The sequence below is a fragment of the Hetaerina americana genome, unplaced genomic scaffold (assembly GCF_022747635.1).
Source record: "Hetaerina americana unplaced genomic scaffold, ioHetAmer1.1.p SCAF_9, whole genome shotgun sequence".
NCBI classification, from domain to species: domain Eukaryota; kingdom Metazoa; phylum Arthropoda; class Insecta; order Odonata; family Calopterygidae; genus Hetaerina; species Hetaerina americana.
In genome coordinates this window covers 18,809,661-18,881,749 of record NW_027287538.1, presented here as the reverse complement: position 1 = coordinate 18,881,749, position 72,089 = coordinate 18,809,661, and the positions used below count along the sequence as shown (strand labels likewise).

General features: G+C 37.6%; 2 protein-coding genes across 2 annotated transcripts in view; both read left to right on the top strand.

Annotated features, from left to right (window-relative positions):
* LOC139699089 (vasopressin V2 receptor-like) overlaps positions 1-9,993 on the top strand; it is a 197,603-nt gene extending 187,610 nt beyond the window's left edge. The window contains exons 3-6 of the mRNA XM_071598097.1: positions 2,019-2,563; positions 4,034-4,299; positions 6,846-7,147; positions 7,730-9,993. Of these exons, the coding sequence (XP_071454198.1) occupies positions 2,249-2,563; positions 4,034-4,299; positions 6,846-7,147; positions 7,730-8,136 (1,290 nt within the window). The 5' untranslated portion in view covers positions 2,019-2,248 and the 3' untranslated portion in view covers positions 8,137-9,993. The remainder of the gene's footprint in view (positions 1-2,018; positions 2,564-4,033; positions 4,300-6,845; positions 7,148-7,729) is intronic.
* A 6,975-nt stretch (positions 9,994-16,968) lies between these two features.
* On the top strand, positions 16,969-57,893 carry LOC139699014 (calpain-5-like). Its single transcript, XM_071598011.1, has 14 exons — positions 16,969-17,139; positions 17,217-17,345; positions 19,499-19,788; positions 21,397-21,574; positions 38,070-38,200; positions 38,575-38,646; positions 41,448-41,633; positions 43,581-43,785; positions 45,511-45,630; positions 45,773-45,981; positions 49,267-49,397; positions 50,058-50,194; positions 52,086-52,248; positions 55,991-57,893. The coding sequence occupies exons 1-14, from the start codon at positions 16,969-16,971 to the stop codon at positions 56,059-56,061; spliced, it is 2,193 nt and encodes a 730-aa protein (XP_071454112.1). The 3' UTR covers positions 56,062-57,893.
* The last annotated feature ends 14,196 nt before the right edge of the window (positions 57,894-72,089 follow it).

Sequence of the window (72,089 nt, the reverse complement as noted above, 5' to 3'; positions counted from 1 at the left end):
TGCATTCATTGGTTCTATTCACGCTGTTCTGGCGCCAGTGCCATTCGCTGGCAACAAATGAATGATACGTACCGTACTAAAATACGAACCCTGTTATTCGCGTAACGATTGAAATTGTGTTAGACATACCTCACTGTCATAAAAATTAATGAAATTGGATAGATTTCTTCCATGAGAACTGCCTTTTTTATTACCATTCGCTTCAAATTTATGAACTTGGTAAGAAAGGATAACTTATTAGAATTCGCACCAAAGTTTTATTCCACCAGCCAAAAGTTCGAAGGCTTCCACACTCATTATCAAGGTCACCTTGAAAAATATCTCCGTAAGCTGTCAATGCCTAGGTTGCTAAATTGAAAAAAGGGTGAATTCTGCAAAGTATTTAATTCCTGCCATAGAGATCTAAAAATTCTCCTAAATGACTCATGAAACGTAAAAGCAAAATTTATTGAAGTTTTATTAATTAATAAATTAATACAAAATTATTAAATTTGAATCGCTGGAGTGATTAATGTGGTTTTTTTAAATCTGCATATGTAGAAACTGTCCAGGAATATTCAGCAAGCATCGGGTTTTTTTAATTTTCATTATGAATGCAGGCCTTGGAGGGGAGTTGATCTAGGGCAGTCACATATGACGTACGAGGGGGCCAACGGGCTGTCGGGTCAAGCGTACGGAACAGAAGAAGGGACCCCAGGAATACGGCCGCAGTTTTTTTGAAGTTGGATCGAAATAGGAGGGTAAAAACTAGAGTAGGCGGAACAGCATACCTATCTCCGAAGTGTTCAAGACACAGGTGGTCAAAGTAGTAGATAAATAGATAGATAAATAGTCGTCTTTATTTTCGGGCGGGATTGAGACCATGGTGTCTCTTCTACCACCTTACCCTTACGTAGTATGGGCATAAGGAGAAGAATTGCGTTAGGCTAAGAAGCTTTCACGACGAGGAGGGAATTGATGACACGGACGTTGAGTAGGGATGTTATGTATAGTATCGTCAAAACTTTTATATGGTACGCCGCGGAAACATAGGCATTCAAAAAGGAAGATAGGAGTTGATTTGAGGCTTTAGAGATGTGGATGCGGAGAAGGATGGAGAAGGTAAAGTGGACCGAAAGGAAAATAAATGAGGAACTGCTAGGTATGCAGGACGAGGAGAGGGGTTTATTGGGAGAAATCTTAAGGAGGCAGGAAAAATGGATGCAGATAATTTTGATTGGCAATAAGATGTCGAAGGCTGTGGTAGAGGGGAGAATGTTTGCCAAATGAGGAAAGGATAGGAATAAATAAAGAAGAATAGGAGTGTTGGACGGGTTTACGGGAGGAAGGAAGTACATAGAGTTGAAGAGGGACTTGTTGTAGAGTAGGATGTGGGTTGTGTTCTGTTGAGAGAGACATAGGAATTTTAGCTGTACCGTTTGCAGCATGTGTTCATGCAAAAACCTACATTACCGGTAGATTAATTACCCGTAATAATAATCTATCATTTAGCATGAATAATAGAAATACAATGGGTAGAGCGCCAAGCTTCTGACCAAGAGTCCGGGTAAGATTTCGCGTTACTCTCTGGGTAACCTCACCGTCCACTCAAGCTGGGTGATTTTTCGACTGCCGTACTTTTCCGGCAAATCATATGTGGCACAGGAAAAGGAACTGGCGAATACTCTTGACGTTTGAATTTCAGACGCCGCATAGGGTTTAGTATTATGTGGGCTCACCTACTGAACCAACCTTATGTTTAATAGTTGTGGCGGTGGTTATTCAATGCTAAATCTCCTCCTTTATTTGTCAAAACCTTTTCCGAGAGTACTTGTGTAGGACTTTTGTAGTAATGATTGACCTACCGTGCGTTGAACCTGCTCCATCTGGCGAATGAAAGTTTCCTTTGGTTGATTCGAACTGCTAGACTATCAATCCAAATGGTCGTTGACGAGTGCAAGATGGCAACGTTCTCTTAACGTTTAAATGGTATCCGCCAAAACTAAGTTTAACTAAACGATCTTATTTGCCTTTCGCAGGCCCAGGATCGAGACCCGCACACCCGTGAGCCCCAAAGATGTGTAAGTCCCTACCTTTGAGCAGAGGCCAGGGACAGGCACAACGGGAGGGTTAGGAGCAGTCTGGGAACAGTCGTTTTTCCTCTAGTCTCTAGGAGTCGAGAAGCCTTCAAAGTGGGGCAGGAATTCGACCGTATGGTCTCCAGACCGAAGTCGGTCTCCGAACCAAAGTGAGGGGTGATTGGCTAGACATGGACGGATCGGAGCTGTCCGTGGAGGTGGTGACGGAGCAGGGGCTCTCCGAGAGGGATGAGGACCTGGCCAAGGCAGAGATGGCCACGCTGGCCGTCATGATGGCCGTGACGGTGGTTGGCAACGGGGCGGTGCTGGTGGCGCTGTGGGCGCGGCCCTCGCCCAGAAGGGGTCTCTCTCGCTTGCATCTCCTGGTGCTGCACCTGTGCACCGCGGATCTCATCACGGCCGCCTTCACCATGCTGCCGCAGATGGCGTGGGAGGCAACTTACAGGTTCGCTCGGGAGGCTGCACCGCTGTGCAAGCCTCTAAAGGTGAGCTGTTTGTTTTTATTAATCATCGCCATGTATCCAATGACAGTGTCACTAGAAAACAGTTGTTGTCAGAGCGCAACTAAGTTTTGGCACCGTCAGAGTTTCCTAAAAAAAGTACGAAGTTCACGAATTTGGAGGTGTTAGCTGCTTCCATGCGCACCCCGTCCTGGGAACAGAATGCTCTTTCGCCTACTTGAAGTTGTTGCTCGGTCTCATATGTGTGTCAGAGGAACTAGTCAATGGGAGTTTCTAGTAAGGCTGGGAATTCCTAATGCGAGAAGTGAATGACTACGTTACCTGGAGATGATTCAAGGGTTTCTCATATGACACTTCTGCTGTTCGCTTGTCCTAGTCTCCCCTTAAGCTAAGTTGTCATGCATTCAGTGTATATACACAGCATATTAGAATCATAATATATCAGCAGGTTACACAAGAAGATAAAGCAACTTGAACTAAACCTAAGACAAAAATTACTTTGTAAATTTTTATGAGAGGGCTCATTGGAACAGGAATGAAAAGGGAAAATCTGGAGCTGGTGGAGCGGTTTACCTTATCTTGGAGGTATTTTGAACCAAGATGTTCAAAGTATTAGAGACGTAAGAGAAATAATTGCGTTGGGCAATGAATCTTTCGTAAGTATGAGGGAATTGATAAAGGGACATAGAATTAGGATGTTAACAAATGACTCTGGAAAAGAATTCGATATGGGTCGTAATTTTGCACGGCGCGGTAACAAGGTTGAATTTGAAGCAATGTGATAGTCGTAGATTGGAGGATCTTGAGATGTGGGGTTGCTGAAGGATGGAGAGGGTAAAATTTACGGGAAGGAAAACAAATGAGGAGGTTTTAGTCATGGTGAGGAAGGAAAATGGATTGTTTGGAGAAATGCAAAGGAAGCAGAAAAGATGAATACAGAGTATTTTATTTGGGGATGGATAGTTGCAGGCTGTAATTTATGGGGGGGGGACATTAGACAAGCGAGACATGGGAGGGGGTTGGATAGGAGTGTTGGGCAGAATGAAGTGAGGAAGGAATTATGCACTACTGAATAAGGGTTTGTAATAGTGCGGGGTGTCGAGTTGTGTACTGCCAAATGAAGCTAACTAACATAGCGGTTTTCGGCCCACGTATATCCAAAACTTACCTTGAACGGTAGAATACCAATTTACAATATACCTATCGGAACATCCTGTTGCCATTTTCGGATGGAACTCCACTCTTGATTGATGGAATGCGACAATGAGCATAGAAATTGAAATGGACCAAAAGGAGCATAGAGTAATTAATGGAGTATACCTGTTCTATTTTATGATTATTCAAATTTTATTTATGCTAAACCTCCATGTCCAAGCGGATCTCAGTTCTTTCACTATTTGGACTTGTTTTTAGAGCTCGATTGAGAATAACAAATTATCTTAGCATGTAACTATTCCAATTCCATTCCTCCACTGAAAGTACATCTGTTCTTAGGTCCTTCAGCTGTTGGGGCCTTACCTCAGTTCCTACCTTCTGGTGGCAATGGCACTGGACAGACACCGCGCTGTCTGCAGGCCACTGTCTACGAGGGTGCTGGTTCCACGATCGCCGCGTCGCCTGGTGGCCATCGCGTGGGCGCTGTCCATCCTCTTCTCTCTCCCCCAAGCCGTTGTTTTCTCGTACAGGAGAGCCACGGAGACGGAGTGGGATTGCTGGGCCACCTTCGACCCCCCGTGGACTCAGAAGGCGTACGTCACGTGGTAAGACTCCGAAATCAAACTCATTTGGATCCGGCTATTTAATACGAATCAAATGAATTGGCTAATTTGATGCTTTTGCGATGTAAAGCAGCTTGAAACAGCATCATCGTGAGATAATAAATGCACATGAAATATGACTTGCAGTTGATTATGGTGGAAATATGATAATATCACTGGAATATGATAAACTGTGATTGTCAGTACATTTGTAGAAGTTTTCATATTTAACTATAGAAGTGAAAAAATCGACGCCTTAAAGAAAAAATAACGTTAAGTGTATTTTTGGGGTTTTATTTATTCGCATATCACAGTTCATGGAGTATTTTTCCTTGGAGTCATACGAGGATGTATAAGATATACAAGGTTTGTATAAAAAGTATCAGTAACAATTTTTTCCTGACTTGTGCGTGAAGTGCTGAATTCAGAGGGTCGACCAAGTGTCCGCATAGTCACAGATCATGTTAGCATTGAGAGCATGACAGCGCACACCATTGCCACTGAAAATTTTGAGATGCGAAAGATCAGCACTCAGCTCGTCCCGAAGGTCTTGACGGACGACAAAGAGTATAGTCGAGTGTCTGCTTGCGAAAGCCTTCTGCAACGTATTGAAGAAGACCCCAAAACCCCCTTACTATCCCGATTTGGCCCCAGCAGACTATTTCCTATTCTCAAAAGTGAAATCCTCCCTCAAATAACACCATCATGGTGCCGACAAAGAAGCTTGCACGCGTACCCTTAAGGACATTCCTGAATCTGCCAACCAGGTAGCCTTTAAGTCGTGGAAAAGCCGCCGCCAAAAGTGTGTCGACGCTGAAGGGATGTACTTAGAAGAATTTCGAGGCACTGTTGCCATATCTGAAATAAATCTAGTTTTCCTACACTTTTCCGGTACTTTCAATAAAAACCATGTAGTTCATACTCAGATATCGCGGTTCATCAATTGTAAGGAATAATCAATTTATTCTGAATTAAGCTCTTTTTAAAGAGATATTTCTGAAAATCTTCAATCATCGAATTTCTAATGTATTTTCAGTCCTATTTGATACCCTATGAGGTCAATAATAGAGAGGAACATAGGTACAATCAGGATATACATATTTGTTTATTTTGTAGGTGTCAAGAAGACGTTCGATAGATTGAATGGGATAGAATTAATGAATTTATTACAGAAAATAGGAGTAAATAGGAGAGTAAGGAGACATCAGCAACCTGTGTCTAAGGCTGTTCTGGTGAAAGTGGCGGATGGAGAGTTGTGATGATCTAGGTTAGGAAGATGAGTAATACAGGGGTGCCCATTATCATCTGTGCTTCTCAACGTATCTGTGGAGGAAAAGGTTAAAGAAATATGGGAAAAACTGGAGATAAGGAAGAAAATCGGCGGATAATCCATGAAATCAGTAAGGTTTGCGGATGATCAAGCTTTATTTTGTCAGTAAGCAAATGGATTGCAAGCATTACTGAACGCGTTGGAAAGTCAGTTCAATAGGTATGGAATGAGAATTAATGTAGACAAAACTAAGGTTATGCAGTTTTCTAGAAACATGAAGGGTGAGTTAAATATTAAAATAGGAGGTCATAAATTGGAGCAGATGGAAGTCTACCTTTCTCGGAAGTGTTTAGCGCCAAAATGGTGAAAGTAGTAGAGACATTCCGGAGAAGAATTGCGTTAGGAAAAGAAGCTACCACGAGGAGGGAATCGATGACAAGGAAATTAAAATGAGGTCAACAAAAGATAAGTTGAAACTTTGATATGGAGCGGCGCGGAAATATGGACATTGAGTCAAGGTGATTTGCGTAAGTCGGAGGCTTTTGAAATGTGGTTGTGGAGAAGGATGGAAAACGTTGATGCGCTCAGAAATGAAAACTAGTGCTAGATATGGTGCAGAGGACTGTGGGGAGAAATTTTAGGGAGGCAGAAAATTTGAATGACTACGGGATGTTGAAGTATGTGCTAAAAGGTATATTATTTGGCGAGGGACGAAGCGGTTGGAAAAGGATAAATATGTTGGTCGGAATGAAGGTAGGTACGAAATATTGCGGAGTTGAAAAATGACTTATTGTGTGTTATGCTTTGCTTTGTTAGGAGAAGCAGAAAAATGTGTCGATGTTCAGTCTATATTCCATTCAAAACCTACATTAAATAGTAAATACCAAATAATAGTTGTTGATACAAATATCAGGATTTGGAGCAATATACGTATCAATGTAAAATATATCACCAAGATAATAGGTACCAACATTTTCGTATTCAATTTATGAATTGTTAAGGAGAGATTATACAAACATGAACTTTTCGAAACACAAATATTTTGCTCTTAATTTTGGAGCAGTGTGAATATGTGAAGAAAAAGGGTAATGCACAGGAAGGAAAACCAACGAGGAGCAAAGCACTTGGCATGGTGGAAGATATTGGTGTAACCTGGGTACTAACAGTGGAACAATGTTATTTTGGAATTCAGTGGTAAAATATTTCTACGAATGTTAATGCATTGTACCCAATCCCTGCGGAGACGCGAACGCTAAGGATATGTTCTTTTTTTCTCTAGGTACAGCGTCTCAGCGTTCGCGGTGCCCCTGTTGCTTCTCCTCTACGCTTATGTGGGCATCTGCCGCGTCCTCCGTAGGAACCACCGGGAGAAGACGAGACCCCGTGAGTTGAGGGACGACCTCCCCAGCGGGGCTCCACCCAGGACCCACTCAGTGCGCACCATCTCTCGCGCCAAGATCCGAACCCTTCGGCTGACCGTGGTGGCCGTCGCCTGCTACGTCCTCTGCTCCTGCCCCTTCGTGCTCTCGCAGCTCTGGGCCACGTGGTACCCGGGGGCGGTGGAGTCTTCCTTCTGGAGGGGTAGGTTATTGATGAGATTGGCTAGCTTCTTGTGATGTATGGCAGGGGGGCGTGGTCAAACGATAAAGCAAGTGAGAATTACGCACATGCGAAGATTAGATCACCAAATCAAAAAAAAATAGCGTTTGAAAGTAGATTATTCAATTTTTCTAAGTTTTGCTTTCTAATAACATTTCAATATGTGCCAATGTACTTTCAATTCTTAGAATAGAAATAAAGGGCGGTAGAGCTATTAAATACGAAACTTACATGTTTTGTAAAGTTCCTAAGATTCTTTTAAAAAACTCGAGCTTGATCCTTTTTACCTGGGTAATCCTCCGTTTAGTTTAATTACCTTCTTGTCTAAAATTTACCATTTTTTAATTAAAAAATAATTAAATTTTGATTTAATGATAAGTTTTATATGTTAATGGTATATAACATCAGCGTCGTACAAATTGTTCAAAACTTTAATCTCGAGAATCCAATATTGTCTAAATATCGAAGTACCCGAGATTACACGAATTACCCTGATGCCTTAGTCTCATCAGTCAGTGGCCATCGTCTTATACGTACTTCTATTTCCTCCCGTTGAATTTCAAGGAGCCGCTTTCACCATCCTGAGCCTCTTGCCGTGTCTCAATAGCTGCGTCAACCCCTGGATTTACATGGCCTTCAACGAAGAGATCTGGATAGCTCTGAAAGAGAGGGTTCCGGGCAGAATCAGGGCCGCTGCGTGGCCCATTTTCGGCCCTTACACCGGAAAGTGGTCCTTCCATAACCACGACGTCCCGTCCAACACCAGTTCCTCCCGAACCCGGTCCTCCAGCGGGTCCCCTCAGCCAGAGGCGAAGGCCATCTTGGGGACGCCAAACGAAGAAGATGAGGGTGAATGTGACGTAAAAGGGAAGGAGGGCGAGCGGCGTTCACAAAAGGACGCTGAGATCAAGAGAGTTACGAACGAGTCGGTGGTGTGTGTTGACGTGAAATCCTACCCTTCCAAGAATTAAGCAAAACAATGGACAGCGCCATGTCGCACAACTAAAGGGAAAACTGTCGCGCAGTGGCCATGATGGTCCGACAATAATGTGCCGTGCGATGGTGTATTGCACACGCGATAGTTTATTTCACTCATCTTGTGAACTGTTATGAGAAGTAAGCGTGAAAGAGGAACACTAATGGTACACTCGTAAGATGAATTTCATACCCAGTATTCTTCTTTCATTCAAAATCCTATTAATTTTAATTCGTCTTTTTTGATCATGTCCAACCAATCCAACATGGTCTATAATGCATTCGCGAAAGTTGTACCTTGTGTGCCACCTGCAATATAACTGACTTAATGATGATAGCCTTCGAATCTGTGATTATTTTCTGCTGACTATAAGTGTAATGGGACGTGGGCGAGAATGGGTAATTTACACTGTAGGGAATACGTGGTGGACATGTTATCTTAAGGACAGAGAAGTTAAGGTTTCAAATATTCTGCTTCGTATCTTTATTTAACCGATAAAAGTTGCAGCATTTGTTACAATAATTTATGCCCCAAGAAACCGAGAACAAATTCTATTCAGGAGTTGGGCGACTTTTCCAATGTTACTGAAAAGTGGAAATCAAGAACAGGTGTGGGGGAGAATAGGCATGTGTTTTGGTCCGTGTGAAGGGAATTCATGAGGAAGGCTGAAGTGAGAAGCTGGGAACAAGCAAAGGAGTTAACATTGGCCAGCCTAAATTAATAATGTCTGTTCTTCGGTACTATTACCGAAGAATTATTTAATATCTTCCTGTTATTATTCCAACCATGGGCTATAATTATTTTCTCAACTCATGCTGAAGAATTATTAATACCAAAGCGTAATTAATTAAGCGTAAGTAATTTTGTCGTATTTATAAAGACTCCCATCCTACTACTGCAGACCAGAATTATCGCGTAAATCTAAATGAGCAATCAAACGTGGACTCAAAATTTCAGGTGGTTATAGTTTTTCATCAATACACCATCTTTAAATGTTTTTAAGTACGATTTAAAGGAAGAAACGCATAATGAAAGTTCAAAATTTCATAATGACAAATAATTACCCTGGCCAACACGAGTGTCAGCCATTGGACGAAATTTAAGTCGTCAAAATACATCCGGAACGGAGAAAATCATTCCTTCCCAACGCTGAACAATGCCTTTTATTTTTAATTTCGATCGCAAATCAACGTTCTCAGCCTGTTGTATCGATTGAGATCATTTATGAATAAAATTGACTCCTGTGTATCAAGGCAATGTACTCCAAAGGTTGGAAAGCTTTAAGTGTATTTCAGTGAATCGGTGATTGTAAATAATTTTTCTTTTCTACGAGAGTATCTGTGTTTACGTCGTAATTTATTTCACTCATCGTCGTAGAACCTTTTAGTACGTGTTAAATGTTTTCGAAACGATTTGCCTTTTAATAGGTTTTGTGATTGAAACGAGAGAATCTCGAGTGTGAATGTGAAACTCAAGTGTGAAAGTGGCTGTTTCCATATCCATACATTCCGTCCTTTAAAGTGCGTGTAATAGCGAAAAAAATGAGGTGATTCTGTGGTATTGGTGACATTCTGGTGGCGTTTCCTTGGATACCCGTGGTGCTTCATTCAAGTGAATCGATTGAATGGTGTGTTGGCACCAATTGCAAATCGAACAAAAGTGTCGTTAAGTATCTAAGTGCTAAAAAAGCGGGAGGGCATTCTCAACTTTGTATTTTTTTCTCCGATCGACCTGAAAAAAATCATTTGGGAACCTATTTGGGGCATTATTAGGTACACGTCATTGGCTGTTATAAACATACATTAGACATTAAAGCTTTTGCGATTTTTGTAAATAAACGTGTAAAAATAAATTTGTGCCTGATTTTTTTATTTCAACAAACGATTTGTTGAATAATATATAGATATCTTGGCTGATGGAGTTCAAATTGAGGAGATGGTTGTGGGCATTCACTCCTAACAAAGGGTGTGATTTTTCTCCAAAATTAAATGTGGAACCACCAGGGGTAGATGGAAAACAAATGGATACACCTAACCTTATCGTATGAATTGCAAACGACATATGGTTAATTATGAGTCGAGATTTACCTCCTCCTATCACGTCCTCTGATTAATGGCTGATCATTGGTTGGCTGATTTATTTGGCTTCTATTTTTTTTTGAACGATCAGTATCTCCATAATGAAGACAAGCGTGATGAATCGCCATTGGTGGTTAACTTTCATCGTCATTGGTACTCTATTCATTAAAGGTAGGTGTTGGATGTTTCCTAACAAGTATTTTGTCTTATACCCCGCGTGCACTTCCTCTCGTTTGCCTTGCATTATTCACTCCAGTTCTTTTTCTTTATACCGGCTTTCATTCCGGGAATAAAGCCTATGATATTCCATCCAATTCCACATAAACGTTAACGTTTTCCCTTCTATCACTTCCTGGTCAACAGCCCTGTCTCTCTATATTACTCCTGCGCCCACATTTTGTTTCTTGAAGGATAAGTCTGTGCCAAGAACCACGATGTGGTTCTTGGCACAGACTTATCCTTATTATTACTCAATCATTACCCAATTCCATGTTGGTACCCTATTTTTCATTTTCTTCTCTCATCCGAAGCTTATTTTGGTATTTTTCATTTCTATTTTTTCCTCTGTGGCTTTTGCTATCCCTTTTATAAGTTCTACTCTTATTTCCTTGAAATTTTCCATCCCTGCATCGTCAATTTGTTTTTTGTTGAGCATTTGTCGGTTCACCCTCCATTTTAACGTTATTCGGGGATCAGCCCTCCACTTTTCACTCTGCTATACCATACGAGGGTGGTTCAATAAGTACCCGTGTTTGACGACAAAGGGCGTTCCTGAGGGAAGTTTATGTTGTCATCGTGTGCTGCCATCTATAAAACGACGGCGAAACCAATTTCAGACTGTTTTAAAGATTAGTTTGGATTTGGCAGCCATTCGGGAGAGATGTGTTTCGTGATTTTTCGCTAAGATGGAAAAAGAGCAGGATCGTTCGGTAATTCGCTTTTTCTTTTTGGATGGGAAGAAATGCAAGGAGATAAAATCCAAGTTGGATGCTGTTTATGGGGACACTTGACCATCTATGACCACAGTTAAATATTGGTTCAGCGAATTTAAACGTGGGGGAACATCCGTTATTAATGAGGAGCGACCAGGACTCCCGGCAGACGTGGTTACCGAGGAAATCATTCAAAAAGTACACACCATGATACTCGCTGATCGACGAACGAAAGTGCCCGAAGTAGCAGAGGCCGTGGGTGTGTCGACCGGAACAGCAATTAATATTTTACTTGATAAGTTGGCGATGAAAAATAGTCGGCCCGATGGGTGCCGCGATTGCTTACAATTACCGCGCCGCGATTGTCCGCCGCGATCTAGCTCCCTGCGACTTTTTCTTATTCCCTAACATGACGAAATGGCTCGAGGGAAAAAATTTAGCTCAAACGAGGAAATTATCGCCGAGACGGAGGCGTATTTTGGAGAGTTCGATAAATCCTATTTTTGGAGGGGTTAAAAAAATGGCCGGAACGTTGGGAGAAGAGCATCTTTTTAAAAGGGGACTATGTTGAAAAATAAAAAAAATGTTTTCTTCATTTCTAACACGGGTACTTATTGAACCACCCTCGTATATCCTATTCGAGTTTCATATTGTCCTTCCTGTCACCTAACTTTATGACCCTGCACCTGACCCGAAGAAGCTCTGAGCTTTTGACACTGGCACTTGATCCCAAATATAGGACAATACCAAACAAGGACCTACAGGAAAAACACTGGTTTGAACAGACAGATTTGCCTACAGGACAAATCTGTCTGTCCAAACCAGTATTTTTCATTTGTTATAACGTCTGTTTAAACCAGTTGTTAGTTAATGAAATTAAGAATACAAAGTAACTTTCCACTGTCCTTCATAGCTAGGAAGTTTAAATCCTTTGTCGATGTGGACTTCCCTAAAAGTGGGTTCTATAAAAAAAATAAAAAAAGGACAGTGGAAAGTTACTTTGTATTCTTAATTTCATTAAAATGAATTTCCACAAGGTTGAGCCAGAAACAATTGAACAGTTGTTAGTTACTATAAAACTTACTTCTACAGTAAACGATTTTTTTCCCTCCGTGATTATTACTAGGATTTTGTTTAAAAATGCCGTCGAGTCCGTGCCTTCCCTTCTCCCGCATACAATAACCAGTTGGTCGAGCCCCACATATTGTCACGGGTAAGTAATTGAGGCGGTTTCCTGTTGCCTTCCTCAATAGCGTTTTTAACGTGAAACCATTACCCAAATGGCCGTCTTGCTGGGATCAGACGTCTTTTGCACCCGCCTCACTGAGTTAGATCACACTCAGTGATGTGATACAGCTGGAACAATATTTTAGTCTATGGGAGATCATGGATTTTTTTCACTTTATAATAAAATTTGTATAATCAACCTGGCATATTTTGAGGTGAACAGTTTAGGTTAACAAGTTATTTCATCTAAGAAACTGCGGGAGATGCCTCAACAGTAACTTTTAATAGAGTCATCCGCCAATATGCATTTCAATGCAACAATTTCAGAGTGTATAAATCATTTGCCTTGACCGGGATAAGCGATAATCCCGGTCAAGGTGAAGCGAAGCTATCCCGGTCGAGGCAATCGATTTTTACACTCTGAAATTGTTGCATTATTTCATCTGGTTTTGGATGCATGGAAAATAACTTGATCTTTGGTTCCGTCTGAAATAATAGCAATTTTCCATTATATAATTTTCTTTTCGACCCGAGTCATGAGTTCTAATGATGAAGAGTGACTCAGAAACAGATCGAAATAAATGCTGTTCCAGGGCAAAATTGTAACTGTCTATTATATAAAACAGTAGCATGTCTCATTTCAATCATATCACACCTGATTCTTCGGAATAACTACCAATCTTCTGCTCTAAAACTTCTCAAATATGCGTTTACTATTGTATTCCACAACCGAGACATTAGTGTCGATTCCAGATTTCACCATATGATATTTGATAGTCTAAAATCCTTACTTTAGCCTTGTTTGAGTCGAAAATCCAGTTCATTACGTAGCAGAAGTCATTTGAGACACTGGTATTAATCCAACGAATGATGGCGTCGCGTTTTTCTATTCTCTTCTTTCTCAAACTTGCAGTTTGAGTCGTCCGAAACCCAGTCATTTACGTACTACTAGCACGATGACCGGCTAAATAGTTCGTAAAAATCGACAGTTTTTGATTGAATAAATTTATCTTGATGCATAAATAAGCACATAACTATTAAATTTAAACCGATTGCCCGCTTCCCTTTTTAAAACGTTCTCACACTCCTATGTGCGTATATTAAAACTTTCACGGAGCCAAGACTAGGATGATATGATCGTTCAATCAGGAAATAATACGATTTCATTCAGAATATTGTACTCTCGGTATTTTTACTATGGAAAAAGTTACCGAAGGTAAATACAACAAATTGAATGTTTACCTTTAATATTTGAACGTCGACCAATTGAATATTTCCTCAAGAAACTAATTCAGTAACAAGGAAACGATTCTTTAAAAAATATATACGGAGTTTACTTTTTGATATCTTCGAAATAATGAAATGAATTGGCGGAGAAATAATTGGAGAGTCAACTTCGAAGAATGGGTGGATGTAGAAACGTACTGAGAACATTTGGAAGAAGAAGAGGGAAAATAATTGGACGCATATTGAGGCTCGATATCTTACTGAAGAATAGAATTGAAGAAGCCAATGGAAGGGGAAATTAAAGAAGAAAGGCCAAGGATAAATTACGAGAATCAGGCAATCGAAGTCGTATATGCAAGGAGATATGAAGGAATGAAGACTGGTAAGTAACAGGATATATTCGTAGAATGAAGAGCTACTACGAGTATCCACGAGTTCATAACTTATGATAATGGACACTTGTGCCTAGTATTTCAACCCCTGCTAGCGTCAGCCTTTGTCTCAGTCAGCCTTGGTATTGATTTTTGAAGATCCGTTGCCAATCTCGAAACAGGGTTTAATATAAATTTATTTGAACTGTTTTGAAATCGCACCACGCAATCCAATTGAATTGTATATCATAAATAATTTTCCAGTCATGATAAGAAGGCATGAAATAAATGCATGAAATTGTTTCCCAGTGAACAATTTAATTCAAAATTTTTTTGAAATGATTTAATTTTTTAATTCTACAATATTAATTTAATTGGAATGCGGTGTACTCGCGCTAAACAATCTAACTTAATTAGATAAAATAAACAACTTCATAAGGTGTGAAAGAAATTAATGAAAATACATCATAACAAAAGCAATAAAATGGGGGTATCGTAAAATTTCCCTGAGAGGAAAAGGAAATTTTGTCCGACAAAATACGTAGGTAGGAGTGATAATAGTAGTAATATTAGCAGGTAAGGATTCAGGATATCCGAAGCTGACTCACAGCTCCTTCTTTAGCGTCCTCATTCCATTTACCTCTGTGCCCATCTTCAATCGTCATGATAGTTAAAGATAAGGTCTGGGGGACGGAGTAACAGAACAAGATTTTTATTCAGGTAAGAATAAGTCTGGTATGTATTCACCCGCTTTCATACACCTAAGCAGCTTACAAGCTTGCAGGGTACTAAAAAATACTAAATACTAATACAAAAGAACAGGAGAGCAAACACCTCCTAGTCGGCTACAATACAAGCCTCCTAGGATGGATGTGTTCAGGGGAAGGGTAGAACTTCAGCAGTAGGGAAGAGTACTCGGGGAAAAATGTTTGGGTTAGGATCCCATGGTGCGAGGGCATGGTCATAGGGAATTTCCTTTAGTGAGCTGTAGAAGAGGGACACCAATACAGCGGACGGCTTAAGATAAGTTCTCAATACAAATATAGACTGTGAAGATGAGGGGTGAATCATTAAGATGTTGGTAAGCGTCGGTGACCTGTACTTGACACCAACATACCCACATGAAGAGGTCGTTTCCCCAAGACATGAAAATTGAAAGTTTCCATAATTCAAATGGCATGACTCTGTAATAGGTTTGTTATCTTCTACACCATAACTCTAGATGTTGAGACTTATATGCAAGTTATATTGCTCGTAATTTAAAATGACTCTTCATCCTGAAAGCAAAGAGACTTTTAGAAAAATGCTTCAGAAAAGTCTGAGAGGTTTTCAAGGGAGATTGAATTTGGCACCATGATATTTATTGTAGATCGGGTCGCCAGGGGTAAGGAAACGGCCGGGAAAGTTTTTTTAATGGAATAGTTCATTTTTTTATCGCAGGATAGGATAGGGCAGTTCATTTTGAGTAAAAATTATTAAGATACCAGTGCTCAAAATTTAATAGTCACGGAGATATTTTAGTAAAAACTTCCTCTTGGTCATTGCAGTGCAGTAGAAAGGGGCAAGAGATATCCTTGATCGTAAACAAGCAAATCCTTATTCGTTAACAAGCAAATCTCTCCTTTACCCCAAATTTGAACTCTGGAACAGGAAAGTTTCTTCCCGTGTTACTCGCTCGAAACGCACTTTTTTTATTTTTGCTCATCGTTCAAGATACCTCGTTGACTAGCTCATAGCAAGCATGCTTAACTCCCACATCACCCCAAATGTTTTGCATAGAATCATAGAGAAGAGAGGAGTGAAAATACCATTGTTCTTGCCATCCTTAAAGCGACATCGCAGGACGAACGCCTTTCTGTTGCCTCCCATCATTGTTCCTACACCTTCACCCCATTCCTAAGAAATGTTCAGTTGAAAGTATTCTCTAAAATCTTGATGAATATTACTAATCCGTCCCAACTGAAGTTTCTCGTCTTGTTCACTGGGACACACTCAGTTTCCTTCGCTATTATTATTCGAGTTATATCCTCTCCAAATTCTTCCTCGCTTTGACTTCACTATTCCTCAGATGATCAGTGAATCAGTAAGAATTATAAATTCCTGTGAATTTACCTGGTTAAACTTTTGCAAATGTAACATCTCATTAGAAAAATGAGTTAATAAAAAAGCAGTTTTTAAAACAGTTCAATGATTTGGGCTATTCAGGGAGAACGTTTTGTTTACGTATTTTTCTGAACGCCAAAGGAATAAGATCATGGTAATCATTATAAGAAGGATTAAATAAGAAAAATTTAAATTTTGTAATTTTTTAAAGGTTTTATAGACTATGGTACCCATCCTCTAAATTTTTAGGGAGGATGTTTCATTCCCGTTTACTTTTTATCGCTTTCCTATTTCGCGCCAGGGCTATTGATACCGATGTTTCCCAATATCTCCGAAGGTGGCAAACTTGGCGGTAATTGATGGAGCGCTTTTAAGCCATCTGATACAGAAGTTAGAACTACGAAGTCCTCAAAAGCCTTATTTTTGTTATGCGCACAGGGTATTGTTATTTATGGTGCCGACTCATTTCAATTCTTAAGTTCTTCTAGAATTTACTTTTATGATTTTTTTTTTATTTTAACTGCTCTCTATGAACTTTTGAAGATGTCTGTAGAAAGCGAGAAGGACGAGATTGACCTTTAACTAACAAAGGCATATCTCGTGGCGATGGCTGGTAAAAATTTGAAGTGAATTGAAAATGTCAATTTTAGAATTTGACGCTATGATTTCTGGACGGAAGTAATTCAGCAATTTTAGGACTCATCCTGTGGTATGTCTTCATAAACTATTACATTAAATATGCTTGGTCTGAGAATGATCTCAAAATTAAGATTGCATCTACTTCGCATATTACAATACATTTCACTTGCGATCACAAATGTATCAGTACCTTATAATTGAGTGTATTAAAGCTATAAACAGCACCTTTTTCCACACTAGTAATAACAAAATGGTTGGGAGAAGCAAGACAGTATCGTTTAAGGGGCAAGACTACAAACAGTTGAGAGACAAAAACGGGGAACTTGGGACTCTATTTACCGATCCTATTTTCCCTCCTACCCTTTTGAGTGTATTTAGAAATAAGTCTCCCATCGGCAACATTGTCTGGAAAAGACCTCAGGTGAAATAATGAAAATAATTTGGCAAAAATACATCGCTTAAAAATCCCTAATAAGTTAATAACAGCGTTTTTTTCAGGAGGTATGTGAAGAACCAACAATGCTCGTAGAAAATGCACATTTAAACATCATTCCAGGAAAAATTGGGAAACCTTGGTTTGTCACCGCTTGTTACGCTCTATCCAACGCTCAGGAGTTATGGAACAAGGTATAATCACAATACCAATTGTTGATAGACAGCAATGAATGATCAGATTTGTATCCCTGCATCTATGCTTTGTGTACAGTAATACTCCCGCATTTTCATGAGTATGGTATGCAATGAATCGCTGCTCATCATAGCTTTAAAGTATGAAAATAAATCACTGGTATTTTTTTGTCATTTACTACATGATGAAAAGTAGTTTCTAGATTAGAAAATAAGGAACAATGGAAAGATTACATAGGTAATGCTTCCATTTGTTTTGCTCTTGTAAGCATTAGGCCTGTTCTGCGAGGTTCATAACGCTGCAAATGTATGGAATCCGTTTGTTGGCACTTAATATTTCTGCAGTATTATTTCAATTGGAGCCACTCATTGAACAAGAATCTGTGGTTCTCTTGTGATTTACGTTTGAAATGCAATAATTTTTTGACTTTAAATTTTCTGAATTTTATCTATGTGGCAGTTTCTTGGACATGATTTCAGTCTGCATTTCATCAAATCAACATTTTGATGACTTATGCTGCTCATTTAGTCATGATAAATTTGATCGTAATATTCAGTTAAATGTTTTAGCATTTGTGATATTAATTTTAATGTGAATTTGGATACTATGTTGTCCGCAACAACTTTTAATAGTTAAAATGACGTACACATATATAGCCTGCCATTGTAAATATACTGTACACAAGTTTGATGGAGACAAAGTTGTTCTTCCTCAGTCAAGTAAATCATATTATGTTATGGAAAGACATAAGATATTTTGGAATAGATTTTGATAATTGCTCCTTGAAAAGAAAGTTCATTGTATTTATTTAAAATAAGTCAATGCTAACATTCACCTCTCCATGGTGAAGAGGGGCCAGTAATCGCCCAAAATACCATAGTATTGTTTTTGTATGTGAGCAAATGCTGGGACATAAGTATCTCCCAGGATAAATGGACCTCCCTCTTACTAAGAGGGAAGATGAGCAGGTGAAGCAGTGGGCAACTCTTATGCCCTGAAGTTGGGAAACTACCTTCAAAAGACAGATAAACTGAAAGGTCAGTAGCATAGAATGGAAACAGGAGACTTCTTCAATGAAGATCTAAATGATATCCCCAGTATCAGCAGTTCATATTGATATTTTGTTTAAGTAAAATATTTTGTAGATGAAATAGTCTCCAGTTGAGATCTCTGTGTAGAGATTTCTGAAAAATGCTACACCCGTGAAGCAGGACCATAAAAAGAAATTTGGAACTTGGAATGTGAATAAGACCTTACTTATAAGCAGAAAGTTAGGAAACTTAAAAATTGGTATATTAAAGATTTGATGCTCAAGGAGCAGGTGTGTGATTAACTCAAGCGGGAGACTTCTAGGGTGGATAATATGAAATAATTCACTCTGGTGCAGTAGACTGTAAACTGAGGTATGGAGGGTAGGCATAAGGCATTGGGAATAAAATGGGAGAGTACTTGCAATACTGTGAATGAATATTTCTAGTCAGGATTAACACCAATCTAAACGAGACCTTAATGCACTAGTCGGAAAAAATGACAGGCTTGTAGAATTTTCCACAAACTGGTGTCATCAAATACCCTGTTTCAGTATTCTATTTTAAATAGATGCACATGAAAAACTCCTGGCTCAAGTAGATAACATACTACTATGAGAGAGCAAGTTAAGAGACAAGAGAAGCTTCTACTCTTGAGCAGACATCAGTTGTAACAATAATGAAGTTCTAATTAGAACTAACAATAATAAGATGATTATGACAGTTAGTTATTCATCTTGGATGGCATGAACTGTTTTGTTCGGGGAATTGAAAAGGAAACCAGGGAAGCAACATGGATGGAAAACTGCCATCAACCAGCTTATCGAGTGTTAACCTAAGACAAAGAAGTTAATATGTGATCTGAAGAAATAATTATGCTTTTGCACTAGTTTCCAGTGGTGCCGAATTTCCAATGTCATAATGATAGTATTTTGGAATCAGTGGCACATTTTAAAGTGAAGAAAATGACTCACTGTCTCTCATGAAACTGATGATTGTTGTGAAAGCACTGGGGTGTTGTTTTATTATTTTACTGTCACAGATTCATATGAAATTTTTCCAGGATTATTTGAGTAGTGCATGCAGTTACTTCTTTCTATTCATGTGGTGCATGTTTCTTGCAGGTCATTCCAAACTACCGCAGTCAAACTTGGGAAGAGAAGGATGATACGTCAGAGAACAAGGGGGCAAAATACTGTGGCATTTTCCATTTCCATTTTTGGCGCTTTGGAAAATGGGTTGATGTCGTGGTCGATGATCTTCTACCAGCGCTTTCAGTTGCTCCGACAGCTCCTGGATCCCCATCATCCTCACAAGAGCCTCCAGATAGTGGGGAGCCTGCTGCACTGCTGTGCACCTGTAGCAGTCGACCAAATGAGTTCTGGATTTCTCTTGTTGAAAAGGCATATGCCAAGTAAGTAGTCTTAAAAACCAAGAACAAAACCATAGGCTTAAGTGGTGGTGGACATAATTGTCACCATATCTATTCAAGAGTAACCTTGGTACTCAAAATAAATATGAGTATACACTACTATAACAATTTAATTGATATTATACATTACTCATGTACCAATTCTGTTTAGAGTAGCACACCATTCTCTTTGGGGTAAGCAAGTCAAAGTCTAATTTAAAATTATTTCAGGTCTCTTTCAACTCTATCATTCTTTCACCTCTTGTCACTCTCATCCATTGTTTAATGAATGCATTTTTGTCCCTAATATTCCTTGTCTTGAGAATCTCTTCAATCACATTCGCCAATGGCTTTCTTGGTGAATACCCTTCCTCTCTCTCTCTCAACCACACCCTACCAATTTAGCCTACTCCTTTCATGTCTGTCACTGGTGCATCCTATTCCCTTTCTTTCATAACCCATTCATTCCTCCCTCCCTCTTTTCTAATGTCACCACAAATATTCTTTGATGTACCCTGTACTCATTTTGCCCAAATAAAGACCACTATCTATCTATCTATCTATCTACTCACTGCATTTATTCAACAGTTATGCTTAAGGCATACACAAGTTTATCTTCCATACATTACTGATGTGAGGAGAAGTGTACATATTTCAACACCAGGAGTACTGGGCACTGTCAATTGATGATGGTATTCAATTTTTGAAGTTCTTCAATTATATTACTACTGATCATTGATATCCATATTATTCTAACTTTTAACATTTTTATTATTTCATTTGGAAAATAATACCGTACTTGGCAGTTAATAAGATGCACCTGTATTTCCAAAATTATGCATCTATTATGCATCATACTATATATGTGATGTTTCACGCTCCGTGGATTAACATTCGGTGCTGAATGTTGTTATTTCAACCCCAGATGGTCCCTATCACCTATTTTGACTCCATTATGTGTAGATCATTATATTAGCCTATATGTAGTACAGGGTGCAGCAACATGACTTCCTTTTTTGATAGTGTTTTGCATTTAAAATAGGGAAGTTATGTTGCCGCCTCCCGTATATAGTATTCATTATTCAATCAAAGAATTTTGTAGCGGGATTGTTATTATTAATCACATGGCTACTATGTGATGTGAATATCATGTTGCTCACTTCTACGATGTCAAAGTAGGTGTGAGCAAGACATCGAATGGACTTAATCATATTTGATCACAGCTGATCATCAATAAACAATTAGCCAAATAGCAATTGCTCTTCATTCTGAGACTGGCATCTAATTGGTTTCTTAGGAATCTAAGAACTAAAGAGAACTATAAGTTAAGTTGGTGAGGTGTCGTGCTCTTGCATGGGCTGTTAAAACTTTTTTTCTTGTGTTCGCCCTACTGAAATGAAGGTGCATTTTATATGCCATCAAGCGCGATAATCTTTTCCTGAATGCAGTGCTTAAATTTGAGCCTGATTATGGGTATGATGATAATTTTTTCCAAAAGATGGTCATTACCATAATATCCACACAATATGTGCTACTTTTTTTGATTACTAAATGTGATGTCCCTAATCACTTGCCTTCTACAATTATGTCCATGCTCTTATTCTGGAACAGACTGCTTGGTTCATATGAGGCTCTTGAAGTGGGTACACTGAAGGATGTTCTTGTGGACTTCACGGGTGGTGTATCTGAGGAAATATCTTTGAGTGAAGAATCCACTGTCGAGGAGAAGAACCAACTTTTCCGAACTCTAAACCATGAGATCCAACAGCACTCCATTGTTTGCTGTACGGTGAGTCCTCTTGCCTATTAAAATATTTTCACTGCTTATGTTAAAAAGTTGTCAAATGTTTATTTTTCAAAGACTTTGTTTTACCAAGAAGGCTTTGTTTTTCAAATGAATGTACATATAATCCTTGGGGTCAAATGAAATTTCTGACATTAAAATAATATTCATATTCCAAAGGACACTTCAGTTGGCAAAATATGATGCATATAGGTTAATAACTTAATTACCTATGTATTTCACAGACTATATATATATACATTTACAGTTATCAGGATTTTTCAACTTAATGTAGTTGTGAATTAGTCATATGAAGAGTTTTGTGGGGAAAAACTGTTACACATAAACTCTGGATATGGTGCTGTTTCTGGCAAGCCAAGTAAAAAGTGAAGCCACTGAGTGTTGTAAATATGGGGAATTGATTTTTTAGTATGAATGTTCTTGTTAAATATGAAATAATTGAAATTCTTCATGTGCTTTTGAATGTGGAGTACTGGTTAGGTTACTGTGATTTAGGGACTTCGTGATTTATCCTGAGAGAGTGTAGATATTATGGGATAAAACCCAGCGGGCTAGAAACCACCTAGAGCTGGGCACATTAGATTGGTTTTTTGGAGTACGTATTGTGTTATACACAAAAAATGAGATCAATCTTAAAAAAATGCATATTTGACGTGTTGAGTTGTAAAAAAATTTAATTTTTTTGAAAAATTTTGAGAACATCCATAAATAAAATTTTCGTTCAACTTTTTTGAAACAATTCTAGCTATTTTTTATGAAATCTAATTTTAATGGAGCCACCTGCAATACAATTTCTTCTGTACATCGAAATAGATATATAAGATAATGTCTGTTTGAATGAAAAAACAGCAGTTTTATAGATCTCAGTATTGGTGGGTAAGTTTCTGGAAAACCTGGAAAAAGTAGGGATATGACCTTGTCCAGGAAAAATGTGGACAATGAGAGTAAATTTAGAATTTTTTAAGGCCTATCATCAAATTTTGAAGTAAATTCAAAACGTATTATATTTGAAAACAGCTAAACATTTATGAGGTTTTATATGAGAAAAATAACTTGCACTGACCCTCCATTTTAAGTACAGCATCACTGAAACTTGTATGATATTTTTTATCATTTACAAACTTTTTTTTTGTATGGAGTAAAAAATTAAAGGCTATATTTCTTGAATTGCCCTAGTGAATATAGTGATAGTTATATTTGATAAGGCCCATCTATTCAAATGAGGCTGGATGGAATGATGTAGCTTAAGGCTGAAAATTAAATGCATTAATTTCGTTTTGTTGATAAATTTTATTAAATGAAAAAGTAGTCTTATATCTCTTTAGTATCACAAATAAATATTTGTTATTCATTAATTATAGATTAGGTAAATTAAAAATCATATGCCTTCATATTTTATCATAAGGTTAGAAGATTTTGAGAAATGAGTATGGAAAATTATTAAAATATAATAACATGCTTGATTCATTTTGATAAATGATATAATTGTATTGAATGTTGTCAAGATAAATACTAAAATATGTAAACCTACAAAACATAAATTCTTTGATGAGATGAAGGAAGTAAGTTAGATGAAGAGAAAGATTAATGCCAAAGTGTTAATTATGGTGGGAGATAAGAGAAAGTAGCCAGGTGAAATCCAAAGAAGACATAATTAGAGGGTGGGTTAAATAATGAGGGCTAGTGGGATGGTTAAGTTCATGATAGAATGGAGGCTGTCGGGTAAGCAGGGTAAAGGAAAGAAGAGAATAAGATGCATTAGGCAGCGTGAAGGAAGGTTAAAGGCATGAAGAACTAAAGAAGGAAAGACAAAGCAAAGTTCATGCGATATATGACAAATAGTTTTTTGGAACCATCAAAAACCATCTTAATCATTTAGATTAACTTTGATACTTAAATATTTGTTTAGTCTTGAAATGACGAGTCGAATGTCGAGGTTTAAATTCTTGTTAGAATGCCCCAAAAAATGTTATTTCCCTCATTTTTTTGTATTCATGTTCCAAATGGTATCTTGATGATTAATTGGTTTTATGTGGATGTCAGTTAGAATGCTGTTGCACCAATGAGAGCTGATTCCTGAAGTTTTATTTCAATAAAATGTTTCCGGGAAGAAGGGTCTGGTTCAATGTACAATGATTACAGTTTGTGACTATTCAAACGATTAACAAGGCAGCAGAGGAGTTATTTCTTTTTCTTCTTGGAGAATTAAATGTTTCCTTGGCCTCAGTGCAATCAAGTACATCAATGCACAGGACATGGAAAGGATATGACAACCTATGCTCATGTAGAAAGTGTATGAATGCCACCACGAATCATTTATTCCGGATAAAATCCAACCAAGCCCTAAAGCGAAGTCTTCTATAAACACTAGCGCTTCATGTAAAATGGGAGCCTTTGGGCCATAGGGTAAACCACCCAACTCGATGAAAACTCCACTCACAGACACAATTGCCAGGCCAAAGCGAAGGGCCAGCTTGCTTGGCACAAGATAGGGAGGACCTTCTCGGCGCAGCAGCCATAGGGTAACCACAATGATGTGTGCAGCACAGATGCCCGCTGTTGGCTTGGGGAAGTAATTGAAGGCAGTTCCAAGGGAGACGGCCCTTGCGATGAGTAGCAGTAACCAATGGGCAAAGGAGACGCACAACCCAATGGCATCATCACGCTCCATGCCATACAGTTCACTTGCCTTCTTGGTGGTTCGCGTCGGCAGGGCTGGGAAAGCCCCCTGCATTGGTGTTAGAGGGAGAGGATTCTCACGGTTGCTCTGGACTGATTGGCGGAATGGCTTGAACTGTGGCGGCCATGCTACAATAGAGATATTAGTGTTACAAGGAGAGGACTTAAGAATTCAAAAAGACATTCATAAAACACTGCAGCCATTGCCCTGAAATGAGAGACAGTTAAGGCTAAGACTTCGTGGAATTCCATTTATGATGATTGAAAAGACATGCAATATACAGAATTTGCATTCCACAGGAAATTGTATTTATTCTTTGACTAGATTCACTACACTCTAGCATCTTCAGGAATATAAATTCTTATGTTCCGCAAAAAATATATTTATTTTTCTGCTAGTTTCATTACAGTGTAACATATTCGGCAATTTTGATTTCTGGATTTGTTGCATCATGCCATAGCATATTCAGGAATGAAGATTTCAGAAGGTGCTGTAGAGTAATTAAACTAGTTGAAGAAAAAATATAATTTCCCATCCAATACAAAGGCTGTACATTGTTTTACTTTCCAATAATATTCAACCTGAAGGCTAATTTCATGCCTGAGTAAGAGTAGAGCTCACCAAAACCCTAGTGCACATGAAAATTCATGTTCAGTGCTTGGACCCATTAGGTGATAAAGGCTACAAATTATTATTGAACAAAGCTGTCAACCATGGCAATAGGAAATGGTGAATGACATTATTACTCATCCTTGAACTAAGCCCAAAGACGTTCACATAAATGTAAGGAAGCAAGATTTGTTCTCTGCACCAACAGAAGTTTTGCAGAAAGTTGATGTGTGCAGAAAACTGTACTGCTTGGATTTTTTATGGCTTTTTCAAAAGGCATAAACAATCATTTTGAACACAAGACTCTGGTCAATAGCATTCATTAGGCTACAATGCCATCTGGAAATATTTATTGAAAGATATTTTATATTCTGACCCTGGCAATGTCTCCACTCTACTGAAGCTTATTCAAAGAAACTAGTGTCACTAATTTCCAACCAAAGCCAAACCACAGTCTTCCACTGGAAGCTTGGTTTGATTTCTTAGAGAAGTGTTCACATGTTCTTGAGTCCTATAGAATGTGAAATTGACACATTTAGGACTGAGGAGCCACTTATAGTTTCTCAGTGAGATCTGATGTCCAGAAATTTCTATGACTTGTGTCTAGCTGTGAATAACCAAAGGTATTGCACTGTGTTTGACCCGGAATCATCTGGTCGACAGGTGACCATGCTTGATGCTATGTTTACAGAACTAATGAAATATATTAGGTTAAGATCCCTTTGCACATTCTTTTATTTATTGGGCATGACTGCAGTAATGAATCGATATCAATGTACTTTTAGAGATTAGCTTGGTTTTCTTATGATTAAATTTCATTCCTTTCACATTAACCTGATAAAGTGCTCAATAATGACGGAACTTTCTCTGTTACTGTCTGATCAACTGTAGCCTCATGATCTGTAGATCTAATAGGCTAAATCACTTTGCTGGTCACTTTTATGCCTAGAGGAACTCCTCCTCACAATGCCTCCCTTAACATTTCTATGGCACATAAGTCAGAAAGCATGCTCTAATGGACAACCTTATCTTACTCTCTTGCTTATCACTGTCCATACCTGTTCCCATTCCTTTTCCCTCAGTTGTCTGCTTCACGTACATGGAATGTGGTGGTGCACATTTAGTACACAGGGAAATGTGTATCTTACTTAAACTCACCAAATAATGTGCTCCTGAAACTTTGTTCACGAGACACCCGTACCGAGTTCACGGTAGTGCTGACCGAGTCACAGAAAATGTCTCGAAAGCCACCTGGGATGCGTGGGGGTCGTGTTCTAGGTGGTGGAGGAGCAGGTTCATTTGGCACTGGGCGGTAGAAGCCTTGGTATGTCCCCATTTTCTCGGAATCTGGAATCTCTTGAGGATGTCTCAAGATCACTTTTAATGATGACGGAGAGCTGGGTGGAGATGATTTTGCCGCAGAATGTTCATATCTTTGTTTCTTCAACTTTTGAGGGGGTGTGGATAGAATAAAAAATATTAATTTTCCAAACTTGTTTTATAAATAGGCATGATGATAAGCTTCAAGGAAACATCACAGGCGTATAATATGTTATTGAACTTTTTCATAATTTAATTTATTACTATATGATTTAATACTGCTGTCATGCATCAAGTGATGAATAAACATCAGTTATGCTTTTGACTATCAAACAGGTTTAGTCATAACATGGTGATGAGGATTCTGAACTATATGGAGTAGTTTGTGCTAGGGTTGAACAATTGCAGTTATATGAAGAAAGTTTGGCTGAGTATTTCGTGGTTTTGGATTTGTTATATGGAAAATGCACTCTCAGGAAAGAAACAAGCTGTATTGTTATCGTCAATTAGAAAAGAGATGTGCTGGAACTTTAGGATCCTGTTTGAACCTAAAAAGTTTTGAAATGTACCTTGGAGGAAATCACTGATGAGTCACATTACGTAATACTTCCATAATCCTAATCTAATCTTGGTGAATTCCAAAGAAACTGTGGGAGATTCCGCAACAGTAACTTTTAACAGAGTCATCCGCTAATGTGCAATTCAATGCAACAATTTCAGAGTGTATAAATCATTCGCCTTGACTGGGATGTTTAAGAGGATGCCTCAATAGCTCAATTGGCTATAGCACTCGACTGGATAAGTAGGGATCAGGGTTCGGATCCCAGTAAAGGTGAATGATTTTTACACTCTGAAATTGTTGAATTGTTGCATTGATTTTGGTGATTTTATCCATAAATATCCTTTCCAGACATGGATTCCCTGCTTTTCCATTTGACACTGTGGTTGTCTTAATACTGCCAAACTCAAATTGATATGATTCACTAGGCATAATTAATTGCTTCAGGCTTTATTGTTCCATGAATAAAAACATAAAAATAAAATGTTGTAATTCCATGAAGGAAATATGCTCATACATGCAATTTAACGCTTCAATTTTTAAAGTATATTTTCTATATGGAAGTACAAAGTTTTATTTTGATACTAACGACATCTACCATGTGTGAATATGATTATAAGATGAATAAAGTATATTATTATTATTCATAAATCATTCACCATGGGAATGTTTTTTTTTGTTTTCTCACTAACTATGTTTTCACATAATGTATATTATGATGGACAGGCGGAAAATATTATAGCTATCTGTGTGGTGGTATTTTTCCAAAATATATGGACAATATGGCCATTTATAAATGCTGTGATTATTTTGGCTCAGCTATTTGGGCTTTATTTTAAATTTAGCTTAGTCATATTTTTGTCAAACTTAATTTTCATTTATGATGATGCCACAATGCATTAATGATTCTGTGCAGAAACATAAAGTGACTGTTACAATAATGTAGTAATAAATACTGTAATAATATATATGTTCTATAAATAGAAATTACCACATGCTACTCATCATTAAGTGGATAACAAAACTGGAAGTTACAGTAAAATCCTTTAATTACACTTTTCTAGGGTCCCATGAAAAAAGTGTAAAATCTGCAAAAAGGAGAATTTTCACTGTTGCATGCTTACTATTTACTGTAACCATTGTCTTAACACATGATTATCTTAGCTACTTTGCTGTTCGACTGATGCAAATATTTGTCTGACTTAAAAATTTTGTGAAGAAAATAAAATTATTTTTAAATTATTGTATTTTTAACGTAATAAAACAAGTTTCAGTAATTTTTATCATTCAGGTTCCCATCACTATTTCAACTGTGGTATTGAGGCAGTACCAATGATCCCAGTTGTCAATCATCAGTTCTTGCTTTTTCACTGTTCATCATGTTTGGAACAAGTCATTTTCATTGCTCATAATTTGAACTTATGTACATTATGTGTGAGTTTTCAGGTGTTATTAAAATGTAGAAATTACGTAGTTTACTCCTTGTCAGGCAATGTATTCATTTAATTGCACGAATCTTTTCTTAGAAGACTGAGATTATGAGTTCAGGTTGCTCACATTTCTGTCTCTAATAGCACCCTGTACTGCCCCACCATATTCAAATTCTTCAAATTTTGAACGTGAGTAACTGTTTTAGAATTTGAAATTTTTTTAATCCAGCCCATAGTGATGAAAAAGCAGGAAGACTGAAAATGAAATCGTGTAAATATGGGGTTCTGCACATTTTGGGAAAATAGGAAATTGTATGGGGCATGAGAAAAATGCTATAAATTGCAGGAAAATATAATTTCCATTGATGCATATATGAGGTTTGACTTCATTTGGTTGGGAAAAGTCTTTCAATAGGGAAATGGAAATAATTATGGATTACAGATTTAAATAATTCAATTCGCATGCCATGAAAATGCATAACCTATATTGTTATGTAACAATTGTGTCTATTTATCATTGAAAAACCTTTGGATTAATTCTTATTGATTAGGAAACATTCTTACCATGATTAAGATTTAAGACTCCATGAGGTCTGTTCAAAAAGTATCACAAATTTCGAATTGTCGCGGGTTACGCATATTTGATTTTTGATTTTTTTGTGGCATTTTATGTTGGTACGTATGACTCTCACTTATGCCAAAAAGTTTGACCATTTTGAATGTCTTTTAATAGTTGATAGCTGTTTTATTGCTTGGACGTGTTTTGGCTTGCCTTCGATTTTTGCCTGTTCCAAAAAATGGATCAATGAATCTTTATAAAATTTTATGTGAAAAACAAAATTAAATGCACTGATGCATTCCGAATGTTGACTGTGGCATATGGAGTAGCTACCTTGGACTGAAGCAGCGTTTATCGGCGGTACAAAATGTTCTCAGCGGGCTGGGAAGATGTGAACGACAAAGAGCGTGCCGCAGCACGTCAGCAACAGATGAAAACATTGATGAAGTGTAGAAAATAGTATGGGCCAATCGTCGAATCACCATTAGAGAAGTTGCTGAGGACTTAAACATATCGATTGGCTCGTGCCATTTAATTTTTACCAATGATTTGGGCATGACATGGGTCGTCATGAAATTTGTACTAAAATTGCTGAATTTCGACCTATAACAGCAACTCATTAACATTGCTAATGACTCTGTCCATGACGACTCAAATTTGCTCCAGAGGGTCATAACTGGTGACAAATCATGGGTTTATGGCTATGATGGGGAAACTAAAGCTCAATCATCCCAATGGAAGCTGCAGCATGAGCCAAGACCGAAAAAAGCACGCCAAGTTCGGTCGAATGTAAAAGTTTTGCTTACAGTTTTCTTCAATTGTAGGGGTATGGTGCATCATGAGTTCTTTTCACAGGCAATAATAAATAAGGAATATTACCTGCACGTTATGTGCAATTTGCACAAAGCAATCCGCCACAAACACCCAGATTTGTGGAAGAACAAATATTAGCTTTTGCACCATGACAACGCCCCTGCTCACACATCATTACTTGTACGTGAATTTTTGGCCAAAAACAACACACTAATGATGCCGCAGCCACCGTATTCCCCAGATCTGGCCCACAGTGACATTTTTTTGTTCCCGAAACTGAAGAGGCCCATGAAAGGGTGATGCTACAGTACGATTGATGAGATAAAGATTGCATCGAAGGAGGAGCTGAACAAGATCACAAAAAATGATTTTTTGAAGTGCTTAGAGGATTGGAAAAACATTGGCACAAGTGTATAATATCTAATAGGGATAACTTTGAAGGGGACAAAATAGATATTCATGAAAAAATAAATAATATTTGAAAAAACACTAAAAAGTGGCGATACTTTTTGAACAGACCTTGTATTTAAGGAAAAATAATTGCCTAGGAAGGCACGCAAGCTTTTAGGTTTAGCTGAAGTGACTTCTCATTTTCCCAAAAAAATCTCACCTTTTCATCATCTGTTTCGCTGCATTCAACTGGAGCCTTGGGGAGGGAATCCTTTTCTGAATCCCCTGTTTCGTCTTTAAGTTCCTCTACAGCTTCATGCACAGTTTCCTTCATAGGTTCATCCACAGTTTCCTTCATAGGTTCATCCACAGTTTCCTTCATAGGTTCATCCACAGTTTCCTTCATAGGTTCATCCACAGTTTCCTTCATAGGTTCATCCTCAGTTTCCTTCATATGTTCATCCACAATTTCCTTCATATGTTCATCCACAGTTTCCTTCATAGGGTATTCCACTTTTTCCACTGTAGTGATATTCCCCTTTTCTTCTTCTTCCCCTCCTGGAAGTTTACCCTGGAACCCATCATCTTTCCTCACCTTCTCCCGCTTTGTTTTCCCTCTCCAAGGGAAGTCTCTGTCAATTAGATGCTGACTTTCAAAGTGTTGATAATAAGCTGCTGTCATCGACAGATACACAAGCGAGAAGATGATGCTGGCAGCCTCGACCCTATCTGAAAACAGATTATCAAAAATTGTCATTTTATGCATTTCAACCAGATCTTTGGTGATTTTTTTCCTTTGAATTATACTCATTAGTAATGTATTTTCTTCAGCTTTGTTAAATCTCCTGGTTGTAATAATGAGGCTGTTGAATTGTAAGCAGTTGGATTTCTTAAGCCATTAGAATTCTGGTTGAAGTTCAGGGAAAATACATTTTGCAGAAATTTCTGGGCACCAACGAGAGCAGGTGGGGACAGTTTACCTACGAGTATGTGTCTTGGTTTTGGACCAAGATGGTCAAAGTTGTAGGGAGATAGGAAGAAAAATTAGTTTAAGCAAAGATGCTTTTCGATGGAGGATGGATTTTATGACAGGGGTACTACCAGCTCAAGTAAGGATCTTAAGAAAAGATGAGTGAAAACTTTGATATGGAGAATGGTTTTGTATTGCACTGAAATTTGGTTGTTGAGGCAAAATGATAGGCATGGATTGGAGGCTTTTAAGATGAGGGTAAGAAGAAGGGTGGAAAAAGTTAAAATGGGATGGAATGTAAAACAAAGTGCCAGGCTTGGTGGGTTAGGAGAGAGGGTTGTTGAGATAATCCAAAGGAGAAAATGTGGATGAATAGCATTTCCACTGGGGATGAGAATCTTGAAGAATACTGTGATATATAGAGGTGAATATTGGGCAGGCAGATTAGTGGAGGCAAAGTTGAGGAATGTTGGGTGAAATGAAGGTAGATAGAATCTATGTGCAATTGAAAATGGTAATTTTTACTTTAGGGTGGCAAGTTGTGTCTTTTTCTGTGAGATTTAGAATTGTATTGGTAGTCAGTTTGTGTTCATCGAAAACCTATCTTCATTGATAATATTGCCATAATAATTGTCATATTTTACAGAGAATGATTACATATAGATATATATCACACCAGTGTAACATTTAACTGCAGTATTAAGTATATTACCAAGTGCATTTTAGAATGTGCCATAGAGAGTTTATCTGCACATTGGTAACTCCAGAAATATTCCTTAAAGCATTGTGCACCATTAAAAACCCTGAAAAAGAAAATTATAAAGACCACCATGTAAAGTGGTGTATACTAGGTCAACTGCAGCTTTGTGGCATCGTGTATTGCATAGTTATCCAAAGCTCTAAAAAAAAGAGCATAACAGACCGCAAAAATTGATAATTCAAGTCTGTGTGAGGTTATGGATTACAATTTCCTACAATATCATACTGATTTTAAAACACTCAAGTAATAGCAGAACAGAGCTGATATTCCCTCCAGCTGCTTAAGGAGGCAGTCTAGACAATGAAAACGCGCAACGATTTCTTTTAAGTTGTTTTTTTCCCAATAATTGGGAGCATGTCTTGAATTGCTGCTGCTGATGTATTACAAATCAACAAAATTGGTACCAACTATGTATTACACAGTAAGATAACTTTTTGGCTTAAAATTAAGTTTTTTGCACAATAAACTATATTAATAAAAAAATATGATCACTCTGTATTGAACAGCCCTTGCAGCTATTTTGAAATTGTAGATTAAGTGGTAATTTTTATTAGCTTCAAAAAGATTCCTCAATTATTTCTAAATCATATCATCGTGTTTGAGTGCTGTTGTGTTATTTCTTAAAAAAATAGTAGCATGTCCAAACTTGTCACACTTACATGTTTCATACGCAAAGTCTACATCGTACAGACCAGCTAGGATGATGACTATATTAAGGAATGCATTGGGGAGTGAAAATAGGAATGCTCGTAGGAAGAGGTAGAGTTCAGTCGAGGAGGGATCAATGGAGTAATTGAGTGCCTCTTCCACCTCCTCTCCTCTTGGGCCCCATTTGTGCTCAGTATTTCTTGGCTTGTTTGCACCCTCGCCATCTGACACTGTCCCTTGGCGGTGGAAGATCAGCATCGCATCAATGGCCCAGAATATTCTGATGGTCAACCTTGAAAATATATGGGAGAGAGTTTAGGCATTTTTATTATGAGTAAACCTGTCCTAAAGTTGAGTAGTGTAGATTAAGAGAATTATTTACAAATTGAAAGAAAAAAAACGTCTGTTTTAGCCTACACTCTTCTCCTTAGTATCAATGGCATACCAATTTGATTGATATGATACGTTGATTTGTACAGGATCCTAATCCACGGCTTAAAACAGCTGAAGGCAGAGAGATGCAGAATCTCTAGAAGTTGATGGCTGTCTTCAAAAACCTCTGATGAAAGGGTGACCTTTCCATTTTAGGGTAGGAATGGAAATTTAGGTAAATTACTTATTTGGGTCGGTAACCAACAGCTGAGTTCATCTGCACAATTAGGGATAGGTGGGTAATTCAGTAGTGGTAGGATGTTCAGGGAGTGAAGGAAGTGTGGAGGGAAACCCAGTATCGGCCTACTCCTAATGAGAGACACCCATGTCTCATCCAATTAATGGTGTACCCTTTTTGAAGTGCAAAGGCAATGATCTCTGCTGTCAGTCGCCTCCCCCTAATAACTACTACTACTATGACAAGTTAGATAGGTACAAAGGAACAACTACCATTAAACTGGAGAAGGTTTAGTGTTAATTTGAGTGTATAATGCTACAATACTTGAAAATTGATACATAAGTGTGCAGTAGGAAATGCATGCAGCAACTGCATCATTGGAAGTGCATTCATTTGAATCCATTTTTGCTTATATATTCTTTCATGGTGGGTTGCGGTAGTCCAGTGGGTAGAGCGTTGGACTGCTGACCAGAGGGTCCCGGGTTCGATTCCCGGGCAAGGCACTCTGGGCACCTGCAGCTCCACCCAAGCTAAAGTGATTTTTCGGGTACCAGGTCTTCCTGGGAAACCATAACCGGCACAGGCAGGGAAAGGAACTGGCCCCCCTACCCTGATGTGTGAATTTTCACACGCCGTATAGGGCTTAGTACTGGGTGAACTCTGCCGTCTGCCTACCAAACCGACCTTTGGGTTGATTACTGTGTTTATGGTTTTTTTATTCTTTCATGCATTGCATTAGAAAGGTATCACAGGTTATATCTCAAGAATAAGTTAATATCTAGAGGCCAGAAGAGAATATGAAAATGTCTCTGTAAAAGTTTTGATGTTAAGCCATTTTTAAGTCGAGTTACCACTGTAAAATTATTCTAAATCTTATCATATGATAAATATTGTTTCTCAGTCCCATTATTTCATTGTAAAAACATATGAAATTCTTAAAAGAAGATATTATTACAGTAGTTTCAATTTGCGTGAAAGATATCACTCTTGGAATCATTTCAACAGATTTGTAGTTATTTAAGTGTTTTTAATTGGTAATTTCCATAGTTGGATAAATTGAAAGAAGTCAGTGATTTTTTTTTAATTCTTATGATATGAAAACAATTATGGCTACCGCTATGGACAGTAAAGGATTCTTGACTTCAGTTGACCTCTTGAACAAGCTACAGGAGGTCGATTTTGATATTTAAAAAGGATAGAAGTTACTGTTATTCACAACAATTTTTGTTGTTAATTGGACACCATTTTCCGGTATGTGAACTCGCAATTATAAGAAAGTTATCCTTCACACTATCCTAGAAAAAATACTTGACACAGAGACATACCGTGCTAGTTTTAGCAAGATACACCCCTTCACTGATTTAGATTAATATACCTGTAAATGGTCCACACTGGAAATGCTAATGAAACAAGGATAGTGAAAGCCACCTTCCGGGCAAATCCATCATCCTTTGATCCACGAATCAGTATGGCTGTCGCTGTGACCAAGGCAGGGAGGAAAATTAGAAATATGATAATTCCCATGAGGAAGAAAACTTTGGCCCGTGTGATAAGGCACCAGCAGAATGCAATGCTGGTTGCCAACTCGAATGTGAACACGACCAAGTGAATGAGGGGTGGGAAGAGAAAGTAAAGGGTTATCCTGTGGGTGGGCTGGAGGGGCACCGTGAGGACCGTTTGTGGGATTAATGTGTGAGTCATGTTGGTCACGTTAGCGCAATACTGTCCTTGTCACTCCGCACACTACATTTGTTTAGACCAGGAAGAGTCTCTCCTCCCTTCTTGGACGTCCAAGAAGAAATTCTCGGGTCTGAACTACTGATGGGGAAAAAATTTTGGTGGTCATCCAGCTGCAAACATTGTCACATGGTTCACTTTTTTTATAATTTTCAATCTCAGCATTGGTGGTTAAAAAAAGACAGCACCACAGTACTCTCTGTGTCTTTAAAAATGTTCGTTTTGAAAATTGTTCTCATAAAACAAAATGTGTTCCAAAATAAGATCAACCATTCTGTTGTGTTATGCTTCCATGGGAAATGTCTGAAATTTCTGAAACAGAGAAAGAAAAAATGTTAGAGAAATATCCATGAAAAAGCTTGCCCATCGTAGAAAATACGAAAATATTGAGCTAACATTTACGGGAATATAGATAAAAATTTGTGCTCTAATAGCTGATTTTCATTAGTACTTGTTGATTTTTAACAACTTAGTTTCATGTTTCATCATGTATGGTGCAATGTTATGAATTTTTTTTTAATTTCATTAAATTTATTTCCAATGATGCAGCACAAAAATACAAATTTAAACTGTTAACTGAGATTTATATTACATATTTTTTGATTTTTACCACGTATATTTCATTGCTAGTTTTTACTGTTATTATTCATTATTTCATTAGCTCTCTCTGAGTTAAAATTCTGCAATTCATCTTTGACCAAAAACTATTATGAACTTCAATTTATGGAATTATCTTTATTACTATCAAAAATTTAATTTTAAGTTATTTTGTTCAATGAGAAATATGTATGGCCATGAATCAGAGTGGTAAAACCAAGAGCAAAAGGCTGTCTCATCGAGTCTACTTTATTTTAACTAAACTTGAATTGATTTATAATTATGAAACAGATATGAGAATATACAACATACCTTCACGTGAATTTAGGGATATCAGATTCAAAAGTAAATCAAGTCAAATATTGACATTTTAAAAATAACTTAATTATTTCTGATGAATTGCAATAAACATATACGTGTATATCAAAAGATTTTTCAAAAATGATTGAAATAAAAGATGACCCAGGATATACCTATAAATTATGGTAAAATAACTGTGGAAAGATGTCAATGGTTAGTTCAAATAACTGGATCTTACCATTCAATGCAGTAATGTCTGTATTAAATCACTTCTATTGGTGCCACAGAGTTGATGCAATTGATATGATATTACTTGACTTACTTTTTTTTTCTCAGGTATGTATCAGATGTCAGATAAAGAAATATCAGCTCAATATAATGAGACATTGATCATTCAAAATTAATAAATTTATTTTCAATTGAAAGTTTTACTGTATTGTCCTGTCACTTGCTTTTAAAATATTTCTAATTCTAATCTTTTAGGCAGATTGTACGGATTTAAATCATTCTATTTATTATCATTTTAATTCAGAATAATTTTGAGATATTTCTTAGGACTAGGTGATTCAATAGAAAAACAAATCACCTGATGTTAATATTATGCTAATTCAGTAAAGGGAGCATCATTTCTCATTGATAATAACCTATATGACATATCCCTAATATAGCAGTTATGTTTCCAAAGCACCAGTAAGGTTTGGCTCCCCATAAAGCTTCTTGGATGCATTTTAATCTCTAGCAGAAACTGATTATATATTCTGTACTTAAATTTATAGTTAACATTTGAAATAACTTATGCTTGCTTACCAGAAAATGATTTTTTTTTAGCTGTCACATAAGAAGAGGCAATGCTTTTGGCTTATCTGTCTTCCCCTTTTTTCTTGCTGTGCAAACATTTTTTACTTATCTCACTCTCTCCCACCCATTTTTGTACTTTGTCACTGACTATCTCCACTGTTGACCTAGCTTTGAGATAAGCCTCAAACTGTACCGAACACCTACCTTTTCCCTCTTCCCACACTATCCATTTCCAAATTGGTAGGTGTGGTTCTTTTATATTTTATCTTCGTGGGCCATAATGCTCCTTTTTTGACTAAGCTACCTTCTTTTGTATCTGAGAGCATTCCACCATTGTCCTAAAAGAAGAGTGAGTAAGGTGTCATGGAGGAGAAATGGAAGAAATTTAATGGGAATGAATAATTAATAAATGTGATTGACCACCCTGAGAAAAAAAGTCTAGTGATTTGAGAAACGTCAGACGAGCTGTTTTTATTTCAGTGCATCCTCCATTGCAACTCATATATTGTGACCCACTCGTCCTGCAACTGTTGCCTGCGGCCAAACTAGAATCGGTTTGTGTTGAGTGTAACATAAGTGTAAATGACAAACACTCGATACAAGTCAATCCCAGAAATTTCTTGGATGGCACAAGTCATACGTGTCTTGTTGTGAGAATGACTCCTTTCACCTATTTCCCCCTGGCCTAGTACAATGGCTGCTTAAGTCCCTTGCGTGTGTTGGTGTGCTGAATTGTTTACTAGATCTTAGAGCTGACGATTCAGGCTTGATTACGAGGGAAGGCTGAATTTTTTTATAGTCTGTTTATGTGAATCTGCTCATGAATTGTTTCATTCTGTATCTGTCGTACGAAAGAACATTAATGCACAGAATCATCTCTGTTATTAGGATATTAAACTGGACTCATTATAGTGGTTTTCATAAATTGTAGGCTAATTCTAACCCCAGGTTTGACCTTATACCCCTTTTCCATCACTCACTTGATTGAATGCAGGATGCAAATGCAAATCTACAAACTGGCTCTAGGCTGTTTAACCCTTAATAATCCTTCCTGGTTGGTACTTATGAGTATAGCCTGGATGCATCCACGATGATTGATAAGAATAACTTTCACCATAAATCCTCACATTTTCTCATAAATCCTAGATTTGATCAAATTATATCAAGTGGTTGGTAACGTCAGATTTAGAAATAGCATTTGGATAACTGCATATATTTTTGGTTCACAAAGACAGCTGTTGTTCTACAATTTACTTTTCTACTGAACCTGGTGCTGCCAGAACATGATCATTTCCTGTACCTTTTACTTATCCTTAATGTTGCCTGCATGATTGTGATTTCTTCTGTTAAAGCAACTTTTCATCTCTTGGTGACAAGAAGCTCCCACTGTGCAGTTTGTGGAATAAGCATGTGTACTTATATGGCTATACTAATCAGGAGCACATCAACCATAAGGCCACTTAAATTAGTTTGTTTAAACTGGTACAAAATGAATAAGAAAAAGATTTTCATGGAACTCATAGATGGTGGACTTTTCAGAATAATCTTTTTCTTTTAGTTTCTCAGCGAAGAGACAGAAACCTGGTATGTGTGTGTGTGTTAAAACTTTACGAAAAATATTTACGCCTTTATTCCAACTTGCACTAAACTCATTGGTCACAAAAGCTTTGTAAAATTGCATTGTTGAAATTTTTCTATAGGTGGATAAGGATGATGAGGCAGACAGTGAAGTTACTCGTTCTGAAGTGGGATTGGTGCACGGCCGAATGTATATTGTGACAGAATCCAAGAGGATACATTTAACAGACACCAAACTCAGTACCCTCCTAAAGTAAGTCATTTCTCTGCTTTATTATCTTAATTACCAAAGTGATCATAGGTTTTTAAGTATATATGTATGTATTATTTATGCTAGTGATCTATTTACTAAATTAATTAATGTGTGCCATGAGTATGACATATCTGGTATCAACATCTGGATTTCATTATGAAAAAAGTGATGCACTTCAAGATTTTTAATTATGAATTGATTTGTGTGTTGTTTTTATGCTATGTCTTGAGGACTGCTTCTAAGTTTGTCTTTTGGCATCCTATCTTGAAATCATAGCCTTTTTTCTCCTTAAGATGTTATGCCTAAATATCATGGTGGTTTATTCTCAATCTCATAATTGAGAGGTCTGAAATGGTATTGATCTTTATTTACAGAGGGAAGAGCAAAGTGGGAATGGTTCGTCTGAAGGATCCAGTGGAAATGGATCTGAGTAACATAGTCAACGAGTAAGTTTCTGTGACATCATCCTCATAATAGTTTATCTCTTATTTATTAAATAATAAATGCTCTGATATACCTCAAAGAAAATATATCTATTTTTAACATACAGGGTCCGTACATTAAGTATCATGACTGGTTCACTGTAGCCTCAATGGAGCGGGAGATGGGGGTCCAACCAATCGATTCGGGAGAGTTCCCCCACCACTCAGGCGCACTTTAGTTCAGTTGCCTTTGGGTGTGCATTGAGACAGGAGGTGGATTTTCATGACGTGTGATTGTATGTAGTGTCATCGCACCATCATGGAGCACACCGTCAAGCAACGCTACACTGTGAAGTTTTGTGTTAAACTTGGGAAATCCACGTCAGAGTCCCTTGAACTGATTAAACAGGCTTATGGGGATGATGCCTCAAGCTGCAAGTCGAAGACAAGTCAGATGACCGCTCAAACCGATGCTCAGGTGGCCAAAGTGAAAAAAGTTTAAGACTCTGACAGGCATTTAACCATCAACCTTATCAGTGAGGATACAGGCCTTTCAGTCGGAACCATCCACACTATTGTAACAGAGAATCTTGCGATGAGGAAAGTGTGCGCTGGTGCTGATAGTCTTGAGCGAGGAACAACAACTGTCGCTGGTGGAATTTTTGCAAGAAATTTTGGACTGCGTCCAGGAAGATGAAGATTTCTTGACATTGTAATTACCTCAAAGGATAGCTCAAAAGGAGCTCAAAGGATATCGGTTCGACTCTGTCGAGGCGGTTCGATAAAGGCTCGCAACAGTATTCTGGAAACTGACTTCTAGCGGGCTTTTGACGTGTGGCAGAGACACCGAACTAATTGTATTGATGCAAGAGGAATGTATTCTGAAGATTATTAAGTAATTGCAATGATAACTGCAATAAATTTTGATTTTTGGAACCAGTTCCGATACTTATTGTATGGACCCTGTAGATCACCTTACAGGGGCCCATCCCTAGTTACCAAACGTGGCCAAATTTAACAGTTCTCTGTCTTTTGGGTACTTGAATGAACAATACCCTTTTTGTATCTGTATAATATGTCTAAAGTCATTTTTATGTTCAATTTTGACACAAAGCATGCAGAAACTGCTGTTTTGATACCCTATATATTTATTATGTACTGTATTGGTTAGTGTGGAGGGCTACATGCTTGAATTATAAACCTATGGGCATGTGTATAATACCACGGGTATGTTCATTCCTCTACTGAATGGGTTTTGGGTTAACTCTGGTGATTCAGTGAATAATTATAATGGATTTATTTGACTAGAGATTTGGTGCGTATTCACATGTTCACAATTATTGGACACATCAGATAGAAACTTGCCAATTTTAGGAAATATACAATATATATATACATACATATGCATACATACCAATATACTTCTACATTTACATATTATTTGGTTAATTCCGAATTAATATGTAGTGACAATTCCAGAAATTCATTTACAGAACATAGAATATTATTTTTTAATAGGTTGAGCAGCTTTTTCTTTAAAACAGATACTTTTGTTTCATATTTGATTTCTTGGGAAAGTTTATTGAATAATCTTAAGCCCATTGCTTTGGGCCTAAGAGCAGTACTGTGTGTTCTGACAAATGGCTGGTGTAGGTCATTGCAGGTCCTTGTATAGTAACTATGATAATTGTGGTTGGACCTGTACTGAGAAATATTACCCTTTGCATGCAAGATGACATCACTATTAAAAATGGATAGAAGGACCTCTAAATTGACAGAATATCTAATATTTCTTATAAGGAAGCATAGGGAGCTTAACTTTGTATGTAATTTAAAAATGTCTTCCTCCCAAGACATGTTTCTATGCAGGATGATTCCCAGGATTTGGAATTTGAGGAATGCATGCACCTGCTGCAAATACTGAGATTGCAGCAGAAACTGTTTTTATTAGTGAAATAAATCATGCTATTTCAGCTGCTCTTTCTGTCAAACTGTCTACTGAGGGGGCTGACATAATAATATTTGTATTATTAGCATACAGTAATGGATCTATTCCCTTATCTGGTAGATTATTAATATAAATTAAAAATAAAATAGGACCAAGCACAGAACCCTGGGGAACACCCAGTGTTAGTTCTCTACCAGGAGAAACAAAGTTTGAGCCATTTCTAGAGAGCTCGACATGCTGATGCCCACTTCGATATGATTCAATCCATTTGTAGGATGTGCCTCTTCTACCATAACATTTCAGTTTGCACAAGAGTCGCTGATGATTCACTCTGTCAAAAGCTTTATTAGAATCAAAAAATAGAAAACTGGAGTGCAAGTCTGATGTGTTTTTTCATATGTGTTGCTAGTAAAAGAATGTATATGAAAACAATAAACCCATGTCAAAAATTCATTCAAATACATGTTAGTAAAAATTTTAAATGGACACAAACATTTTTTAAAACTTGAGATTTCACAAAAATATATTCTAAAAGAAACTATTAAATACTGTAAATATTTTTGGGTATTTTATGAACTGTCGCAGATTTTGTAAATTCACTGAATCATCACATAATGTTACATGTTTGATAAATTCATGCTGACTAGCTTTTAGAATTGCTGGTTTAAAATAAAAACTGATTTCTGATAAATCACCTGAGCTGTACTGTATTAGAGAAAATAAAGCAGAAGAGTGAGTGGTTTTGAAATATAACTTGATACATTTCCTATGGTACTTCTCCAAAATATTGAAATTGATGAATTTTTTTGCAAGACATTTTGGTGAGAAGGGGAAGTTTAAACCTGCTTTAAATTAATAAAGTTGTCATTCAATTTAGAATGGGGAATGCAGCAGAAGAAGGTGAAAGGGAAGAGGATGAAGATGTGCAGTCAGACAGTGGTGTGTATGTATACCCACCATCCAAACTGAGACATCTCTTCTCAAAATCACCCGAATGGTCCAGATTGACTGATAAACAGCTGACAAGACTGGGACTATACTGCCGCACTTCAAATGAATTTTGGTATATTTATAGTATTGTCCTTTTATTTATAATTATCACCGGTGTTGTCTAACTTATATGTGGAAGAAATGATTAATTAAAGATGCATGGGAAGAACTGGAGGTAGGAATAAAAGTCTCAGGGGAATTCATAAAATCAGTTAGGTTTGCTGATAACCAAGCCCTAATTTGTCAGTCAGCTGAAGGGTTGCAAGCATTGCTGAGTGAATTGGAAATTCAGTGCTATTCTCACTCCAGTTTGGAATGAGAATCAATATTAATAAAACAATGGTTATGTGATTTTCCAGAAAGAAAAAGGCTAAGCTAAACATTAAAATAGGAGGGCAAAAAATAGAGCGAGTAGAACAGTTTACTATCTCGGAAGTGTTTTGGACCAACATGGTCAAAGTAGTAGGGATGTAAGAAAACAAATGAGGAAGTATTAGGCATGGTGGGTAAGGAGAGGGGTTGGTTGGGAGAAATCCATAGGAGGCAGGGAAAATGGATGAAGGGTGTATTGATCGGCAGTGGGATGTTGAAGATTGTAACAGAGGGGAGAATGTTAGGCAAACGAGGAAATGGTAGGAACAGGATAAGGATGTTGGAGGGGATGAAGGAGGAAGGAAGTACTCATAGATGAAGAGGGACCTGAGTAGGTTGCTGGATTGTGTTTTCTCAGGAGTCGCAAAATATTTATGTGGTAGTTGTGTCCATCCAAAACCTACTTTATCCGGTATATTTCTGAATAATAATAAAAAGTTGCAACCTTATTCCAGTAGGATACTCAAAAGAAAAATGGTTTCTACTGTTTGCACCAAAATATAACACCCCGCCAACTTAAGTTAAACTTCCTTTTAGTTCTCACGCTTCAGAAAAGCCAAATAGATGACACAGTCTTTGATGTAGCTTTCAAAAACCTGTTCCCATACTCCTTAATGTAGATTAACACTCTTAGTTAAAATTAAATGATGTAGGTCTTTCCTCCTGTTGTCATATTAATTTGGGTAATTTTTTGAAAGGAAATAATTCCGCTCAGTAAGAAGAGGACGCACTGTTTTCTTATGATCATCTGCAATAAAGTATGATCCAGTTCATTTGATGTCTCACTCAAATACCTCTTTCAACATTGCAGAAGCTAGGAACATGATATTCACATCATATAATAATGATGAACCCAATCCTAACCAAGCATTCTTCAATTGAATAACAAGTACTATCTCATATATCAAGTATAATGAAGTCAAAATAAGTAGTACTGATCATCATACTGATGGGGTAAAAATGGCATTCAGTATTGAATTTGCATTGAACGTAAAACTATGGAGTTTGAACCATAGCATGTAATTCACAAGTGATTTGTTTTACCATGATTTTGGAAAAAAAGTACATCTTATATGCCTTCAAATATGCTGATTTCGTTGTAATTTTATACTTATTCTTATATGTTTTACATCAATTAATATTTGAATCTTGAACTTTTGAAATCTTGAAATGTCCTCACAATTACCCTTTGTTCTTATTCATTTGAGTGAGGACTGATTATAGTTTTAGCGTACAATATATGATTCAGACACCAGGAAGAATTTTTACTTTGCATTTTGTAAAAGATTCGTGTTGTCCTACTTAAGTGAATGCTGATCATGATTGTGGAGCAATAGATTGTCATTGAGCTCCCAGGATATCTTTATCATCATTTTTGGTGTACTATCATAGTACTATGCTATCCCCTCTTAAATAATTGAACAATCAGGTTAAATTGCTACATATATTTTAAAAATTCTTCATTTCTCTGACATGGTATGTACATTTAAAAATTTTGATGTGTTTCAAAGATTTGCAACTGCTCTGACTACCATTTCTGTTGATTTCCAAATTATTTTGCGAACAATCAATTTTAACAGTGGAGAACATTTTTGCCACTATAACCTACTTTACAGTTTTATTGCATGATGTCTTGGATGTGTTTTAGGATCCCATGGGATGACCTCTGCACCCACACATGCACATTTACAGTGTGCCGACTGTTCAACACCAATGTCTTTGCTCTTGGGAAAACGTGGAAGGAAAAGGTGGCCTTGGGAAGTTGGAGTCGAGGAGCTAAGGGGACTTCAGCAGATCGATCAGGAGGGGGAACTGCTGAGGAATATCCCGAAACATTTTTAAGGAATCCACAGGTTTGTGAAATGATAATAAGGTGTTAAGTCTGTTAAATGCAAATTCCCAGAGTAGTAGATAAATTTTACCCATTACATTGAGTTATTTCATATTTCAATGGGGGATCGAGATGGTGCAGGGGCTAACGTACTGGCTTCCCACCCAGAGGGCACGGGTTCAAATCCTGGCGGTGTTGAATATTTTTTTCAGAGGTATCTTGATCCCTACTTGAGGTGCTTTGTGGAGGGCACTTTGAGTGAGTATGCCGTCCGTCGGATGGGACTTAAAACTGCGGACCCCTTGGCGCCTTTCGTAAAGAGTAGGCTAATGCCGACGCCGGGTTTCTCTCCACCCTTCTTCCCCTCCTGTCCATCCACTATGGCGCAAATGACCTCAGCAGTCGGTCGCCTCCCCTAAAAACTACTACTACTACCGATATTTCAATGCTGTATTTTTGTGAATTTTAGTTGTAAATGCCTGTTGGCTAATTCAAAATTGGCCTTTTAAAAGAATGGAAAATTTATTTGTAGGATTGAAATTGATGCATTTTCATTGTTTTTATTTTTGTATTGAATGTGTAAGTTTATCATTTAGGTTTTTAGACAAGAATTTCATCGGTTATCATGCTTGATAAATTATGAGTTGAAGTATGTTTGACATTTCACTTTGACATTGCTTAGCACCATTGAAAGGAGAAGGTAAAAGATTTCTCCCTCGCCAATGTTCAAGGGAAAGAGGGTAATACATAGAAGGTGGGGAGTGAGGACACCAGAGACCTTCAAATCACTTTACTAAAAAAACTTACCTGGCCCATGGACTAGATTAAAACATATGTTGTTAATTTGAACCATAAGTTAAATTATTTTTACAATATCCATCATGGCACAACGTATATTCTAAAGATTGCTGCAGAAACATATTGAATAGAAGGTGAATTCAAAAAGGAAGGGCTGTTTTCTTATATTGGTGGGTCAGGACAAATTTGTATGCATGTTTTGGGAAAAAAGACCAAAAATTTACATTTTCATATAATTTAACTACGTATATGGTTAATATATAAAGTATCGGTAACAATTTTTTCTTCAAATGTGCGTGACGGAATTGAGACCATCAATTAAGTGTGCGCATGATCGCAGATCGTTTTGGTAGTGATAGGATGACAGTGCACACTATTATCACTGAAAATTTGGCAATGTGAAAGATCTGCACTAAACTTGTCCAGAAGATCTTGATGAACAACCAAGAGCAGAGTCCAGTGTCTGCTTGCGAAGACCTTCTGCAACGGCATTACCATGATTCCCCAATCATCCCTTGCAGTTCCAACTTGGTACCAGCATAATTCTTCCTAGTCCCAAAAGTGAAATCCTCCCTCTAAGGACACCACCATGGGACCCTAATTGCCATCAAAGAAGCTTGCAAACTTACCCTTAAGGACCCTTAGAAATCTGCCTACCAGGAAACCATCAAGTCATGGAAAAGCCGCTGGCAAAAGTGTGCCGACACTCAAGGGATGTGACTTGAAGAATTTTGAGGCCTTATAACAATATCTGAAATAAATATTTTTTCTGAAACTTTTCCCGATACTTTTTATATGAACCATATATGCATAAGTTTGTTATATTTTGTGCTAGAAATTTTTTTTTCACCATGTAACGTAAGGTGTTTTGCAATGTCATTGGAAGATAAAAATTTATGACACAAACCTGCTAATCTTTTTGGTGAAATATAATTTTTTATATTCATAGTTCCTATTCGAAGTGCCTGTTAATGAAGAGGAAATTGTTATCCAGTTGCTTCAGTGGCCATCGGAGTCACTTGAGGAGTTGCCGAATGTAAATTTACCTATTGGTATTACTGTTTTTCAGGTAAGGAAGGCTTCAGGGATCTGAATAATTTTAAACTTGAGTCTTGACCACACTGCAATTGTCACACTATGTTCGATGGAATTTCCTGAAAAATGCATGAATCTCCTGGTATAATTCAGATGTGTGTGTCATCCTTTTGTAGGTGGAAGAAAACAGAAAATGTAGAATGCATGCTCTGCATTCATGTTGCCCAATTGTGATTGAATGTAAGCCAACATGTACTCGAGAAGTTTATTATCGTGGTCATGTTGTTAAAGGCTGTTACCTTCTTGTGCCTTCCACAGCCATTCCTGGTGATTTAGCTGATTTCTATCTCAGGATATTTTCTTCCAGCGTTGACATAAAGTTAAGGTGAGTGCCTGTTTAGATTAAGGGATGGTTCAGAAGGAAACTTCATTTAAAAAAAATCAAAATTCCAAGTGTTAATGAACCTCTTTAAGGATTACAGTAAGCTTCACTAGGTTGCAGATTGACCAATAAAAAAAAACAAAACTTCAACATCAGGATACTCGTACAATTGAGCAATGTTGCGGTTCTTGATTATTATGAACTTCCTATTGATAGTAATAATTGTGACTAGCTTAATTAAAAAGTATTGAGGTATCAAAATTCAAAATGAAATATTATAACTGTTAATAAGATGATTTTTTTATTTGAAAAATAAATGTTTTGGAAATTTGTTTTTGTAATTTAGGTACACGTTTATTTTAAAGTAACTATGAATTTATTTGGGGCCTACAAGATGGGGGAGAGTGTGTCAAAATTTTGGCTGGAACTGTGTACAAAGTATGTCCCAGTTCTGTTAGGACTGTGGCTATGAGGGGATCAGGATGGTGTGGTGGCTAACGTACAATTTCCCACCAAGAGGGCCCAGGTTTGGATCCCGTAGGCGGCAAATATTCTTCAGTGGTATTCCGATTCCTACTTGAGGTGCTTTGTGGAGAGCACTTTGAGTGAGTACAATGTCTGTCGGATGGGACCTTAAACTGCGGATCCCTTGGTGCCTTTCGACAAGAGTAGGCTAATGCCAATGCCGGGTTTCTCTCCACCCTTCCTTTCCCATCCATTCCTAATGATGCAAATGACCTTAGCTGTCAGTCGCCTCCCCTAAAACTTTCTTCTACTACTGTGAAAATTGAAAGACATGGATTATGTTAAAAAAAATCACTGTTTTTATGAAATAATAGCTTCCTCTGATTGGAAATGAAAAAATAGTTACGTTGTGATTCCACTGAAAATTTAATACAAGACGATCTGGGTTTCAATGTTCAACGTCATCTTCAGGCGACAACTCTTACAGACGTACATCTATATGTATTACACTCCAGTAGGGGCGGGGAGGTGAGAGGGTCGGGGGGTGGGTGGGGGAGGGTATTGAGCAATTATAGCTGGAGGGAAGGGTAGAAAACATGAGGAACCCTATGAGGAGCATTCCTCCTAATGGCGGAGGACAGTGGGTGGGTTTTAACGGTTCATGGACATAAATACAAAAACCTTTTACATATCCCTGAGGTCAAGGGAGGGTGTGAGGGAAGTAAAGGGGTTCTTACCCTCATTAGCGCAGGTATCGAGAAGTGGTAGGTTTAGGAGGGGGAGTGGGAGGTGTACAAAAGATCATTAATAATATTCTCTTTGGAGCATACACTTTTTGAAATTTCAAGCTGCTCTAAAGCGTCTAGTTTAAGTCCTTTCTTTTCTACTTGTGAAATTTCAAATTTAATTACAATACCGTGGATATAGTCCAATAAATTTTTTGCAAAATGTGACGTTGACTTTTTGTTCTTCATGCAGGCTTGGTGCCCTTTCACCCGGTTTTGAAATTTTCGGCCGGTTTGTCCAATATACACTGCGTCACACTCACATCTTAACTTATACGTTCCACTTTTTTCAATTTTTGGAATATTGTCTTTTGTGTGGGAAAGTAGGTTCTTGAGGTTCGATTTATTGTAATAGGCTAATTTAAACTTATCTTTCGGCAGTTTTTTGCAAATTCTCATAGTAATGTGATCCAGATATAGGATTCTACACCATTTGGCGGCAGAGTCTTGTTGTTGCGGTTGGGTTTTATAAATGTCTACAACTGCCAGTTGATTAAGTTTTTAAAAATACAATTTATCATGAGCTGCTTATTGAATCCATTGTTTTTAATGTAGCTAATTCTTTTTCAAAATTGTTTTTTGACTCGGGAATGTTCACTAACCTGTGAATCATGGAGTGAAAAGCGGATAACTTTTGGGAAAAACAATGCCTTGAGTGATCCGGGTGGGTGTTCTGGGGCTTTGATCCCTTATCTGGCCAAAAACTCCATCACAATCTTCATTTTGTGGGCTGGGGTGTTGTCATGGAGGAGCGACCAGGAACCAGCCGGTTGGTATTCGATGAATTCTTGCCCACAAGCAATGGAGGACACAGATAATATTCAGACTTAATGGTTTGCCCTTCTGGTACAAACTCTATACACATATGAAAACCATGGCTCCAGTCTTTGGCCCCCATGTACGTATGTGGTAAAAAGAGACCAATTTTAATTGAAAATCCGCTTTCGAGATCAAAAGTGTATTTGGATAGAAGATGATGTGGTGGTGTGTATTACTTAATCTCTCTATCATCCATGCACGAATTATCCATTTTGTGAATTTTCCATGCTACTCTCTCTTCACAGTACCTCAAAATTTTAATGAAATTAAAATTGCAATCATTAAAAATGCTCTGAAACTTTAATATACTTAGTGAAAAATACAAGTTTCAAATATCTGGGTTTCCTTAAAATTTTTTTGACTTAAACATTTTTGTACTATCTGCCTGCATACTTTCCCATTGTTTTCCTTGCATTCATTATACTTGAGAAATGCATATTCTTCTTTTAGGCAAGTAAATTCATAGCTTTACTATGCAAAAAATAAGTCGTTAACAATCCACACTGCATTTTAATCGGTATCATATGATGAATTAGACTCCATATCAGCTATCCTTTGCCAGTCATTTGTTTTTCCTGGCTATGCACTTGGTTTAGCTTACTGAGAAAAATATTTTCTGCTCTTCGTTTGATGATAGTTCTGTGGTCTTGTAAAATGATAATTCTAACCTTATTGAAATCACTGAAAATTAGAAAAAATTGAATTTTTCATTGATAAAAACCACAAATTAATCACAAGGAATGAAAAAGGGGAGTTTCTGCTTATTCATATCATGACCAATTTTCCTTGTCTTTCGGCTATCCATGTTTTTTTATTACCCATGTTTCATCATGCATACATTGGCATGGATAATGTAGAGTTTACTGTATTTTTATGTCATTTTTTTGTTTAGTTTATGCCATTGAATTTTCATTCATCTGTCTATTAATTTTTTTCCATACTTGCTTTTGTAGTCTCATTATATTTCCTTCGGTACTCTTGATTCTATTTATGGCAGTTATGCGAAGGGGAAAATGTTCAGTAATGAAATACATTTTCTTTTCTACACTCTCACTTTTTCTTTCTAGTCACTGTCCACTTCAATTTCTGATTTTTCTTTTTATATAGATTAATTTTTGTCTATCCTGCTAAATGCCATAAAGAAAAACGAAAAGAGTAATTCAATTTCTTTACAGAATTAGTCTGATAAATGGCCTAAATGTAATTTTTTCTTCTCCAGAGAGCTGAAGAAAGATTACCCGCGAAACTTTCACTGCCATCAGCTGTTATGTTGTGTACCATCCCCAGTTTATATCACATGTATTACAATCAAATGTGCTGAAGCTCTGCAAAGGTTGAAATGTAGTGCAAGTAAGTATTATTTCCCATGTTTGTTTGACTGTTGAATATACTTAATGTTTAACCTTGGTGGTAGAGTCCTTATCACTGTATCGCTTGTTTTTCAACACCCTCAAAAGTTCTTTGACAGTGAACTTATTAGTTGTATTGATAGTAAACAGTCATAATTTAATGTTCACGTTGCAAGTTTTTTTTTATTATTGAGGTATTCTTTTATTTTCTGGACATTTTTTGTTATATTTTTGTTGGGTTCACAACTTTAAGAATTTTGCCAATGATTTTGTTATCTTTATAATTATATTAATTTGGGATAATTATGATTTATGTTGTAATTCTAATCACATGGGATTACAAGGTCATGGTTGTACAAGTGCAAGGTCATCTAAGGTTGAAGCAGTTAAATTTAATTGTTACGATCAAGATTTTTGTTATAAGAATTTCCATTATTATGCTTCTTCAGCTGAAGTTGTAATTGATTAATCCTATTTTTAAGATCATTGAAATGTGATAAAAAGATAACATTTTGTGGTGAAAAATTGTACAGATCCTATGATTTGGTAATGTCAGACAATTTTCATTGGTTTGTGGAATTGTATTAGCTGAAAGGAGAAATCCTGTTTGAGGAATTCCAGACTGATTCTTCTTTTTTAATGATTATTTATTTATTTGCAGATTGTGACCCTTACTGTGTTGTAAGATGTGAAGGTTACAAGGAGAAGACAGCAGTCATGCGGAATACATTTAATCCATCATGGGATACATCTTTCATTTTCTATCGTTATAAAATTGATAAGCCTATTGTGATACGGGTGAGTCCATGTTCTCATGATTTCCTCATTAACACACATGGGTTGTTCGATTATTCCTTAGAAAATCCTCCAAGAGATGGCACTCGTATTATGGGAAAAGATTTGGTTTTAGTAAGTCTCATTGGACCTCTGTTAAAGTTTCAGCTATATCATGTAGTTTCATTTTCTTAGGTGATTGAAGCAATAAACTTTGCCCTATTAAAGTCATTTCTTTTCCTTTCTTTGAACAGTGAGTTTGATTTAGCATAGAGCTTATTATTAATGAGTGTAATTTGAACAGTCCTCGGAATGGAATGAATAGAAATGCCATTCTCCCTGTACACTAATGCACTTGGTCTAGCGATGTTCCAATGTCTTGATCCTATCTCAAAAATTAGATTCCTTCAGGCCTGCCAAATATCCATCTACTGAGGAAAATTTTGACCTTTGGGAATAGATGCAAATCTGATGGAGCCAAATCAGGTGAATAAGGCAGGTGTGGCAACAATTCGTGTCTTAGTTCACATATTTTTGCAATGGCAAAGACATATGCATTGTCTTGATGACAGATGACTTTCTTCCTTGCCAAACATGGCCTTTTTTCACATATCTTTCGCTGTAGTCTGCCCAGGAGGTTAGTGTAGTATTGTCTAGTAATTGTGGTAAATCCAGTGGGGCCATCTACAGGATAATTCTGTATCAGCAGAATCCCTTTCACAACCCGGAAAACGAAAGCCAACTTTCCGGCCCACCGTATTGCCTTTGCTTTCTTTGTTGGTAGTAAATGAACATATTTCCACTGCTGTTTTGTCTCTTCAGGTATAGAAGTAGAGCCAAGATTCATCTGTGGTCACAAACCAGTGCAGAAAATCTTGGTGGTTGCTCTTAAAATGGGTCGAGCATTGTTTAGAAATTTCCATTCTGTTACCTTTGTGATCCTGCATCAAGAGTCGTGGTATCCATGAAGTAGATAATTTTGTCATATCCAATGTGATATGCCCATTAATATGACATCCCTTCAGCTTCAGCGATTTCTTGCACTTTCAGTTGGCAATCCTCCATAACCATTTTATGCACTTTTGCAATAAATCCCGGGGTAGTGGGACATTTTGGCCAACCACTACGCGGATCATTATCTGCGAGTGAGCTGTACCTTAAAATTGTTTGTTCTCCTGGCAACAGTTGAATATGAAGGAGCTGTGTCTCCCAGAGCATTCTGAAAGTCCACATGAATTTTCTTTGCTTTCATACCTTTCTTTACGAAGCACTTAATCACTGCTCAAATATCAATTTTTTCCATCTTCACAAATCACTACACGATCGCGGGAAACGCGGGAACGACTTCAGTGGAGGGTCCGCACCACAGATCTCTTCCCAGAGCACTGACACATTATTTGTTTACTCATACCTATCACAATGGGAGAAACTCATTGCGCTAGCGATGAAATCTGCTGGTGATTCTGAGAACCTTTCAAATTACACTCATATATTTAGGCCAATCACAAATGATGTAAAGTGCATTAAAAATCATGAGCAACATTTGATAGAAGATCTTGAGGTTGAAGCATCCAATGGAATATTGAAACCACTTTAGTGGAAGCATAAGGGATCATAAAAATAATTATTGGAAAATTTTAAATAATCTAGTGATCCAATTAATTCCAAAGATGTATTTATGGCAAATTTAGTTTTAATTGTTAAAAAAATGGCTCTAAATGTGGAAGAAATAATCTAGAATAAACTTACTACATAATACATTAGTGAATGCACATTTTTGTGACAATGGTGCCTGCACCTGTTCTTTTAAGTGCCCAGAAAATTCGTTGCTTTTCGTTTAAAACTTTAGGATCCTGAAAATAAATGCATGTACAAGAGACCCATTTTTATAACCAATTGTATGCCATATTTGTAGGTGTACCACTACAATGTATGCTTGCCAGACAATTTTGTGGGTGAGGCAAGCTTTCCTGGTCCTGTCAACCACCAGTGGACTGAGATCCAGGCTAACCTGATAGACCCCAAGGCCAAGGCAAAACGGGAGCAGAGAGAGGGAAGTGAGCCTGGCGACAATGGTGGTGAGTGGAGGTCACTTCAGAGATGGATGGTATTGGGGGTGTAATATGCATTGCTCATTGAAACTTTGGCTAATCAAAAACCACCTTTGCAATAGGGTATTGTTTCTCAAATATCAGTTTCTTCGGTTCTCCAAAAAGAATCTGACATTAATGAAATGTACCCCTTAATTAGCCATGTCTTAGACATTAGTTTTCTGAGGATTCTGCATGCATAAAATTCACAATGAACGAAGTTATGATTTTAATTTTAACGAAATTTTGATTATGAAGTTTGTCAATAAAAGAAATGTTTATTTATGGTGATAAATCCAATATTTTTGTACAGTCATCAAGAGTGAATGAAGAACAAAAAGTTCTTTTATACTATATCTATGTTTGATTTTGATGCAGTCAGAAGTAGTAAATAGAAAGGTACATGATAGAAATATTATGAGGATTCCATGGGGAAAAGGCAATAAAGGGAAGTGGAGGGTGATAATGAGGACATTTCTGAGTTCTCATGCAAGTTTAGCCTGAGATTTCCATTTCCATTCTGAAAATCCACTGCAAACAATAAATCACGATTAAAATTTTGAAATTATTAGCATGCAAATATAATCACTAAAATGCAAGTATGCCAGTAGTAGACGGAATATCTATGCCATATCATTGTATTCATATACTTAGTAATAGGTTTGTCCCAGAAGAACCCAGCAATGGTGGTATTTATTTGAAAAATATCACTGTATTAGAAAGTATGCAATCTATAAAGCATATGTTTCAAGTTTGAAGATGCCACGTTGTTTAATATTTGTTTGGTAGCCATCAATAGTGAACGTTTTCAGTGAATTTGTGAAAATGGAGAAAATTGGTCATCGTTATGTGATACAATACTTTTATTTGAAAAGCCTCAGCCCAACCAATATAAAAGCTGAACTGGATTCTTATCAGGGTGAGTCTGTGCCTTTGTTGACAACAGTAAAATATTGGGTAGCAGAGTTTAAATGAGGTCTTACGAGCTGTCAAGACGAGCATCGCATTGATTGACCAAATGAGGAGATGACTCCAGAAACAATGAAGATACTGGATGATCATTGACTGAAAGTGCCCGAGCTAGGAGACATAGTAGGCATTTCAAAAAGTGTGGTACATCGCATATTAACTGAAAATTTGGACATGAGAAAGGTGTGTGCAAGGTGAATGCCGCATTTGCTCATACACAAGGCAAACCAGTGTTGTGAAGTTGTTTCAATTGAGTGTTTAGCAAAGTTTCACAGCAACAAATAAGAATATTTGCAACGTTTCATAACCATGGATGAAGTATGGGTCCATTACTTCACACCTGGTACAAAAGAACAATCAAAACAATGGATTCAAAAGGGAGAACTGGCTCCAAAGAGGGCGAAAACTGTTTCTTCTACAGTCAAGGTCATGGTGTTGGTTTTTTGGGATGCACATGGAATAATTTTCATTGACTATCTTGAAAAAGGGAAAACTATTATTAAGGTATTATGCAAACTTATTGCAACTTTTGAGCAAAGAAATCAAACAAAAGCAGCCACATTTGGCTAAGAAGACAGTGTTCTTTCATCAAGACAATGCACCAGCTCACAAATCCATTATTGTAATGGCCAAAATTCATGAATTTAAGTTTGAATTGCTATCTCATGCTCCCTATTCACCAGATTTAGCCCCCTCGGATTATTTTCTGTTCGCAAACTTGAAAAAATGGCTCGGTGGTCAAAGCTTTTCCAACTGTGACAAGGGATGCATGCAGTAAATGGCTGTTTTGAGTAGCTAGACAGTTCTTATTATAAAAAGGTTATCAAACTTATTGAATATCGCTGGAAAAAGTGTATAGAGCTTGAAGGAGATTATTTTGAAAAATAAATACAAATATTTGTGTTCTCTTTGTTGTATCAGGTACTTCTGGGATCACCCTCGTTTAGTCATGTCTGTTACTCACTGCTACTCTTACATCGACTATTCTTCTATCATTCGTACTTAAATTGTGAGCTCTGCACACATGGTGTAACAGTTGTACCTGTCACTTAGGCCAGGTGTTTTAAATCAAGATGACTAATAAAAAGCCAGCCGTTAATGGGTAGAATGTAGTTAACTTAATCTTGAATCATCATGCAATCTGGCTTTTAAGTTCCATGTGGTTGGAAAGATGATTCGAGAATCCCTCCTTTGGGCAATGGGGGAGGAGAAAGACAAGTGACACTCCTGGATCTGTAAAGGTCCTTACTGGTTAGAATCTGGAAATTCTTCTTTGAAAAATTTGGAAAAACCAGGAATTTCCAGGAACTCTATTGGTGATTTTTGCTGGCAGCCATGTTAACTCCTAAATCGTTGGTATGCACAGTAAAGCTAAATAATTATTCAGGCTATTACTTCACACCTTCCATTTTGGTTATAAAAAAGCCATTGTTAATCAAGAAAAGGCCATATGGGGGAAGCTTAGTTGTGAAGGAAACCTGGCAAAAGATAATAGATAAAAATTAGCTAAATCATCTCTGTGAGTTGGTGAAATTTTATGTGAATTCTTGGTTTCCAGGACATAAATTTGAGATATTGAAGGAGATATTGATATGGAAAGCATTCTGCGATTCAATTATTGTGTTCCAGAAACGATCAGAATGGGTGCCTTGAGGAAAAGTCACTAAAAAAATAATGCCGATTTCTAGCTCCAAATATTCTGTTCTTTAGTTGACTTTCATTGGAGTTATTGGTAACATTTTACTCATGTAAAAGTAGCATTGTAACTGGTCCAGAGCTTAAATCTTTGTGTAGAAGTGCAAAGTTTCTTTTTTTACCCTCATCATGAAGGAATTCAATAAAGTTAAACCTGAAACTGTTATGTTTAACTTTGGTGTTGCGTGATGTGGTAGCTATTTGGAAGATAGTCATGATTGGGACATCATATTTTGACCTTAAAAGATGTAGGTAATCATAATTTGGTTACCATCACCTCTGTGGCAATATCTGAATTGTATTATCATTCTTATAATTATGTCATAATTTTAAACTGTTCCAAATACCAACTAAAAGAAAGTTGAAACTAATTTTGTCAGTTGGGTTGGAGCCCCTAGCTTAATAAACCAAACTAATGTGAGAATGAGATTTTATTTTGATTTTTCTGTAATTTCACTCTTTTAAATCGCATTAATGCTTCCATGAAAGCTTTATCTACTAAGTTACACCGTGTATTGTGTAATTATTTTTATGCAGTGACAGTTTAGACCAAACTTTTAAACAGATTTTAAGATTCTCTGACTAAGCATACGTGAACTGTTAACAAGGTTTACTCATTCTTTGATAGCTTCAGTGGTAAGGAACACTGTATGAGATATAAACTCTAATGAGATATCACCATGAGGTGCAAAATCGTTGATACTCCAGGCAGCCCTACTTAGTTACACTAATGTTAAATATGATTTATGGGGACAGTTATTTTGGAGTCATATGCATGAACTATAAGCCAAACTTAAACTTATTTTCCCATGTGTCAGTGAGGTTTGACAATTGGGTGAAAGAGAAATTTTTGCTAGTGTTCAGCTCATTCTCAAAACAAAGTGTGTTTACTCTTCAAATTTCTTTCTTTTCAATTAATTAACCTCGACATTTGTTTATTTCGTCTAACTTTTCCAATATTTATACAGAAATTTACTACATTGTCACTGATTAGTTAATTAAACCTTATAATGATAGAACAGAATTTCTATTTTCATTCTTGAACCTTTTTTTTTCTTTTCAGCAGATTCCACATCTGATGTTAGAGGAAAAATAATTGTGGAAATCCTGACTGAAGATGATGTGATGGCCATTTAGCAAGGAAAAAAGTGATAGGCTATAATGCCGTTGAGATTATTCTAGTCAAATTTTTTTAACTGCGCACATATTTAAATTATTGATATTTTGCAAAGCCAATATTTTAATTTCAGATCGGTATTTTGATCTGAAGGGATAATTCTTCAAGCACATAATGTTTTTTTTTACATTTACTTCATATTTATTTGGTGTGAAATTTTTATATAGCTCTCTCACTCATGGAATCTGCAACCCTTCCAGTGATAGCAATGTTTCCAGGTATTTCTTTAAAAATTGAATTAACCAGACTCAAAATTTGTCACCTGACTGAAGGCTAGTCCTCGTAAAGTCCGCATGGTTTAACTCATCATAAAGCAGATTTTTACTCTATTCCTGTGTTAGGGAATGTTTTTAGGGTATATTTGGTCATTAAATGTCATGATGTTACTTACTGTTTGTGATATTTTCTGCTATTGATTGTGCCAGGTTTCCTCCTGAGGTCACTGGCTGCACACAAGATTGTGTATTTAATTACACATAATTGGGAAATGATAATTTTTTTTCACTTTCAATACTCAGGCATTTGCTTTTGTCCTGAAGGAAAAAAATCCATTCCATTAAGGTAATGTTTTATCACACTGCATTAATATATTTTTGATCAAAGGCATTCAACTCCTCTGTGAGAGCTATATTTTTTCTCCATGAATATATTACATCATACATTTTTTATAAAAAATTTGTTCCCATTTCCGGTTAAACATCAGGAAAGAAATGTAGTGTGTTACATTACATTACATGCATTGAAATGCAAAAAATTGAAGTAACTTTACTGTGCTACATGAACGTGTCAAACATGTAATGTTGCCTACCTTCAAGTATTAGTGAATATTTTTGTGAAAAATAGAACTTACCATCTAAGGATAAATCAGTCTCGATATGTACATAGTCTCTGCTTTGTTTTTGGTTTACTTTATAAGCCACCTTCTCTTAGGTCATTTCACTTCATTATATGCTTCTTTATATCCCTTGCCCTATTAATCATTCTTTTCTTTCAATATCCCAGAAACATTCATGTACAAAACAAAATATAGGTGGTAAAACCAGTGATGTAGATGTAGATGAGAAGGATGCCAATGCCCTTATAAAACTAACCTTCACCCTTTGGGGATTCGTATGAGATATCTTGATGCTAAAAAAGAACGATGAATGACCAATTTGATATTTTTCTCTCGTTAAATAATTAAAGAATAACAGATGCTTCCTCTATTTTTGTTGAAACATTTAAATTTGCATATTTCTCATGCTATTGGGGAGAGAATTCGGCTCCAAATCAGAAACTCGCCCAAATTAGAGAAACTAAAGAATTATTATCTTCAGGTCAGATCAATTCCTGTTGAAACCTAATTGAACAGGATAAAAATATGGAACTTAAGATAATCTGGTCAAAGTCCTTGACATTTCCAAAGGTTGATTTATTAATTAAATGCTTTTAGCATTCTATGCATCATTGCATAGAATGCTAAAAGCAATCATGCATTCTATTCATCATGTTCTTATGGCCATGAAACTTGGTATTATCAAGCATGTAAACTCATATTTTTCTGTAGGTCATCACCGTTGAACAGTCTTCGTTAGGTTATCATCCTTCTTGGGAAATCGGGTTGCCACACCTGGCCTTTTTGCCTTTGTAGTATTTGCAGCAAAAATACATATGAGTGTTATACAGGTCTCCAAATCTGCCTTTCTAGTGATGGGAAATATTTTATACTTTCCATGTGAATTTCTCCCTCTATAAATTGTCTAGACTTTTGAGGCTGTCATTAACTATTTAAAGTGAGTAAAATAAAATTCCTCTGAAGTTACATTATTCCAAGAATAATTTTAATTCAATTCTAATTATTCTGTTACCTGCTTAGTGTATACATTTTCCAATTTATCTGGGTAAATCTGTCGCCCAGATAAATTGGAAATTAACTTCTGTCTTAAGTAAAGACTGAAAGACCATTTTGTGAATTAAACAAGAGTGGTTAAGGAATTCAAGATATTTAGAATTGTTCTGAACCTTGTGTTATCACAGATGGGATCAAACTGTATATTGATCGGATGATATGCCTTTATAATGTTACTTAAATTAAGTACATTGGTACCTACCTTTTATACTTATTTTTTATTGTGAAGTAGAGCTGTGTCACGGGGCAAGATATCCTTTGAAGTAGAAGCCTTAGTTCCTCTTCACAATTTCATTGGCATTCACTGAGATATGATTGTTTGACAGGGTGGCCAGTTGATGCCTTCTTATAAAGAAAAGTAGAAGTATTGGATCAGTAGAACATCCAGATAATACCAATGCAATAATTTCAGAGTGTAAAAATCATTCGCCTTGACTGGGATACTATGGGACTGGGATCCCAGTCAAGGCGAATGATTTTTACACTCTGAAATTATTGCATTGAAATGCACATTAGCGGATGACTCCGTTAAAAGTTACTGTTGCGGCATCTCCCGCAGTTTCTTTGGAATCCAGATAATATTTATGAAGCTTTAAATATGCTGCTTAAGATATACTACCTTGAACAAAAAGTTCCCGGAATAACCACCGTGTGGCGCTCCCATCGTTCCGATTTGAGTTCTGTTTTTTTTGTTAAATTGGTACATCTGTTGTTGATATTCCCTTTAAATCTTAGTGTCATAACTTGACATTTGCAAAAGTTACGTAGCCAAGAGTACATCTATCTCTGTGTGTGTTGGCGATTTTTTACAATTGCAGAAATGGATTTAAATTTGCAACAACGAACTTGTATTAAATTTTGCGTAAAAAACGGATTTAGTGGCGCACGGACGTTGGAAATGTTGGAAAAGTGTTTCGGCAACGATTCTCTAAAAAAAACGGTCGTTTACCAGTGGCACGAGCGGTTCAGAAGTGGTCGTGAGTCAATCGAAGATGATGAACGCAGTGGCAGACCATCGACATCGAAAGTCGGTGAAAAAATTGATAAAGTAAAAGAAATGTTGGTCAATAACCGCAAATTAACCATCAGAGAAATAGCGGAGGACTTGAACATTGCCTATGGATCCGCCCAAGACATTGTGGTTAATGATTTGGGTTTCCGTCGTGTAGCAGCAAAGTTAAAGTGCCAAAAGACCTCAATTTCATGCAAAAAAGAGACCGTGTTGACGTCGCAAAAGACATGATTTGCGAGGCTGAATCCGATCCCACATTCATCAAAAGGATCATTACTGGAGACGAGACGTGGGTTTATGAGTACGACACGCAATCCAGACATCAGGCAAGTGAATGGCGTTCACCAAATGAGCCGAGACCAAAAAAACCACGTCGTTTTCAGTCAAAAAAGAAGGCAATGCTGACGGTTTTCATGGATTACAACGGTGTAGTGCATCATGAATTTTTGCCAGACAGTAAACAAAGAGCATTATTTGGGCGTTATGAGACGTTTGCGTGAAGCAATTCGCCGAAAGAGACCAGAAATGTGGGAAGAAAACTCGTGGATTTTGCACCGTGATAACGCACCGTCGCACAGTGCTATCATTATTCGTAATTTTTTGACGAAAAATGCAACAAATACCATCCAACAGCCACCGAATTCACCTGATTTGGCTCCCTGTGACTTCTTTCTGTTCAATCGAGTTAAAAAACCATTACGGGGAACGCGTTTTAGCAGCCGAGAGGAAGTAATGGAAAAATCGCAGGAAGCACTGATGGACATACCGAAAACCGACCGTAACTTTTGCAAATGTCAAGTTATGACACTAAGATTTAAAGGGAATATCAACAACAGATGTACCAATTTAACAAAAAAAACAGAACTCAAATCGGAACGATGGGAGCGCCACACGGTGGTTATTCCGGGAACTTTTTGATCAAGGTAGTATTAAGAGTATAAACAGAACCCTTAAAAGCTGTCATTGTCAAAGCACATTTAATATCAGGTAACATGTAAGAATACTTTGATAAAGTAATGGAGTTAGTTGGAAAACTAAATATTTATAATCTCACTTTTTCTGTATGATTAATGTGGTGAATAGTGCAGTTGGCTTTAGATGAGATATTACCTTGCTGCCTGGTACCTGGTTTTAAATAAATCCAAGCTATAGATCATATACTATTGAGCCTTGATCTGTAGTTAATTTTTAATATGGCAGAAATTTTCTGCTGGAACAATTGCAGTTTTTTTAGATTGTTGCCTAGTCATCGTCATTATGGTGCTTGTACATTATATATAAACAGAAAATGTATGCTCCATGTGCCTCTTAACACATCATTCATTTTCCAGTTATTTTTTTTAACTCACCAAGTAATATTTTGTAGAATAACCAATATTATACATATGCAATACGATATTCATTCATAGGTATGCCATGATTTTGAAATATGTGCATGGAAAGTGAAAAATCAACAGTTTCAAGTTGACAAATGTAATTTCTCTTGAGTTTTAATTATGGTGCTTATTAATGTACCTACCTCCTAGCTGTATGTTTTTCATGCAATGTCTTTCAAGATTCACCTGAAAAAGTGTGTATCTCCAGAAACTGGAACTAACTTGGAATATAATTATGTTTTTTTTATTTTAATTTAAGCAGAATCCCATGTACTTTGACATGGCTGATCAATGGAAAAATCTCTTGTAATCTCATTTTGAGATCGATGAAGACTGATGGAAGTGGCTTATTGATAGAGTAATTGGGCAATATATTTCCTTTTTAAAATATTTGTTCAATTTTTTTTTGAAAATCTAATGATGATAATGGTGCTAGGAATGACACTGGATTTCCTATTTACACTTTTAAGGAAGCTTGAATTTGTAAAACATGTATTGAGCATCTGTTGATGTTCCCTAAAAGTTACTAAATATCATAATACATTAAATAGCCTTCAGTTCTAAGGAATTCATGGATATGTTATGATTCAATGTAAAAGTCTTTGTAAAATGGCCAAATGAGGCCATTTTAGAGGGCACTAAACTTTATGATATGAATGAAAGCCTACTAAGATTACGTGGGATTGCATGGATATGTCGATTCTGAGTCATTTGAAGTTACTGAGTATGCAATGCAATGTTGAAAGCATATGTTAATGATGGGATAATTTTCTCTTAAAAGAATCAATGTTATGAATGGTTATTTCAAGAAATTGTTCACATATTGTGTCATAATACTTTTTTTCTGTGGTCAATTTATTGTATTCAATAGAGTCTAAATTGCTATTTTTAATTTATAATACAATTTACAAAAATGTGGCCCTGTATAATATATTTAGGATAAATATTATGTGATTTTATGTGATCTCAACTCTGTGCTTGGGTGTTTTTTACATTTATTTTTATATGATAATCGACTCTCTCCTTTTTTATGACAGCCATTTTGGCTTTTAAATTCTTCAAAAGTGCATCAATTTTCTGAATACATTACATTTGGGTTGTAATAGAGCTGTTGTTAATTATTCAATGAAAGATTTGGTGTACGTTCAAATCAGAATGATTTGTATTGTATTCAATTAAAGTACAAAGACTGTTGAAGGTGGCATTGTAAGGATGAATTAGGTAATGTGCACTGCCGTAGTAATTTGGAAGGTAGCCATAATTAGGACAGCACAGTTAACTTTAAAGATGGAGGTAATTGTATTTTGCATATCATCACCATAGTTTTTAATCTGTGGCAATATCTAACATGTATTATCATTCATACAATTGTGTTCATGTTTTCAAATAATAATAATTTGTTTAATTGTTTTAACTACCAACTGATAGTAGTTGAAACAGATTTTTTCAGCTGGGCCAGAGGTTTATGATCACTAGCTGAATAACCCTAATCAATGTGAGCAGCATTGGAATGAGATTTTATTTTGGTGTTGCATGATTCAAATCTTTCAAATCACATTAATACTTCCATGAAAGCTTAATCTACTAAGGTAAATGTATTGTATAATTATTTTTATACAATAATATAAATGCAGTAAATTTGCATGATTGTCATCAACTCTTATTTTCACCAATAAGCATATTTTATTTTTTTTTGCTGTAAACATTTCACATTGAATAAAAATTATAACAATACAAATTTTTTCATCAGATTCTTTTTAATGAGAAGTATCTCGTATTTTATAATGTTATCGTCTATGATTAGAGATTTTGGAGAGTTCTAAAAATATTTTAAAATCAGTAGTGAAGTTTGTTGCGAGTGGGGGCACGAAGAAGGAGCGCTGTGTGAAGGTGCAAATGTTAAGAATGTTCTCTTCTATGATTAAAGATGTTAGAGAGTTCAAAAAATGTTGCAAAATCAGTAGTGAGGTTTGTTACGAGTGGAGGAATGAAGATGGAGCGCTGTGTGAAGGCACGAGTAAAGGGGGGATCGAGATGGTGAGGTTGCTATCGTCTTGGCTTCCCACCCGGGCCCGGGCTCAAATCCTGGTGGTGTTGAATATTTTTCAGTGGTATCTCTATCCCTACTTGAGGTGCTTTGTGGAGGGCACTTTGAGGTAGTACGCCGTCCGTTGGATGGGACGTTAAGCTGCGGACCCCTTGGCGCCTTTCGTTAAGAGTAGGCTAATGTCGACGCCGGGATTCCCTTCATCCTTTCCTGTTCATCTCTAATGGCGCGAATGACCTCAGCCAAGATATCTGACCTTTCCTACCTTCTGAGTACGTATCTTGCTGCCTTTCGTTTTACTTTTTTTATCTTTTTAATATGTCCCATGGGTCCCATAAAATGGATAAGTGTTCCAGGATACGGCTAACCAGGACCGTACAAGGCTGATTCAATAAGTACCCATGTTTGACCACAAACGGCATTCCTGAGGGAAGTTTATGTTATCATCGTGTGCTGCCATCTATCAACCGACAGTGAAACAAATTTCAGACTGATGTAAAGGTTAGTTTGGATTTGGCAGCCATTCGGGAAAGACGTGTTTCGTGACTTTTCGCTAAGATGGAAAAAGAGCAGTATCGTTCGGTAATTCGCTTTTTCTTTTTGGATGGGAAGAAATGCAAGGAGATAAAATCAAAGTTGGATGCTGTTTATGGGGACACTTGACCATCTATGAACACAGTTAGATATTGGTTCAACGAATTGAAACGTGGGGGAACATCCGTTTTTAATGAGGAGCGACCAGGACGCCTAGCAGACGTGGTTACCGAGGAAATCATTCAAAAGGTCCACGCCATGATTCACGCTGATCGACGAACGAAAGTGCGCGAAGTAGCAGGGCCGTGGGTGTGTCGACCGGAATGGCAATTAAAATTTACATGATAAGTTGGCGATGAAAAAATTGTCGGCCCGATGGGAGCCGCGATTGCTGTTTCCCCACGATAACGCACCAGCACATTAATCCGGAGTTGGCGCCGCCAAACTGCATGAACTACATTATGAATTGTTGCCACACCCTCCGTATTCACCCGATCTGGCTCGCTGCAACTTTTCTTATTCCCTAACATGAAGAAATGGCTCGCGGGAAAAAAATTAGCTTAAACGAGGAAGTTATCGTCGACATATCGTCGACATTTGGAGAGTTCGATAAATCCTATTTTTTGGAGGGTTTCAAAAAATGGCCAGAACGTTGGGAGAAGTGTATCTTTCTAAAAGGGGACTATGTTGAAAAATAAAAATTTTTTTTTGAAAAAATGGTTTCTTCATTTCTAACACGGGTACATATTAAACCGCCCTCGTTTTTGCTTTTTCTTTTGTGGCTATGCTACTTCCTTTTCAATTTCTCATTACCGAAAGACGGTACTATAATATAATCTAGCTGATACCTTTCTGAGTCATCTGGCATTTTTAATGCATACCTGCATCTTTTGTGGTGTCTAAACCAAGTGTTGGTAATGACTAGCCCCTGTCTCCTGCAGAACTCAACTGCTTTCTCCCCGCGGTCATTCCTCGTGCCTAAACCGTAGTCCCCGACCTCGTCACCATCTCTTCCTTCGCCTACCGTCGCATTCCAATCCCCCATCTCTATCAAATGTTTCCCTGCAGGGACACTCGCGATTATGTCCTTTAACTGATCGTATATTCTATCGACCTCTTATTCCTTATGGTTGCTCGGGGACATGTATACCTGAATAATAACCAAGTTCGTCGGTTCTGCTTTTATCTCTACTAGTAGTATTCTATCCGTTACCTGCTCCATGTTGACTACGCTTCTCCCTACTTCTTCATTTAATACAATGGCAACCCCTCGTTGGCTCTCGTCCCCGCCGCTGTATATTATTCTATACTTATCACTCCAATAATCCCCGCTATCCTTCCATCTCACCTCGCATAGACCTAAAATATCGATATTTCCCCTTTCCATCTCTTGCTTGAATTGAATGAATTTGAATTGAATTGCTTGAATTTCCATCTCTCGAAATTGAATTTGGTTTGGGACTTGTAAAATAACTAATAGCAATGCCTCACTTTGCTGGACCGATTTAACTGTGTAGCCATAACTTGATTTATTTCATCCTGGATTCAAGGCCAGGGCAGGCCTACTGAAAGCCTAAGTGAAAAGGGCACCTCAATCCTTCAAGAGACATTCACCTATTATACATTATTCCAAAGACGACTCCAACATTATTATAGAACGCATCATCTTCCCCAAATAGGTTTGCTCTGTCCCTAGGAGTATCCATCAGGCCCTATCGGTGATCAAATATATAATATGATTTCCGATTGGAGAAAACTAATTCTGACCATCCTCTCCTTAGATCAGAAAGGTGACAAGGTACATAATGGCTCCCTTTTCAGCACCATGGGGGCCATAGGATTTGGGGAGACCTTCACAGGCCGTATATAATCTGGGGAGCCACGGGGCTCGTCAGGATGGGATAAAATTTAACCACCTCCACAACCTTCTTGTAGGGCATAAAATAGGGCTGTCCTACATGTGGGGTAGGGGAACCCATTGGGTGGACAGCAACAAAGTGTGCCCCTGATAAGAGGAGGAGGTCTCGGGTTGGTCAGGTGGGGGGAAAATCAGGACTATATATGCACTTTCAATGGAACCATTGCTGAGAGCACTGAAGAGGCAATTGACAGAGATCCCGGTACCGCAAAACAAAGAAAGATGAATGGCCATTCCCATCTATGTCAGCAATGTCAGCATCTTTGTAACAAAAGATAGATACTTCCAGGCAACGGAGGACATTTCCCATGTGTGTGGACAAGTCTCTGGAGGGCTCCAAGCAGGGAAATCCCCAGGCTTGTGGTGTGGTAGAGGAGGAAGGAAGAAACACTAAGGTATCAGTAGAGAAGCAAAGGCACACATTTCTCTGGTTTTTAGTTCTGGTATTCCAGTAAGAAATGGAGAGAGGCATAAACCCAAATAAAGTAGAAGCTAATTGATGGAGCAGATGATTGGCAGGGGGTGAGCGCAGGGCTGCCGCTGAGGGGAAGATTAAGGGTGGTCCACCAGTTCCTGACACACAGTTATTCCTCAGCAATCGATGCGGGAGCTACAGAGCATTCTCATCCATTTCGAGTGTGTTAGGGGAATCAATTGAGTCGGCAGTGCCGCCATGTGCACCCCGATAAGAGGAGAGTCAGAGTGGAGGCAAAAATAAAGACTCTCCAGCTCCTCTTCACATAGAGATGCCTACCCGAGGACAAAGAAGAACTCTGGGGACCCACCTCGCCAGAGAGCAGCTTGCAAAGAGGTGCCCTGTTGAAATTTTTTACGCTTCCGTGATAGAAGTGTGGGGGCAAATTCAGCGTAGCCAGTTATAGGTTGCACCCAACCGGATGCCCACCACTGATGACCGATGCAGCACCATATTACCATAGCATTGAAATTGAAAAATATCTAACATGGCTTTTCCACACAGAAAATTTATTTACGACCTAAGTTTTGTTACAGTGTAGCATCTTCAGGTAAAAATTGACAGCTCAAGCACAGTATATATATCTCTCGGCGGAGATTAACCGGGGGGGAAGAGAAGGGAGGAAGGAAAGGATGGGTTGAGGTAGGAAGAGGGGGGGAAAATTTTTGGTTGGAGGCGGAGGAGGAGAATTGGTAATGGTGATAAAGTAGCAGGCTGGGAGAAGGGATTAATAAAATGTTGAAAAATGTTTGCTTGGCATCGAGTTAGTTGGCAGAGGAGTGGGGGAATGGGTATTGTTGGAAACGGTGGAGGACGGGGAGAATGGTACTGTACAATGAGCCAGGTGATTAAGTTGCAGGCTGGGAGGAGGAGTTACTACATTTTTGATAAGGTTTGCTTGGTGTCAGGTTAGTTGGCAGAGGGGTGAGTGAAAATACAATAAAGGGGAACGTGAAGGGTAAAGAAAATCGTTGGTCATAACGTCCTCTCCGTAATTCGTAGAAGGATTGCCGAAGGGTTTCTAATTGCTCCACCGCATCGAGGCGGTGGCCTTTCTTCTCGATGAGCAGGATTTCGGGGATGAAATCGCTGCTGTGGCCGCGATCTCTCAGGTGTTTGGCGAAGAGTGACGTGGAGATGTTGTTCCTAAAGCATGCTCGGAGCTCCTCTACTCTCGTCTCAAATCTCCTTCCCGTCTGGCCTATGTATATCCGGTTGCAGTCTTTGCAGAGGAGTTTGTACACCCCACTCTTGTGCATGGGTTCAACTTGGTCCTTCGTATGGCATAACAGTTTGCTTAATATTGTTTTATTTTATGAGGAGGCCGGTTTCACCTCTTCTATCAGGAGGATTCTTTGCACTTTAAATGCTAGGTGGCCAAGGAAAGGGAATCTCCGCCACTGTGGCTGGTTTTACGTAGACGTGGGATAACTATGTATGAACTTGGCTAAACGGGATTGTTTCTATTGTAAAGATTATCAATTAATCGCGTAATGGACGAGAGTTTCCGCAGTTCAAGGAGTACAAAGGGAGAGAGGGAGGGGAAGAGCAGGGGTGGAGGAGAGAGGGGTGCACAAGTTTAGGAGTCGCCAGAAATAATTACGCGCGTATCTGCGTTTCAGAGCACTTAATTGACGCGCAGAAAATCATCATCCGAGCACATAAAATGAGTAACTCCTTAAGTTCCTGAAGCGTAACGAGGTCGATTTATTGATATCTCAAGTATTCCACTTCTCACATAAAATTCTTGCCTTGGAATGCAACATCTCCGCACATTTAACTTCCTAAAATGGGTATTTCGATGGAATGGGTGTCAGGCCTACCTAACTGAGTTGTATATTCCGATTAACACCTTGAAGAGACCTCTCTGGATTACGTGTATCGACACATAAAAAAAAAACTAGCGGGCGTTCCACTTTTTTTTTAGGATAGCACGAGAGAACATTTTTTCAAAAGGATTTATAAATTTTCTTATTTATTACCATAGTAAATTATGTTCGCTTCATGAGACATTAAATTCGAAAACACGAGAAATCGAAGAGATCTGCATTTTGTCCAAAACTTGCGAAGAATTTAAGCGGTGAGGAACATGGAGAAATGAAGCCCTTCCCATGGAAATTAACACTACTCTAACACGGTGGTGTAGTAACAAATTGTTGGATCGCCTATTTGGCATTCGAAGAACTGGAAATCGAAGAGGAAGGTATGAGAGGACGGAGAGAGAAGGGGGAGGGCGCGCCTCACCCCCGCCTCGCAAACACTGGGTGCGGTGAGGGGAGGCGGTTGTTTCTCCTCGGGAGGGGCTGGAGAACAAATATATATATGAATACACATACACACACACACATTCAAACACGAAATCCAGCCAAACGGTGAACAAATACTCATTTAAGAAACAGATATAAGGAAAAGGGATAGGAACACACATGAGGGACGAACATATAAGTAGGTGTAAAAGAAGGTTCGTAAACCAGAAGGTTGGTTCCTAATCCAAAAAACAATTGTTTGAACAATATGGAAGCGTTATTTAATAGTTTAAACAAAAGCGCAACGAAAAGGTGGCGTTAGCATCGAAGTGTGCAAGTGAGAATTCAATTTTGAAACAAAAGAACAATGGAGGGTTAAAAAAGAGGCGGGGAATGATGGGATTCGTATGGCGTTATAATAAAATAGTTGGGGGATGGGGTCGAGGGGGAGGGGATCGGAGGGATGAGGAGACGCGTTGGGACGGGGAGTCGCTATCGCGACGCGAAATGAAACTCGTGGTCAAATATTAAATTGAAAAATCGTTATTAAATTGTTATTAACAAAAAGCACGTCGTTTCGAGGCATTGGTGAAACTCAATGAAACTCAGAGCGTGAAGACATATTCAATTTATTAAAAATCACTCAGCAACATTGTCAAATACATGGTTAAATTTCTATACATAAATACATATGATCAAATGGATTGTTTATTTTCCAATCCATTCATTGAAAGTCAGTCATCATCTTCAGCAATATTGTCAAATACACAATTCACAATATTATCAAATAGATTGTTAAATTTCCAATTACTTCATTATAAGTCACTTATCCTCATCCCAAATATTATATTCAGTACCCGGTGGGACAGTTGTACTCTTTTTTAATGGTAATGAGACACGACACCTACGACACTCGTTAGTAGACCTCCATTTCAAAGATGGATATTCAGTGCAAATATCACAGGCTTGCGCATGATGGAGGTCACCGTTAGATTTAATAAGCTCATGAGCATAAACAATGGCTAGAAAGGCTACATTCAAAAATGAAAAGCAAGACTTACATAGATTTGCAAATCTCACCCCCTCAAGGTCGGGATACACTCTCCGCAATTTTCTCTGTAAGAAATTAGCATCAATGCGATAAAGCGTATATCTTACGCACGAATACAATGGCTCAGATGAATTCATGGAGTTACAAATCTTCTGGGAAGGACACTCATTAACCCACACCAGCACTTAGTTCTCGGACGATGTGGAGTCGCAATCAACTGAATTCACGGAACCGATGGATAAGTTGTCGCTATCAAAGTCTTCATCAGTCTTGAAGTACTGTTATCTCAGCAAAATTTACACTGCTCGGGATTGATTTTACACACCTCCGACAGTCGATAACATGTTGAAGATCGAAGTGTGGTTCCTTCTTACAGAGTTCGCACTCGATGTAAGGACGAAGGCTATTATTACGCTGTGATTCGTGTATATGAATCAGAGATATATATGGAACATTCAAATTACGGAAGAAGTTGGGGCACACACACACGAGGCGAGGAGTAACTAGTCGTAATGCTTTTCGTATGAATCTACCGTGAACGTTGAACAACGTATATCTTACGCATGCATGCAGTGTAGCTTGTGAAGCCATCCTGCGACAACCTAAAAATACGCTCATGTGAGGTTGAGTGTCGAAAGTCCCGTTTATTCATGTCAAGTGATATCAATGGTAATTATTTCTTACTTCCGGCGTTGGAATGAGGATGGATGGAACTTAATTTTAACTAACTCTTACTTCCGACGTTGGGAGATAATTATTATTATATTCGGGTGTGGGAACTGCATAATTGCAATTTTAATTAACTCACACATCCAACGCTGGAATGATAACCTAGCTAATTTCAATTATTATGCGGATGCGGGAACGTGGTGGTAATAAATGATAAGGCAATTTTAACTAACGCAGGAAGGATTAAACAGATAACTATTATTCGTTGCAATTTTAATTATCTCATAATGTATGAGAACCAGGGTGTTGCGTTTCAGTAAGAACTGTGAGGAAGCGATTGGGTAACCATTGAATGACTTATATAAATAGGAGCATTAAAGGGCATAAGTTGACATTATTGAAAAAAACAGAGACGAGGAGTCAACGCCGGCTAAGCCCTTTAGGAGCTGTAGGAGTCAACCCGAAGCCAGAGACGAGCAACTGCTGAGAGACGGACTGAGACCTAGACGAGAGAGCAGTCAGACGAGAGATTAAGTATATTCCCCTTCGAATTAGAAATATGCATTTATCATAACTAATTGAAATTGGGACTTGAATATTTATTTATTTCTCCCTATTTTATTTGATGGATGGATTCCGTGAAAGATATTTTGCTGCTTTTGCAGAGGGAAGCAGAGTTTTTGAAGGAGGATTTGGTGGAGGGTGTGGAATACCCAGTTGAAAAACTGGAAATGGTTAGCGCCCGATATGGGGAACATTACTCGTAACTATAATTTTTGAGGGTATTCAAAGAAAGATATATCTCCCCAAGTTCCTCCAATTAAAAACTGATGATGTATTCAGGTTTAATGGGAATGCTTGGGGGGAGAAGTTGTATGTCTTGAAATTAAATAACTATATAAAAATAAAACAGTATTAAACTTACCTCGATGTATTATTTCAAAGAACCCCAACCATAAACGTCCTTATATCCACAACAGAAGCGTCCCTTCCTCAAAATTTCCATCGCACGAGTCCCTCCCCTACCCATCCCTCTCGGGCGAGTGGAAGCGTCACTTCCCTCTCAGAGTAGGAGAACTCTATCGTGATAACACCAACAGCCTCCAGGGCAGTAACACGTGTATAAAGTGAAAAGTTCTCGTGAAAAAATATCAGTAAAATTCGGTGATCATGGAGGATTTTGTTCTTTGTGAAACATGTTTGTGTACTATAGACCCCGGTACCTAGCCGCCCATGAGATGTCCCAAGTGCATCTTAGACATGCTCTTTGTGGTCAACAATCTTGAGGAGATGGAGGACCATCAATAGTACAATTGGAGTCTGCTGTCCGTGACCGATTGAAAACCTTTTGGGTGAGTCCTGGCTTGGGGGTGTATACCCACTTGGTTAGTTTCCTGGACCAGATAAAAAATGTATTGATTGATAAAATTCGGAACTCTTTGCAAAATACCGCCCTAAAAATTAACATTATGGTAAAGGTTATGGTTCCACAAAGATAAAGAGCGACAGGAGCGATGTTTTAAAACAAAAAATGTTAGTATTTTGCATGCTGATGATGTTGGTCAAATTTCGGAAGAATTATTCGCTAAAATTTTGAAAGAGATATCTGTAAGTTCAGCGAAAGGTTCTGGGTGGTCTCTTGCTGAAATCATAGGGTTGTAATTGAAAATCAATCGATATAAACCTCTAACAGGGTCATCTTTCATTAAGGTTCCACATAAAATAATGTATACGCGTAGTGTAATTAACGTTCAGAACAGTGACAAATTTTGCTTTAAGTATGCGATTTGGTCAAAATATGTAAAAAATCATCGCATATCAAAAGAGAGGACACCATTCGAAAAGGGATATAAACAAAATTTTTCCCGAGAGATTTTCAAAGTTTGGAAAGTTGATAGAACGCCAATTCCAACCTATAAATTAGAGGATCTGAATGGTGAACGGATAGAGGGATCCTTTTACGCGGAAGAGCTCTCGAAGACATCAGTCGGTTCAGACACAGAATATCAAATTTAGAATATTTAAAAATGAAGAGGGAAGGGTAAAAACCTGGAATACCTTGTTAAATTGATGGGGTACGGTGATAATTTTAACACTTGGATCGGAGGCAGCACCGTAAAAAGGTTATGATGGCCGAAGATTTTTTCTTTTTTCTTTTGAGCGATAGCTCCGGAAAATATTTACCCGATAATACGATCGCAAATTTTCGAGTGAAATTACCCCAGCGCATAGCCACTGAGGATTCATGGAAAGTAGGCCTAGCTGAAATTTATTTTCCCTAACTTGACATTCCTATGGACACCCCGGAAGATAAACCTGTAGAAGAATCACAATTCAAAGTGGAACCCGAAGAGAAACCACCTCCCACAAGGCTCAAACTTGAAGCTCCTCCGTGCCCCGTCGTTGAGGTTGAAGTAACAGATGGTGTAGTCACTACTTTGAAAGCTAGAACGTATAGCCTAACAGATTTGCTGAGAACAATTAATAGAACGATACCATCTGAACAAAAATGGTATTACATTACTAAGCTACACAATTGGTTTCAAAATAAACTCTTTCTCGTGTGTGGGAGTATACCATTAATTAAACGCTCCTCGATAAAATGCCCCTATACGTTCATAGATATAGGGGGTGTTAAAATACCATTATCTTTTACTAGATACCCCTCCCCGGACTACAACCTTGACGTGGTGGCAGGGCTTGTGCGTTCCAATGACCCCTAGAGCTGTGCTGGCGGGAGTAATAAAAATTGCTCCTGGTAGGGTCACCCAT

What these genes read in the sequence shown, in the direction of transcription:
- LOC139699014 (XM_071598011.1), top strand. Translation starts at nt 16,969, where the DNA reads ATGGTTGGGAGAAGCAAGACAGTATCGTTTAAGGGGCAAGACTACAAA. An exon ending in CTCAGGAGTTATGGAACAAG is followed by an intron (nt 17,346 to 19,498) that starts GTATAATCACAA and finishes TGTTTCTTGCAG; the next exon opens with GTCATTCCAAACTACCGCAG. An exon ending in AAACTCAGTACCCTCCTAAA is followed by an intron (nt 38,201 to 38,574) that starts GTAAGTCATTTC and finishes CTTTATTTACAG; the next exon opens with AGGGAAGAGCAAAGTGGGAA.